The 72,089-nt window shown below is 38.5% G+C and overlaps 6 pseudogenes; 2 read left to right on the top strand and 4 right to left on the bottom strand.

Moving 5' to 3' along the window:
• Positions 1 to 7,810: 7,810 nt before the first annotated feature.
• On the bottom strand, positions 7,811 to 8,749 carry LOC133237864 (olfactory receptor 5J3-like; annotated as a pseudogene).
• A 12,552-nt stretch (positions 8,750 to 21,301) lies between these two features.
• Positions 21,302 to 22,690, bottom strand: LOC133237353 (olfactory receptor 1165-like; annotated as a pseudogene).
• Positions 22,691 to 33,709: 11,019 nt separating this feature from the next.
• Positions 33,710 to 36,878, bottom strand: LOC133237352 (olfactory receptor 5D13-like; annotated as a pseudogene).
• Positions 36,879 to 40,858: 3,980 nt separating this feature from the next.
• LOC133237863 (olfactory receptor 5D13-like) lies at positions 40,859 to 42,910 on the bottom strand (annotated as a pseudogene).
• A 15,235-nt stretch (positions 42,911 to 58,145) lies between these two features.
• Positions 58,146 to 58,923, top strand: LOC133237862 (olfactory receptor 4P4-like; annotated as a pseudogene).
• An 8,602-nt stretch (positions 58,924 to 67,525) lies between these two features.
• On the top strand, positions 67,526 to 68,467 carry LOC133237861 (olfactory receptor 4P4-like; annotated as a pseudogene).
• Positions 68,468 to 72,089: the final 3,622 nt, after the last annotated feature.

Raw genomic sequence — 72,089 nt, 5'->3', positions numbered from 1 at the left:
AACAGAGTTTATCAAAGTCAGATATTTCTTAAAATAAATTCTATGTGGGAACTTCCCTGGGGGTCCAGTGGTTAAGACTCTGCACTTCCACCACAGAGGGTGAGGGTTCCAGTTGGCGCCCTTGGTGTGGGTTAAGATCCCACATACCACATGGCAGGCCAATAAATAAATAAATAAATAGAATTAAAATCACAAAAATAAATAAATAAATTCTTGTTCTTTAGACACCTATAGGTGATAAATATTCTTCCCAAATGTACTATAATCATGTATATTACTTCTACAACTTCAGTCTTAATGCAGTTAATTTAATTGTCACAGATGTGTAAATGCAAAATGTGAGCAAACAAGAAAAGATGTGCAAGGCATGTACCAGGTTATGCATTCCAGTAATTCAGCAAGTTTTATATTTCTTCTGAGCTCTAACTTGGAATAAATACAAAACAAATGATTTTCAGTTATTTTGTTTATATCTTCATATTGTTTACTGTTATAGTATTTCCCCTTGCTGTCTACAAAGCTAGAATATCCTTCAGACAAAATTCAATTAAACTAATAATTTTCATAAAAGAGGTTTCTGTTACAATTATTAATGCTTTTCTTTAGTGTATTCTCTTCTTTATGTGATGACCTCAATATGAAAATACCAAATGTACTTCTGTGGCAGATATTGACAAGAAAAATCTCAAAAACCCTATGTAATTGCTAAAAGTATTTCAGCATGTATGTATAAGACGATGATATATTTGTGGTCATTAAGAATTTATTTCCATTCTCTTTCTCTGGTGTGTATTTGGAGGAAGTGAAGTCAATCATCGTCACCATAATCTAATTTCTTTCCAGACGTATTTTTCTCAGATGCTTCTCTTTCTCTAAGAATACCATGTTTCCCCAGGCTACACTCTGTTTAGACAGAACCCCATCTTATCTTCACAAACCTGACTGCCCATCCAGGCCATGAGGACTAGTTCTCCCTCAATCTGTAACATGGATAGAAGTATGCTACTGACAATTGAATAACATAAATTGCTTCCCCAGAGGTTTGGGCATTAATAGGCAATACCTTTTAGAATCATGAGGACATGGAGGGAGAGACTGAAGGTTGAATTTAAAAGGCAAGACTTTAGAGACAAACAATTGAGATTAAAAAATCTGTATCTAAACAAACTTCCTTGATGCCAATGATGTCCCTAAACATAATACTGTATAGGTAACTATCTATTTAAAATTTAAAAACAAAACTTAGATTTAGTAAATATTCATATAGTTTTCTATAAAATATGTCAATTCACACCTCCACTATGACTTTTCAGTGTGAATCATCTGGGTTTTCCACATCTTGTGTTGGCCGCTCAGACATGTCCGACTCTTTTCGATTCTCTGGATTGTAGCCCACCAGGATCCTCTGTGCATGGAATTCTCCAGGCAAGGATACTGGAGTGGGGTGCCATTCCCTTCTCCAGAGCATCTTCCTGACCCAGGGAATGAACCCAGGTCTGTTGCAGGCAGATTCTTTACCATCTCAGTCACCAGGGAAGCCCTTTTACATCTTAAACAGCACTATTGTTGTCTGCCTTTTCAATCCTCGTCCATTCAGTAGAATATCTGATTCCCTGATGACACAAAAAGCTGGAAATCAACTTATATGAATATCCCTTTTAACGAAATATCTCTTAAAGTCAAAATTCTGTATAGGTCAGTTAATTGGGCTTGATTGATGGGATTTGGCCTCCTGTAACCCACTGGACTGGAGATGTAATTTTTTCCATCCATTGCTATCTGTGTATGTGTATATATATATATATATATATATATATATATATATATAGAGAGAGAGAGAGAGAGAGAGAGAGAGAGAACTGCATCCCTCTGTTATACTTTTTTACATCATCCCAAATAGAAATTATTGATAGAGGCATATTGACATAGATACAGCACGTGGTAGCTGGAATGTTCAATAGTGATTATTGCATTCATAACTCTCTTTTGACCAGTGGAAAATGAGGCACATGGAGGAAGTGATTTGTTGAAGGTGACAGTTACTGCAAGTTGAGTGTTTATACAGACACAATGCTGTTGAAATTGCTTCTCCAGTTCATACCATATTTCTAGAGAGGTTTTCAAGCTAAGTTAAATTTGCTGCCTCTGAACAAAGAGCCACATACTTATCAAATCAATGAGAGCTGTTACAATTTTGATTCAACAAACTCTGCTAACTAACTTTCCACCAGTATGAGCTCATGGCTCCTATCATTCTGTATATGACCTAACTACCATCCCTGGTTATGCTTATTTGTGGGGATACCAATTGCAGAGTAGAAGGAAAGAACTGTGAGAAAAGAATTGACCTAAGTTACAATCTCATTACGCACGGTTACTGAAGGAGGCCATGCAATGGGAGTCAGAGAAGGTAAATTAAGCCTAAAATTGTTGGGATGATACCTTAATGAGAGGCTGACAAATGACTCAGAGAGGAAATAGGACTGGACAATATAAAGTATTAAACTCAAAGTTGAGGTTGAGTAGTCAGGGAGAGGGTGAACTAGCAAGAGAGAAGAAAACCTTCAGAATTGAAAATGTATGCTGTGTTATAAATTACATCAGAGTTGCATTTATTGCAGTGGAAACTATCTTTAACAGTAGTTTTTTCAGAGGAAGGGATAAGTTAGAAGGTTGGAATCAACATAAACACACACAAACAGGTATAAAGTAGATAATCAACAAGATCTTACTCTATAGTATAGGGAACTCAATACTCTGCAATAACCTATATGGGATAATAATCTGAAAAAGAATAGATACACGGATTTGTATTACAAATCACTTTTCTGTATGACTGAAACTAAGACAAAATTGTTAATCAACTCTAACCCAATATAAAATAGAAATTAAAAGTAGAATTTTGCCAATACAGATCACTGTGAAGGTAAGGTGTGAGCAATGCTGGCTTTCTGAGGGGAAGAATGGAATGGTAGCCGAAGGGGATGAGAATCAAGTGTCTTGTCCTAAATATGGAACAGGAAATGTCCTGAGTGCACGAGTTCGTCACAAAAGATAAACATTGTTTCCTTTGCAGCTAAATGTGCCATTTCAACCATGGCCCTTGGGGCAGGACCAGAGAATTACATAAGAAAAGTACTCTGGGATTTATTAGCCAAATTGCTTCTTGGCAAGGTGCAACCAGGGAATTGCATCATTAGGGTTGTTTCAGGCATTTGGACTGACTTGGGAATGGTGTGTCCAACGTAGATCACTGTGAAGTAACCTCTGCTCAGTTGGGACAATGAGTGAATGCAGGGTCCTGAAAAACCAGTCCTAAGGGCAAAGAACTTCAAACATGATATGATGATGGGATGTGTAGTGAGATCTAAAACCCTGGATGACCTGCCTCTGAAGTGGATAAAGATGGATCCTGAAGACGCCATCATGACCTGGTGCTGTGAATGATGCCATCTCTTTTCAGGGCTCGTCCCTGAGGGAGTTGTGAAGCTTTATATGATTGTGCAACCTTATGTAAAAACAGATAGCGAGTGGGAGCCTGCTGTACAGCACAGGGAGCTCAATGTGATGCCCTGCGGTGACCTAGAGGGGTGCGGTGCCAGAGCGGAGGGGCGGGGCGGGGGGATACATGCACACACATAGGTGATTTGTTTAATGCACAGCAGAACTAGCACAACATTGTAAAGCAACTGTACCCCACCTTAAAAAAAAAAATCCGGATTGAATACTCACCTCTCTCACATCTTAATCATTATGTTAAAACTAAAATAAACAGAAACAAATGCAAAAGTCCTGGTTTCCTTATCATATGTAAAGGCATTAATACAGTGTCATTAGATAAAAAGTTAAAGGAACAAACTAAAGGCTATCTTTTTTTCCTTAAACATACAGTGGGTAGATGGTAAAGAATCCATCTGCAACGAAGGAGACTAGGGTTCAGTCCCTGGTTAGAAAGATCTCCTGAAGAAGGAAATCCAGTATTTTTGCCTGGAGAATTACATGGGCAGAAGAACCTTGTGGGCTATGGGCTCAGCAAAAGTCAGACACTACTGAGTGACTAAGCACCTCAGCACATTAAATGTAAATGATGGCCAGAGAATCCAATTTTACATAACACAAATAAGCTTATTTTTTATAGGCATGACTATCTTTAATAGGTTTTTAACAAAGTACATTGAATGTGGAAGGGGTTTGGACAATAATTAAGAGGTACTGATATATAAAATATACTGAGAAAAAAAATCCATTATTTGAAGTTATAAAAGAAAATAGGTGGGTCATGGAGAAAGCAAGGGAATTTCCAAAAAAAAAATCTGCTTCTGCTTCAATGGCTGTGCTACAGTCTTTGACTGCGTGGATCACAAAAATCTGTGGAAAAATCTTAGAACTGATGGTGTTTTGCCAAAAGTTTTCACTTCCTTCTCAGGTTCAAAGGATTTGTTAACAAAGTAACCCACTTGTTGTATACAAATATATAATGCAGATATTTATTAGACAATTATTTAGCTTATTTTCAAGGTACTAACATTAATAGAGCAGAGGATACATCACCAAATTGAGTTTTGACCAACCTCCAGTCTTAAACAGTGCTGGGAAGTCCCATGTCACAGACATCTGGAGTCCCAACTGGGAAAAGGTCCCAGGCAGTGCCTCTGCTCTGCTCTGTGGGTGAGACTTCAAAGACTGTCCTGATTTCAACTTATAATCCCAGGACAGACTCAAACAGATACATTCATCAATCTGGAACCAAACTGCAAGCCTGGTTTCAATATAATACTGTTGGCTTTGCCATGGAAAACTTGGTTCGATGCACGATACTGGATGCTTGGGGCTGGTGCACTGGGACGACCCAGAGGGATGGTATGGGGAGGGAGGAGGGAGGAGGGTTCAGGATGGGGAACACATGTATACCTGTGGCAGATTCATTTTGATATTTGGCAAAAGTAATACAATATTGTAAAGTTTAAAAATAAAATAAAATTAAAAAAATAAATAAAATAAAAATAAAAATAAAAAAAAAAAGAAAACTTGGAATGTGGCGAAGCCTGGGGCTTGGTTGGCCAGGCCCCCTCCAGGGGCTTAACTATCTCAGGATTCCTCCCCCATCTTATCTATGGGGCTGCAAGTCTTGCACTCATAGCGGTCACTCCCAGTCAGGGCAGTGCCCAGGTAGGTTAGAAGCAAGGTCACAGGCCTGCTCTGCTTTGTCTCTGAAGCCTAAACAAGACTATTTACTTTCTTTAACAGATGTGATACCAGATCACTTTACCTGTCTCCTGAGAAAATTGCACGTGAGTCAAGAAGCAACAGTTAGAACCGGACATAGAACAAATGACTGGTTCAAAATTGGGAAAGGGGTATGACAAGGCTGTATATTGTCATCCTGTTTTTTTAACTTATATGCAGAATACATCATAAGAAATGCTGGGCTGGATGTATCACAAGCTGGAATCAAAATTGCCAGGAGAAATATCAACAACCTTAGATGTGCAGAGGATATCACTCTGATGGCAGAAGTGAAGAGGAACTAAAGAGCTTCTTGATGAAGGTAAAAGAGGAGAGTGAGAAAGCTGGCTTACAACTCAACATTCAAAACACTAAGATCATGGCATCTGGTCCCAACGTTTCATGGCATATTTTGTTGTTCATTCACTAAATCGTGTCTAACTCTTTGCAGCCCCGTAGACTACAGCACACCAGGCTTCCCCATCCTTCATCATCTCCCAGAGTTTTCTCAAACTCATGTCTATTGAGTCGGCAATGCCACCCAGCCATCTCATTCTCTGTTGTACCCTTTTCCTCCTGCTTTCAGTCATTTCCAAATTCAAGGTCTTTCCCAAACATTTGGCTCTTTGGATCAGGTAACCAACATATTGGAGCTTCAGCTTCAGCATCAATCTTTCCAATGAATATTCAGGGTTGATTTCTTTTAGGATTGACTGGTTTGATCTTCTTGCTGTTCAAGGAACTCTCAAGAGTCTTCTCCAGCACCACAGGTCAAAAACATTGATTCTTTGGACTCAGGCTTCTTTATGGTACAATTCTTACCTCTGTACATGACGACTGGAAAAGCCATATTTTGATGACTACTACTAAAATTCTGTTTAGAATTAAGTTCCAGTACATGTCACAGATACACAGAGAGCCAATATCAATTATTGCAAATATAATAAATTCTAAACATTACCTTGTGTTTGTTTCTTATTTTCCTGTATATCAATACTTAAGATGATAACTTTCTCTTTCATTTAAAAGATAGCAATTGGGCTTTTTTTTTTTTTTTAATATTAACTGAGGTAATGGCTCACTGGTAAGGAATAAGCCTAATAATGCAAAGGATGTGGGTTTAATCCCTCAGTCTGGAAGATTCCCTGGAGATGGAAATGGCAACCCACTCCAATATTCTTGCCTGGGAAATCCCACGGAGAGAGGAGCCTGGCAGGCAACAATAGAGTCAGACACAACTTTGTGACTAAAAACAATGACAGCAAAAGGCTAATCCTAGCAACACCTCAAGAGGTGGAGTTGTCTTTTCCAGTGACCTTTAAAGAAGACCCAGGTTCTTCATCCCCCAACTTCTAATCATGAGTTTCTGTACATCTGTGAAGAGCACTGTATCTGTTCTCTGCCATATTGGCAAGGTAGAACATCCACAGGATGATGACCAGTCTCTGAAGTGTAATAGCAATCTAGTACACATGATTCTAAGATTACTTAGTGATATTATTGGGGCAGAATTATAAGGAATAGACTATTCATGAAGTTCTGTCAATCCCTGTGATCCCTGTCTCTGTTACTCATTCAACTGAGTCTGGAGGCACGAAACAGAGACATATTTCTTTTACACTGAATACACATGTGTGCTAAGTTGCTTCAGTTGTGCCTGACTCTTAACGACCCCATGGACTAAAGCCCACCAGGCTTGACTGTCCATGGGACTCTCCAGGCAAGAATACTAGTGTGGGTTGCCATGCCCTCCTCCAGGGAATCTTCCCCATTAAGGGATCAAGCCCACATCTCATTTCCCCTGCATTGGCAGGTAGGTTCTGTACCATCTGGAAGGCACAGTAAATGTACTAGAATAAAGTGAAATAAAGGGAGGGGTTCTTGCTAGTGTATTTGGTAAATTTACAAGGACTCCTTTGCTTAATAATGCAAGGGGTCCTCATTCATTTATTCAATAAGTGTTTTTTGAATGGCATTCTGAAGCCCAGCAATATAAATATCAAAATAGATAATGGGTGAACAAGAAAGGAAAGGAACTTGCATCTATTGAGGTTTTAATTACAACACATGGTTTTATGTTTATTCTTATTTATTTATGAATTTATTTTGAATATGAAAGTATTTATTCACTGCCTCTACAATTTTACATGCTATCATGATACAGTTATAGAGTGATACAAATACATAAAAAGTGTACAAAAAAACTATTTGACTCACTAATATTTTCTTATTGCTGAGCAACTTTATTAAACATATTGTTTAAAAAATGTACTGGAATCATAGGATGGTAAGTTGAATTGACATAGGTGGAGGGATAGCTTGGTGAATGCTATCTCACAGGAGGCTTACCCAAGGAAAGAGGTATAAAAAAGACCCTGTCTCCAAAACAGCATATTGCTCCCCTTTCTTAGTCTGGAGACAAATTAAGATGACCAGTGACTACTTTCAACACTCAATTTAGGCACAAAGGTGACTAATGGGTAATATCCAGAAGACTGTAATGATGAGACTACAAGAATCTATCAGCACCTGAACTTCAGCTCTCAGAATCTTTACATATGTAGTTTTGGTTGAAAACACTGTATCACTCAGAACACAGTTTAGTACTGATTACTTTTTTAATGGCAACTTTCACATCCTTATTCCTTAAGCTATAGATCAGTGGGTTTAACATGGGGATGACAACTGTGTAGAAGGCAGAGGTTATTTTGTCTGTGTCCATGGAGTAACTTGAGCTGGGTCTGAAATGCATGAACAGGAGTGTGCCATGAAATATAGCCACAGTCGTTAAATGGAAGGCACATGTAGAGAAAGCTTTGCGTCTCCCCTCGGAGGAGTTCATCCTAAGGATGGTTGCTTTGATGTAGCTGTAGGAGAGGAGGACAGTGATAATGCTGGTCCCCACAACACAACTACTGGATATGAGCAGCATTATCTCATTGATGGATGCATCTGAGGAGGAGAGGGCTAGCAAGGCCAGGAAGTCACAGAAAAAGTGATTGATGACATTAGAACTGCAAAATGATAATCAAAATGTACAACAGGTGTGAATTGCTGAATCTACCAAACCTTCCACCCAGATAACAGATATTAGCTGGGTACAGAGTCTTCTGGACATGGAAACTGTATAAAGAAGTGGATTGCAAATGGCTACATAATGGTCATAAGCCATGACAGCCAACATGAGACTTTCCATATCTACAAAGGTCCCCCAGAAATACATCTGCATAGCACACAAGTCAAATGGAATCCTCTTATGCTTAGATAGGAACTCAGCCAGCATCTTGGGAGAGACAGCAGAGGAGTAGCAGACATCACAGGAGGAAAGATTGCTCAGGAAATGATACATGGGTGTGTGCAGTCTTGGGTCCACCTTGATCAGCAGGATCATCCCGACACTGGCAACCACAGTTACACCATAAACCAGTAGGAAGAGCACGAAGAGCCCCTGCTGCACGTGCCTTCTGTCTGAAAGTCCTAGGAATGTGAAGTTAGTAGCCACACTGCAGTTCTCAGCAGTCATCACTCAGATCTGTTGGGAAATTCCTGGTTGTGAAAGAAGAAATGGAAATGGAGGGTAAATACGTCAACTTACTATCATTATAGTTAAACCCCTGGTCCTTTTGTAGATGTAAGTAATCAAGAAAAGAGACAGACCTTCCTAGGACTGCATGAGGCCAACAGACTCAGAAATATTCTCCAATTTTGTTTAAATGAAAAAAAAATTGACAACAATACATTTGCAAAGCACTGTATAGTTTGGCAGTGCCCTTTCATCCGAACTAAATCAGACTGTTTCCAATCCAACTTGTGTAGTATTTATGACCACGTTTGTGGCTTTCCTGATGGCTGAGATGGTAAAGAATTTGCCCGCAATGCAGGATACCTGGGTTTGATCCCTGGGTCGGGAAGACACCCTGGAGAAAGGAATGGCTATCCACTCCAATATTCTGCCTGGAGAACTCCATGAACAGAGGATCCTGGTGGGCTCTACAGTCCATGGGGTCTCAGAGTCAGGCACAACTGAGTGACTAACACTTTGCTACTTCTGTCTGATACTAACAAAATGATGTGCTCTGAGTGAAGCAAGGATCTGATAATTGGGTGGTTCACATAACTTGTCTTTTGGCAGGATTGCTGGAGTTTTTGGTTTGTTTTGTTTTTCAAAGATGTAGAAATGTTGTTATACCCTGTGTTAGAGAAGAGTAGTAAGTAAGAAGCACAGGTGATGAATATATTGCTTTCTTATTCCCCCTGTGGAGAGGGCAGAACTATAGCCAGTTCTGAATATAAGAAGTCCTCAGTTCAGCTCAGTTCTGTCGCTCAGTTGTGTCTGACTCTTTTCGACCTTATGAATCGCAGCACGCCAGGCCTCCCTGTCCATCAAAAACTCCCGGAGTTCACTCAGACTCAAGTCCATCAAGCCAGTGATGCCATCCAGCCATCTCATCTTCTGGCGTCCCCTTCTCCTCTTGCCCTCAATCCCTCCCAGCATCAGAGTCTTTTCCAGTGAGTCAGCTCTTTGCATGAGGTGGCCAAAGTACTGGAGTTTCAGCTTTAGCATCATTCCTTCCAAAGAAATCCCAGGGCTGATCTCCTTCAGAATGGACTGGTTGGATCTTCTTGCAGTCCAAGGGGCTCTCAAGAGTCTTTTTCAACACCACAGTTCAAAAGCATCAATTCTTCGGCACTCAGCTTTCTTCACAGTCTAACTCTCACATCCATACATTACTACTGGAAAAACCATAGCCTTGACTAGACGGACCTTTGTTGACAAAGTAATGTCTCTGCTTTTTAATATGCTGTCTAGGTTGGTCATAACTTTCCTCCCAAGGAGTAAGCGTCTTTTAATTTCATGGCTGCAGTCACCATCTGTAGTGATTTTGGAGCCCTGAAAAATAAAGTAGGTAATTGGCTATATCAATTTACATTCCTACCCACAGTGCACAAGTTTTCCATTTTCTCTAATTCTCTCCAACAATTGTTATTTGTAGACTTTATATATATAGGAAAGGAGGAGGGGTAATTTAGGAGTATAAAGTCTACAAAATACTCTGTATAAAATAGATAAGCAACAAGGATACCGTTGTATAGCACCGTAAGTTATAGCTATTATGGTTTGTGTGCTGTGCTGTGCTCAGTCAATTCAGTCATGTCTAGCTCTCTGCAAACCCATGGACTGTAGCCCACCAGGCTCCTCTGTCCATGGGAATCAAACCCATATCTCAGACATCTCCTGCATTGCGAGCAGGTTCTTAACCCACTGAGTTTGAGTAGAGTCTAATCTAAAAAAATAATGAATCACTATGTTATGCATCTAAAATTATTATAGCACTGTAAATCAATAATACTTCAATAGGGAAGAGGAAATAGCCAAAGTCCATTAGTTGTAGTATGAGTAAACATATTATCATATCAATATATTTATTTCATGGAACATTCTTCAGCAATAAAAATGGAACTACTGTTACAATCACTTAAAAATTCCTCTTTTTTAAAATTTATTTATTTTTTTTACTTTACAGTATTGTATTGGTTTTGCCATACATTGACATGAATCCGCCATGGGTGTACATGTGTTCCCCATCCTGAACCCCCCTCCCACCTCCCTCTCCATACCATCGCTCTGGGTCCTCCCAGTGCACTAGCCCCGAGCACCCTGTATCATGCATCAAACCTGGACTGGCGATTCGTTTCACATGTGATAATTTACATGTTTCAATGCCATTCTCCCATATCATCCTGCCCTCACCCTGTCCCACAAAGTCCAAAAGACAGTTCTATACATCTGTGTATCTTTGCTGTCTCACATACAGGGTTATCATTACCATCTTTCTAAATTCCATATATATGTGCTAGTATACTGTATTGGTGTTTTTCTTTGTGGCTTACTTTACTCTGTATATTTTAAAAGAACAGTGCAGTTTAGAAATATTTATATGATAGATATCATATATATGTGTCTCTCTCTATATATTTATATAATTAGTCTTCTCAAAAGATTGTATCCCATTGCAGCTCAGTCATTGAAGAATCCACATGCACTGTGGGAAACTTGGCTTCCGTCCCTGGATTGGGAAGATCCCCTGGAGGAGGGCATGGCAACCCACTCCAGTGTTCTTGCCTGGAGATTTCCCATGGACAGAGAAGCCTGGTGGGCTGCAGTCCATGGGGTTGCAGAGTAGGACATGAATAAGCGAATAAGCACACATTTGAAGAAAAAAGTAATAACCATCAACACACTGTGTAAAGCACATTTAAGAAATTGCCTACCTCTATATCTCTCTCCTCACTCAAAATTACATTGGGTGAGAAAACATTTTGGTGTTGACTAGTTTTCTGATCGTCTCCTTCACATGATTATTTCTAAGGCTGTAGATAGGGTATTTAGCATGGGGATCACTACTGTGAAAAGCACAGTGGCTACTTTGATGAAGAGCCATGAGCTTCCGGATTTGGGTACACAGTAAAGAAGAAGGATAACCCCATGGAAAGTGGTGACGGTGGTCAGGTGGGAGGCACAGGTGGAGAAGGCTTTTCGGAGTCCACCGGCTGAAGGCATCTTAATGATTGTGACAACTACGAAAACTTAGGAGGCAACACACCTCATTGAGAGTAGAAATGATAAAACATGTCATCTGACTGAAGTAAGAGTCAGAGCAAGAGGCAGAGATGATAGCAGAATATTCACAGCCAAAGTGATGTATGACGTTAGAACTGCAGAAGGACAGCTCCAAAAGAGAACATGTGATTGTCAAGGACCACATTCCACCCCATGTGTAGGTTCCAGTGACCAGGAGGCTGCAAAGCTTAGGAGACACAGCAACTGTGCAGAACAGGGGGTTACAAACAGCCACAAACAAGTCATAGGCCATCACTGCTAGCATGAACATTTCTGTAATCACAAGTGTGCAAACAAGAAGAATTACATCATGCAACCCATGTAGGAGACAGTCTTTGTGTCCACAACCAGGATCTGTAAGAGTTTGGGTGTGGTTATAGAAGAATAACAAAAATCAAGAAAGGAGAGATAGCTAAGAAAGAAGTACACGGGGGTGTGAAGTTTGGGATTGATTCTGATGGTCATAATCATACCCAGGTTCCCCACCAGAGAGACAGTATAGACGGTGAAGAAGACCAAGAATAGAGGCACCTGGAGCTGTGGGTATTCTGAGAAGCCGGAGAGGATGAAGGTGATTCCAGCACTCTGATTTCTCTCATCCATCACTATGGTTTCTGCCAGAGAAAACCAGAGTTCACCCTAAGCAACCAGACATGACAGAAATAGAGGGTATTTTTTTCCCCCCAGCCTAGACAGGGGACTGGTCTGCAGTGATGAAGTCTGGGATTTCTCAGGAATGTGAATAAGACATGGTTGGAGCCAAATGGTATACCACGTGTCTACAGGTGTGGAACGTGCAAGTCAGCTTCTGATGGAGGGGCAAGGAAAGTTTGGACTGGGAAGAACTGAGTGTCACGGTGACTCAGAAAATGTCCTTGTTTGAAATTTTTCAACCTTCTCAGCTCTGACTCCCTTTTCTCCACATGGAGAATACCTTTCTTTAGCTTCATTTAATTGAAGTTGTTGATTGCACTTGCAAATTCTTGTTTGTTCAGACTGCTCAAGATGTCCTCTGTTTTTCTCTCACTTTTCCTTAGTGCTCTCCAATCAGAGAGAGCCTTCCTAGGTAGTGCGGTGGTAAAGAATCCTCCTGATAATTCAGGTGATGCAAGGGACAGGAGTTCAATCCCTGGGTCAGGAATATCTCCAGGGGAAATAGTTCGCAACCCACTCCAGTATCCTTGCCGGTGAAATCTGATGGATGGAGGAGCCTGTCGGGCTACAGTCCATGGAGTTGCCAGTCACACAACTGAGAGATTCAGCACCCACCTCATCAGAGAAGCCTCAGGTTTACGGTCCCTTAATGATTTCACCAACTGGCCAAACCTTGGTAAAAAGTCACATATTGTATCTCCTAGAGAATATGAATGATGTCTTGTTAACAACCTAGACTCCTTAATCAAGTCAACTTGCCTTCAAATTTAACCTCAGTCACTTATTAATATGCCTCTGACAAGTTAAGCTCTCTGAAACCTTACCTATAGAATATAATTCTATTATAAGAATTTGTTTTTACTACACAATTATGTATAAAATAAAACTTAAATTAGTGAATTATTTTCTAAAATGTTTAAGACTTTAATTTTACATGCAATAAATGTCCCCCCTCCCCCCCACCAAATTTAGTTTAGAATACTGGAGTGGGAAGCCATTCCCTTCTCCAGGGGATCTTCCCAACCCAGGGATTGGACCCAGGTCTCCCACATTACAGGCAGATTCTTTACCAGCTGAGTCACAAGGGAAGACCAGAAATACTTGAGTGGGTAGGCTATCCCTTCTCCAGCAGATCTTCCTGACCCAGAAATTGAACCGGGGTCCCATGCATTGCAGGCGGATTCTTTACCAGCTGAGCTATCAGGGAAGTCCAACTTTAATTATTTTCTAAAACATTTAAGACTTTAATTTCACATATAATAAATGGCCCCCACCAAATTTAGTTTCTTCTCTTGTATTTCTAATGCTGTTTTTCATGTTTACTTTGAATTTGAAATATATGACCTCAAAATATTCTACAATGTAGCACTGCCTATAATTTTATGAAGTACGAAATGGTGCAAATAGTGACTAGAAGTAGAAAAAATGCATAGATTAGGGAAATATTTTTCTTACTTAATTATTTTCTAATGTTTCCTTCTTAGCTGCACATTTCCATTAATGTCTCAAGCCATCAAGGCATAAGCTTTGTTTTGTCCATTTTTCTCTGTTCTTGTCTGTATCTCTATGATTTCCTTTCCATCCAAGGTTAAGGCTGTGAAAAATGCAATTAGGGCAAAATGAACATATTCTTCAAAATACACTCCCATCTTTATTGCTAGCTACCACCCATCTACTCAGCAGCTATCTTTATCTAGCCTACCTACAGCCATCCTTCAGGACAAATTTTCATTCAATCTTAGTTTAAAATAATGCTCAAATGCTTACCCATATTCAAAATCATCTCCATACAAATTACCTGCAAACTGAACATTTCTGTCTGGATTTATGTGATTGCTAAAAGAACTAAACTCTAGTTTCATCCACCTCATTCGCACTGATTCAAAGGTATTCTTTTTAATGGCTGAGTAATACTCCATTGTGTATATGTACCACAGCTTTCTTATCCATTCATCTGCTGATGGACATCTAGGTTGCTTCCATGTCCTGGCTATTATAAACAGTGCTGTGATGAACATTGGGGTACACGTGTCTCTTTCAATTCTGGTTTCCTCAGTGTGTATGCCCAGCAGTGGGATTGCTGGATCATAAGGCAGTTCTATTTCCAGTTTTTAAAGGAATAACCCTGTATGCTGCTGCTGCTGCTGCTAAGTCGCTTCAGTTGTGTCCGACTCTGTGCGACCCCATAGACGGCAGCCCACCAGGCTCCCCCGTCCCTGGGATTCTCCAGGCAAGAATACTGGAGTGGGTTGCCATTTCCTTCTCCAATGCATGAAAGTGAAAAGTGAAAGAAGTCGCTCAGTCATGTCCGACTCTTAGCAACCCCATGGACTGCAGCCTACCAGGCTCCTCCATCCATGGGATTTTCCAGGCAAGAGTACTGGAGTGGGGTGCCATTGCCTTCTCTGATAACCCTGTATATGAGACAGAAAAAGAGACACTGATGTATAGAACAGTCTTTTGGACTCTATGGGAGAGGGAAAGGGTGGGATGATATGGGAGAATGGCATTGAAACATGTATAATACCATATATGAAATGAGTCACCAGTCCAGATTCGATGCACGATACTGGATGCTTGGGGCTGGTGCACTGGGATGACCCAGAGGGATGGTATGGGGAGGGAGGAGGGAGGAGGGATCAGGATGGGGAACACATGTATACCTGTGGCGGATTCATGTTGATATATGGCAAAACCAATACAATATTGTAAAGTTTAAAAAAATAAAATAAAAGAACTAAACTACCAATGCAGCAGACATAAGAGACACGGGTTCTATCCCTGGGTTGGGAAAATTCCCTGGAGGAGTATATATATTCTTGCTTGGAGAATCCCATGGACAGCGGAGCCTGGTAGGCTATAGTCTATAGGGTTGTTTATAAACAGTCAGAAAGGACTGAAGTGACTTAACATGCACAGTATCACTGCATTATCTAGACTGCTTGATAGCTACTTCTTTCATTTTACTCACTGCAGGAATTTTTATTTCTGTGTACAAAATACAGACATTTTGGTATATAAAAGCATTATTACCTTTTAATATCAAATACCAGGCAACATATTTCAGACTTTTTACTTTAATGCATTGAAGAAGGATTTAATTCAGAACTCAAAGCATTATTACCTTTTAATATCAAATACCAGGCAACATATTTCAGACTTTTTACTTTAATGCATTGAAGGATTTAATTCAGAACTCAAATTTGCTGTACTGCTCCAACTTGCTTTCACCTGAATGATTTTAAACTCAAAAAAATTAATGCGAAGTCTGGCACATTTCTCTACAGTTTTATAGATTTCTTTTTTATATTTCCCTAATTTTTTTTTTACTATTTTAAATTGAAAACAAATACTACTACTTGAATGCCCCCTAAGGACATCATTCAGCTATATAAGTGAAGTTCAAAACTAAATGCACCCCATGAATATTAAAGATATAAGAAATAAGTTCAACATATTGTATTCTTACCCTTAAATGAATTAAATGAGTTAATTTATCCCTGGATCAGGAAGAAACCCTGGAGAAGGAAATGGCAATCCAGTATTCTTGCCTGGAGAATCCCATGGATAGAGGAACTTGGCAGGCTACCATCCATGGGGTTGTAAAAGACATATGACTTAGTAATTAACCAACAACCATCAACAACAATACCAGAAAGAGATGTTGCAAAAGAAAAAAAGATCATGACAGTTAATGCTCCTCATTACAGAAATACTGAATAAAATATTAGAAAATAAAATATCACAGTATATGATAGGAAAATAAACAATGACTCAAGGGGGGAGGGGAGGAACCAAAACAATTACCTGTATAGCAGCAAACAAGATATATAAGAAAATTCTTTCAATCTGATAAAGATTATCTACAAAATACCTCTAGCTAGCATTATGTTTAATGTAAAAACAGAAAACAGAAAAGAAATCCTATATAAAGTAAAATAACTTGATTTTCTCCTAACCCTGTGTATAAAAACAACCAAAAAAAAATAATTTCCTCAACCACTTTTATTCAACATCTTATTTTAAATTTTTGCTGAATAAGGAAAGAAAATTATAATTACTGGAAAGTAAAAAGTAAAACTATCTTTATTTGCCAGCTAGATTCTGTATATAGAAAGTTCTAAGGAATCTGCAACCAAAATATGAAAAAATAATAACAGAATGCAGTAGTGTTGCATAAATGAGTATATATAAAAATATCAATTGCATCATTGTATTCTGCTGCTGCTGCTGCTGCTAAGTCGCTTCAGTCGTGTCTGACTCTGTGCGACCCCAGAGACAGCAGCCCACCAGGCACCCCCATCCCTGGGATTCTCCAAGCAAGAACACTGGAGTGGGTTGCCATTTCCTTCTTCAATGCATATACCTGTGGCGGATTCATTTTGATATTTGGCAAAACTAATACAATTATGTAAAGTTTAAAAATAAAAAAAATTAAAAAAAAAAAAAAAAGAAAGTGAAGTTACTCAGTCGCGTCTGACTCTTAGCGACCCCATGGATGGCAGCCCTCCATGCTCCTCTGTCCATGGGATTTTCCAGGCAAGAGTACTGGAGTGGGATGCCATTGCCTTGTATTCTAATGGTGAGCAAATAGAAATGACTTTTTAAAGTATAATTTGCAAGACTTATTCATGCATGCATGTATGTGTGTGTGTTAGTCTCTCGGTCGTGTCCAACTCTTTGGGACCCCATGGGCTGTAGCCCACCAGGCTCCTCTGTCCATGGAATTCTCCAATCAAGAATACTGAAATGGGTTTCCATTTCCTTTTCCAGGGGATCTTCCCGACCCAGGGTTATTGAACGCAGGTCTCCTGCAAGCATAAGGATTATCAATAAACTGGTGGTAGCTAAGCTGTAATCCCTGAATACTGTAATTACACCAAAGGCAAGCCATTTCTAGTTTTCATGGTCAGCAGGCCATATTTTTTGCAATGATAACCTATTTCTGACATTCTACACTCTAACAAGAAAGTGAAAGTGTTAATCACTCAGTCATGCATGATTCTTTGGGACCCCATGGACTGTAGTCCTCCAGGCTCCTCTGTCCATGGAATTCTCCAGGTAAGACTGCTGGAATGGCTGACCATTCCCTTCTCCAGGAAGTCTTCCCAATCTAAGGATGAACCCAGTTCTCCTGCATTGCAGGTGGATTCTTTACCATTTGAGCCACCAGAGAAGCCCACACTCTTATCAGGAAGAGGTTAATTTCTATTCAACACATGAATACTAGAAATATTTGTCACAGCCATCTAGGAAGTATGAACTTTTCAATTAAAACTCTAGGAGACTGCCTTTGGATCTGTACATTCTTGGGGAGATGTAGGTTTAGATATATACATAGTATTACAGCCAAACTATTTTAAAATTAATCACAGTAATTTCAGTAGTTAATATGAGGATTACTTAAAGTTTCTTATAGCTAATAACAATTTTATTAAATGTGAGTTGAGAAAAGTCATCCATTCAGGATGGAATGAGTTTTGTATTTAACCAAATTATTTTTCTAGAACTGTAAATTGCAAGAACGATATTTCTTCCCTTTTGCTTTAATATGTTGATTTGTGGTTATTAATTCATGACTGTTAAACCACTTCTCAGTTTCTGGAATAAAACCCAGTGTGTTAATATTCTGTCTTGAGTATTCATTATCTAACCTCATGAGAAAGATTGATCTATAAATTTATTTCTTATAATAGCTTTGTTTGAATTGATTGTTAAAAACTCAGTGAATACAATGCATTATTAAATATCCTTTCAATCTATTCTCTAGAAAGATTTGTGCATGATTGACAATATTTCTTAAATGTTTCAAGAAATTCACCAACATAATAAACAGGGTATAGGATATCTTTGTTAGGAAGTTTTTGAAAACAAATTCCATTACTTTGGGCTTCCCCAGTGACTCAGTGGTAAAGAGTCCACCTGCAATACAGAATACACAGGAGATGGGGGTTCGATCCTGGGTCAGGGATATTTCTTGGAGAAGGGCATGGCCACCCATTCCAGTATTCTTGCCAGGAAAATCCCATGGACAGAGAAGCCTGGCAGGCTAAAGTCCATGGGGTCACAAAGAGTCACATGACCGAGCACACACAGACATTCATTACTTTAATAGATAAGACTTTACCTAGATTTTCTATTTTTATTGTATAAGATTGAATGCTATGTTTTTTTCAAGGAAGGTGTTTATTTCACTAAGATTTGTGATTTCTTAATAATGATTCTTCCCAATATATTCTTATCTGCCATGCCTGTAGAATTTTACCTATGTCCATTTTCCCCCCTAATCAGTAAAGAAAGAGATAAAGTTTGGATTATTTTTAACTCAGTATCAGATCAGATCAGATCAGATCAGTCGCTCAGCCGTGTCCGACTCTTTGTGATCCCATGAATCGCAGCACGCCAGGCCTCCCTGTCCAACACCAACTCCTGGAGTTCACTGAGACTCACGGCCATTGAGTCAGTGATGCCATCCAGCCATCTCATCCTCTGTCGTCCCCTTCTCCTCCTGCCCCCAATCCCTCCCAGCATCAGAGTCTTTTCCAATGAGTCAACTCTTCGCATGAGGTGGACAAAGTACTGGAGTTTCAGCTTTAGCATCATTCCTTCCAAAGAAATCCCAGGGCTGATTGCCTTCAGAATGGACTGGTTGGATCTCCTTGCAGTCCAAGGGACTCTCAAGAGTCTTCTCCAACACCACAGTTCAAAAGCATCAATTCTTCGGCGTTCAGCCTTCTTCACAGTCCAACTCTCACATCCATACATGACCACAGGAAAAACCATAGCCTTGACTAGACGGACCTTTGTTGGCAAAGTAATGTCTCTGCTTTTCAATATGCCATCTAGGTTGGTCATAACTTTCCTTCCAAGGAGTAAGCGTCTTTTAATTTCATGGCTGCAGTCACCATCTGCAGTGATTTTGGAGCCCAGAAAAATAAAGTCTGACACTGTTTCCACTGTTTCCCCATCTATTTCCCATGAAGTGATGGGACCGGATGCCATGATCTTCGTTTTCTGAATGTTGAGCTTTAAGCCAACTTTTTCACTCTCCACTTTCACTTTCATCAAGAGGCTTTTTGAGTTCCTCTTCACTTTCTGCCGTAAGGGTGGTGTCATCTGCATATCTGAGGTTATTGATATTTCTCCCGGCAATCTTGATTCCAGCTTGTGTTTCTTCCAGTCCAGCATTTCTCATGATGTACTCTGCATAGAAGTTAAATAAGCAGTGTGACAATATACAGCCTTGATGTACTCCTTTTCCTATTTGGAACCAGTCTGTTGTTCCATGTCCAGTTCTAACTGTTGTTTCCTGACCTGCATACAAATTTCTCAAGAGGCAGATCAGGTGGTCTGGTATTCCCATCTCTTTCAGATGTCAAACTCAAAATATAACATGCCTTTGTTATCTCTCTTTTCCCTCAGAGACTGAATCAATCATAGTAATGATAATGAGAAATAAATCAAATGGCAAAGTCACATCAATAAAAACAATGGTGGGATTTCCCTGGTGGTCCAGGGGTTAAGATTCTTTGCTTCCACTGCGGGGAGCACAGGCTTTATCCCTGGTTGGGAAACTAAGATCTCGCATGCTGTGCAGCACAGCCAAAAATAAAAATAAAAGTCAATAAATTAAAACAATGGTAAAATAAAAACCAGCTAATGTGATCTTATCATTATGAAGGAGTATAGATGAATGAAGCAGAGAGGGCATGGCTACAGTCAAACATGCTTGAACACACAGAGCTAAAGAACAGGTGACGTTAAGTTTTACAGCCCCTAAGGGTCTCAGGGTTTAAAAGAATGAAGAAAATAAACACTGAAGTCTGTGTGAAAATGAAACAGTCAAGGATAAACAGGATCCACTTACAGGGAAGAAAAGATGTCAGAAGTTGCTCTAATGGATAGTGAGATTTACTTCAAAGTTATCATAAAGAATATGTGGTAATGGCAGGTACTTCAAAGGAATATAAGAAAGACTTATTAAACCAAATGAGGTAGATTCATGATTAGGTCCAGTTATTCAAAAACATCTCTGTTAATCTATTATAATTTTTTTCATATTTCATTATTGATAAAGAGCATTTCTTCTTCTTTGGATTATGAGTGCAAACCTGAGACATAAATGAGTATGTAACTTGGGCTTTATCACTGAGTAATCATTATATCTCATTAGAAATACATTTAACTTTTTCTCAGTATTCAGTATCATCTTAAACACCTTTTATTGAACTATATTATACTTGCATTCAAAAAGTTAGTGATGCATACAGAGACTAGCTATTATTTTCAGGATCTTCGTGCTTAAAATCAGGTAATATTTTTATAATGCAAACTCAAAAGTCCTCATTTTACCTGGAGTAAAATAAAGTTCTGAGACAAGCTAAAAGTTGCATTTTATAGAATTGAATCAAAAGAGTTAGTTATGAGAACCTGAGTGCAAATTTAACCCTAACCCTAACCTTAACCCTGACACTAAACAGAGTTATCATCTGTGCTTGCAGCAGTGTTACAAATCACAACATAAACTGTAGCATGAGGAGTGAGTCTCTAACAATATATATCTTTTCATCGCTGTGACTTCCATAATGTATTATTTCTATATTAACACAGAAATAATTGTAGCTCATCCTGATCATCAAAAAAAAAGTAAAGTGCAATATACAATTTATTTGAAACATAATCATATATTTACTTAAAGGTTAACTAGCATCAGAAATATATAAGAAAATTATTAGGCATAATATGAATATAAACATATTTATTTGAGTTATACACAGCTTGACTTTAATTCAAGTGGTTTTTCAGTCCTATTGGACTTCTGAATTATATTGAGGGAGAAAGCAGTTTCATAGTTATCAAACTCCTGACTGTCTCTTTCACATCTTTATTCCTAAGGCTGTAGATAAGAGGGTTCAGCATAGGAATCATGACAGTAAAAAGCACAGTGGCTACTTTGATGAGGAGCTATGAGCTTTTGGAGTTGGGTACACAATAAAGGAACAGAACAGTCCCATGGAGAATGGTGACGGTGCTCAGGTGGGAGGCACAGGTGGAGACGGCTTTTCAGAGTCCAGCAGCTGAAGGCATCTTGATGATTGTGACAACTATGAAAACAGGAAGTGAGGATAACCAGGAGGCTACACAAATCTCATTGAGTGTAGAAATGATGAAATGCATCAGTTGACTGAAATGGGTGTCAGAACAGGAAGCAGAGATGATGGCAGAATACTCACAGCCAACGTGATGTATGACATTAGAACTGCAGAAGGACAGCTCCAAAAGAAAACATGTGATTGTCAAGGAACACATTCCACCCCACATGTAAGTCCCAGCGAACAGGAGGCTGCAGAGCTTAGGAGATATAGCAACTGTGTAGAGCAAGGGGTTACAAACAGCCGCAAACCGGTCATAGGCCATCGCTGCTAGCATAGACATCTCCGTAATCACAAATGCACAGCCAAAGAAAAACTGTGCCATGCATCCTTTGAAAGAGATAACTCTGTCTTCCACTACCAAGATACCTAGGAGTTTGGGTGTAAATACACTGGAAGAACAAATATCCAAAAAGGATAGATGGCTAAGAAAAAAGTACATGGGTGTGTGGAGTTTAAGACTTGTCCTTACGATCACTATTATGCCAAGATTCCCCACCAGAGTGACTGTGTAAATGGTCAAGAACATCAGGAAAAGGGGTTCCAGGAGGTGTGGGTATTCTGAGAAGCCCAAGAGGATGAACATGGTCACAGAGCTCTGATTTCCTTCACTCAGAACCATGGATCTTGATTTAAAAGATAGAAATAAAGAAGAATTAAAATTGAGCAACAAAACATGAGAAGGTGGAGTGAAAGAAGCTCAAGATTGCTCAACCTAAGCTAGTGAAGCAGTGTGATCAGTGTATACCCAGGAATGTTCTGAAGTGTCGGGTTGAAGTCTTTGCTTAACAACTTGAGTAAATTTGATTATGGGAAATTAGCTTTATCCTTTAGAACTTTAGTTTCTTTATCTGGAAAATAAGAAAGAATAGTATTTATCAATAGTAGTATTATATATAAATGATTCCTGAATGAGTATAATGCTTAGAGTACTAAGTATCCCCAAGATAGAATATAATTATATGAGAACACAGGCTACATAGAAGGAAATAAAAAAAGAAAAAACTAGACAAATCATTGATTGGGTTATGGCAGTCATATGATAACAGCAGAATTGGCCTGGGAAAGATTAAACATTTTTAACACATAAAGAAAAATAGAATAGTAAATTTCTCTGGGGTTAAACATATAACTGCACATGCACAACGATCCTGGGACTAATAAAAGTAGAATTAGAATTTAACCTGTATATTGCTGTTTTCAGTTCATATAGGTTTCCTCTGCCAAAAATCTTCTGGATTCCATATCCCTCCGATCAGAGTGAAAGGATGATCCTAGGTTAAATCAACCCACCAAATGCCAGATATCCTTGGTGTATTCTATGATGGATTCCTTGCTAACACTAATATGCTGCATACACATTTTGTATCAAAATTGAAATTTTGTTTAAATGTTTCCAGTCCTTTAATCAAAAGTTGATGATTCTTGCAAAATATAGTTAATAATAATAGCAAAAAATATAATCTGTTATTTTTGCAACAGCCAAGAAATTGCAATGGTGAATGGAATTGTTTCCTTAATTTCTCTTTCTATTTTCTCATTATTAGTGTATAGGAATGCAAGGGATTTCTGTGTGTTGATTTTATATCCTGCAACTTGCAGCAGTGTAATTTACAGTATGATTTCTTTTGTCATTGACCTACTGCTGATGTTTTTAAAAATAATTCACCTACATACAGAGGTGTTTGTGCATGCTAAGTAGTTTCAGTCGTGTTGGACTCTTTGTGACCCCATGGACTGTAGCCCACCAAGTTCCTCTGTCCATGGGATTCTCCAGGCAAGAATACTGGAGCAGGTTGCCATGCTCTCCTCCAGGGGATCTTCCTGACTCAGGAATTGAACCCCTGTCTCTGTATGTCTCCTGCATTGGCAGGAGGGTTCTTTACCACTAGTGCCACCTGGGAAGATCAATATAGAGGCTATACTTCTTAGAGGCTATACTTCTTAAAATCATGAAAAATTACATTAGTATATTTTCCAATGAACCTAACCCAAATTATGGCTGATACAATGTGCTTTTTAGTCTTATATATCTCTACACATATTGATATGGAAACACACTTAACATTACACTGTACAAAACACACATTATACTATACATATTTTTGCATTTAGCCAGTTAGGCTTATTATTCATGCCCTGAGTATGAGTACCATCAGCTATGGGTTGGTAGAGTAGATATTGATTCGGTGTCATGATCCTTGCTTGGACAACAAGGAGACCCAACCAGTCCATCCTAAAGGAAATCAGTCTTGAATATTCATTGGAAGGACTGATGCTGAAGCTCCAATATTTTGGCCCACTGATGCAAAGAACTGACTCATTGGAAAAGACCTTGATGCTGAGAAAGATTGAAGGCGGGAGGAGAAGGGGCTGACAGAGGATGAGATGGTTGAATGGCATCACTGACTCAATGGACATGAGTTTGAGTAAGCTCCGGAAGTTGGTGATGGACAGAGAAGTCTGGCATTCTGCAGCCCATGGGGTCACAAAGAGGCAAACATGACTGAGCGACTGAACTGACTGATTGATGATTCTACTGATCAGTTTAGTTCAGTTCAGTTGCTCAATCGTGTCCGATTCTTTGCAACCCCATGAATCGCAGCACGCCAGGCCTCCCTGTCCATCACCAACTCCCAGAGTTCACTCAAACTCATGTCCATCGAGTCGGTGATACCATCCAGCCATCTCATCCTCTGTCGTCCCCTTCTCCTCCTGCCCCCAATCCCTCCCATCATCAGAGTCTTTTCCAATGAGTCAACTCTTCGCATGAGGTGGCCAAAGTATTGGAGTTTCAGCCTCAGCATCAGTCCTTCCAATGAACACCCAGGGCTGATCTCCTTCAGAATGGACTGGTTGGATCTCCTTGCAGTCCAAGGGACTCTCAAGAGTCTTCTCCAACACCACAGTTCAAAAGCATCAATTCTTCGGCGCTCAGCTTTCTTCACAGTCCAACTCTCACATCCATACATGACCACTGGAAAAACTATAGCCTTGACTAGATGGACCTTTGTTGGCAAAGTAATGTCTCTGCTTTTCAATATGCTATCTAGGTTGGTCATAACTTTCCTTCCAGGGAGTAAGCGTCTTTTAATTTCATGGCTGCAATCACCATCTGCAGTGATTTTGGAGCCCCCCAAAATAAAGTCTGACACTGTTTCCACTGTTTCCCATAGATCCAGCTATATTTCTGTACTACAGTCACAGGGGTCATAGCACTAATATTTTTAATTCATCCATGTGATCCCTGCACCTACTCCTTTTCTTTTTTAAATTTTATTTTTTAACTTTACAATACTGTATTGGTTTTGCCATATATCAAAATGAATCCACCACAGGTATACATGTGTTCCCCATCCTGAACCCTCCTCCCTCCTCCCTCCCCATACCATCCCTCTGGGTCGTCCCAGTGCACCAGCCCCAAGCATCCAGTATCGTGTATGAAACCTGGACTGGTGACTCGTTTCATATATGATATTATACATATTTCAATGCCATTCTCCCAAATCATCCCACCCTCTCCCTCTCCCACAGAGTCCATAAGACTGTTCTATACATCAGTGTCTCTTTTGCTGTCTCGTATACAGGGTTATTGTTACCATCTTTCTAAATTCCATATATATGTGTGAGTATACTGTATTGGTGTTTTTCTTTCTGGCTTACTTCACTCTGTATAATAGGCTCCAGTTTCATACACCTCATTAGAACTGATTCAAATGTATTATTTTTAATGGCTGAGTAATACTCCATTGTGTATATGTACCACAGCTTTCTTATCCATTCATCTGCTAATGGACATCTAGGTTGTTTCCATGTCCTGGCTATTATAAACAGTGCTGCGATGAACACTGGGGTACACGTGTCTCTTTCCCTTCTGGTTTCCTCAGTGTGTATGCCCAGCAGTGGGATTGCTGGGTCATAAGGCAGTTCTATTTCCAGTTTTTTAAGGAATCTCCACACTGTTCTCCATAGTGGCTATACTAGTTTGCATTCCCACCAACAGTGTAAGAGGTTTCCCTTTTCTCCACACCCTCTCCAGCATTTATTGCTTGTAGACTTTTGGATTGCAGCCATTCTGACTGGCATGAAATGGTACCTCATAGTGGTTTTGATTGCATTTCTCTGATAATGAGTGATGTTGAGCATCTTTTCATGTGTTTGTTAGCCATCTGTATGTCTTCTTTGGAGAAATGTCTATTCAGTTCTTTGGCCCATTTTTTGATTGGGTCATTTATTTTTCTGGAATTGAACTGTAGGAGTTGCTTGTATATTTTTGAGATTAGTTGTCTGTCAGTTGCTTCATTTGCTATTATTTTCTCCCATTCTGAAGGCTGTCTTTTCACCTTGCTTAGAGTTTCCTTTGTTGTGCAGAAGCTTTTAAGTGTAATTAGGTCCCATTTGTTTATTTTTACTTTTATTTCCAATATTCTGGGAGGTGGGTCATAGAGGATCCTGCTGTGATGTATGTTGGAGAGTGTTTTGCCTATGTTCTCCTCTAGGAGTTTTATAGTTTCTGGTCTTATGTTTAGATCTTTAATCCATTTTGAGTTTATTTTTGTGTATGGTGTTAGAAAGTGCTCTAGTTTCATTCTTTTACAGGTGGTTGACCAGTTTTCCCAGCACCACTTGTTAAAGAGATTGTCTTCAATCCGTTGTATATTCTTGCCTCCTTTGTCAAAGATAAAGTGTCCATATGTGCATGGACTTATCTCTGGGCTTTCTATTTTGTTCCATTGGTCTATATTTCTTCTTTGTGCCAGTACCATACTGTCTTGAACTGTGGCTTTGTAGTAGAGCCTGAAGTCAGGTAGGTTGATTCCTCCAGTTCCATTCTTCTTTCTCAAGATAGCTTTGGCTATTCGAGGTTTTTTGTATTTCCATACAAATTGTAAAATTATTTGTTCTAGCTCTGTGAAGAATACTGTTGGTAGCTTGATGGGGATTGCATTGAACCTATAAATTGCTTTGGGTAGTATACTCATTTTCACTATATTGATTCTTCCAATCCGTGAACATGGTATATTTCCCCATCTATTAGTGTCCTCTTTGATTTCTTTCACCAGTGTTTTATAGTTTTCTATATATAGGTCTTTAGTTCAAAAGTTTTAAAGATAAGTAGCATATAAATCCATCTATAGAAACAGTAGTTCATAAATGTTACTTAATATAACCATTAGTGAACTAACCTATGTTCTCTAACATATCAATGCATTGAGCTTAGTAGTTAAAATGTTTACTTTTAGATTGAAAGTGCAACCTAAGAATTTTTGGAAGTTTGCACTGCATTTATATAAATAAACTGCCTATTCAAGAGCATTTACCAAGCAAAAATAATCTATACTAAAAGGATTTTGCAACTATTCGATCCTTTTCTCTTTTGTTTTCTTTTCTACTTAATATAAAAATCTAATGAGAACCAAATTATAAGTTATATAACTTCAAATTTGATATTTAAAACAGTATATTTTAATTATCTTAAAACATTACTGAATATGTCAGACATTACATGATGCATTCTCAAATTTTCTAAATCATTTTTGTGTTAGTAACAGATCTTTATTAAACTACATACAGACACACAGCATACTATTTTTGTTTCTGATTTTTTGTTTTTAATTTTTGCAATGCTGTGTTGGTTTCTGCCATACAACAATTCTAATCAGCCATGATTATACATGCATCCCCTCCCTTCTTAGGCTCCCTCCCCTCTCCTCATTCCATTCCTCCCGGTCATCACAGACCACCAGATTGGGCTCCCTGTACTGGTTAGGAACATTTAGTTATGACCCTTGAATGACAAACAAAAGTTAAATTCCTATTTCTATTACCATGCATAAGAGGGTCGGGAATTTTGCTGTATATTCCTAAACAATAAAAGACACATGATTTAGTGTAAAGCATTATGGTAAATGTTTAATTTTCATGGAAAGCTCTAAATAATGAAGCAGATCAGATCAGATCAGATCAGTCGCTCAGTCGTGTCTGACTCTTTGCGACCCCATGAATCGCAGCACACCAGGCCTCCCTGTCCATCACCAACTCCCAGAGTTCACTCAGACTCACGTCCATTGAGTCAGTGATGCCATGCAGGCATCTCATCCTCTGTCGTCCCCTTCTCCTCCTACCGCCAATCCCTCCCAGCATCAGAGTCTTTTCCAATGAGTCAACTCTTCGCATCAGGTGGCCAAAGTACTGGAGTTTCAGCTTTAGCATCATTCCTTCTAAAGAAATCCCAGGGCTGATCTCCTTTAGAATGGACAGGTTGGATCTCCTTGCAGTCCACGGGACTCTCAAGAGTATTCTCCAGCACCACAGTTCAAAAGCATCAATTCTTTGGCACTCAGCCTTCTTCACAGTCCAACTCTCACATCCATACATGACCACAGGAAAAACCGTAGCCTTGACTAGATGAACCTTTGTTGGCAAAGTAATGTCTCTGCTTTTGAATATGCTACCCAGGTTGGTCACAACTTTCCTTCCAAGGAGTAAGTGTCTTTTAATTTCATGGCTGCAATCACTATCTGGACTGATTTTGGAGCCCAGAAAAATAAAGTCTGACACTTTCCACTGTTTCCCCATCTATTTCCCATGAAGTGATGGGACCAGATGCCATGATCTTCGTTTTCTGAATGTTGAGCTTTAAGCCAACTTTTTCACTCTCCACTTTCACCTTCATCAAGAGGCTTTTTAGTTCCTCTTCACTTTCTGCCATAAGGGTGATGTCAACTGCATATCTGAGCTTATTGATATTTCTCCCAGCAATCTTGATTCCAGCCTGTGTTTCTTCCAGCCCAGTGTTTCTCATGATGTACTCTGCATATAAGCTAAATAAACAGGGTGACAATATACAGCCTTGACGAACTCCTTTTCCTATTTGGAACCAGTCTGTTGTTCCATGTCCAGTTCTAACTGTTGCTTCCTGACCTGCATACAGATTTCTCAAGAGGCAGGTCAGGTGGTCTGGTATTCCCATCTCTTTCAGAATTTTCCACAGTTTATTGTGATTCACACAGTCAAAGGCTTTGGCATAGTCAATAAAGCACAAATAGATGTTTTCCTGGAACTCTCTTGCTTTTTCCATGATCCAGCAGATGTTGGCAATTTGGTCTCTGGTTCCTCTGCCTTTTCTGAAACCAGCTTGAACATCTGGAAGTTCACGGTTCACATATTGCTGAAGCCTGGCTTGGAGAATTTTGAGCATTACTTTACTAGTGTGTGAGATGTGTACAATTGTGCTGTAGTTTGAGCATTCTTTGGCATTGCCTTTCTTTGGGATTGGAATGAAAACTGACTTTTTCCAGTCCTGTGGCCACTGCTGAGTTTTCCAAATTTGCTGGCATATTGAGTGCAGCACTTTCACAGCATCATCTTTCAGGATTTGGAATAGCTCATCTGGAATTCCATCACCTCCACTAGCTTTGTTCATAGTGATGCTTTCTAAGGCCCACTTGACTTCACATTCCAGGATGTCTGGCTCTAGGTAAGTGATCACACCATCGTGATTATCTGGGTCGTGAAGATCTTTTTTGTACAGTTCTTCTGTGTATTCTTGCCATCTCTTCTTAGTATCTTCTGCTTCTGTTAGGTCCATACCATTTCTGTCCTTTATCAAGCCCATCTTTGCATGAAATGTTCCTTTGGTATCTCTGATTTTCTTGAAGAGATGTCTAGTCTTTCCCATTCTGGTGTTTTCCTCTCTTTGCATTGATCACTGAAGAAGGCTTTCTTACCTCTTCTTGCTATTCTTTGGAACTCTGCATTCAGATGTTTATATCTTTCCTTTTCTCCTTTGCTTTTCACTTCTCTTTTTTTCACAGCTATTTGTAAGGCCTCCCCAGACAGCCATTTTGCTTTTTTGCATTTCTTTTCCATGGGGATGGTCTTGATCCCTGTCTCCTGTCCAATGTCACGAACCTCATTCCATAGTTCATCAGGCACTCTATCTATCAGATATAGGCCCTTAAATCTATTTCTCACTTCCACTGTATAATCATAAGGGATTTGATTTAGGTCATACTTGAATGGTCTAGTGGTTTTCCCTACTTTCTTCAATTTAAGTCTGATTTTGGCAATAAGGAGTTCATGGTCTGAGCCACAGTCAGCTCCTGGTCTTGTTTTTGCTGACTGTATAGAGCTTCTCCTTCTTTGGCTGCAAGGAATATAATCAATCTGATTTCGGTGTTGACCATCTGGTGATGTCCATGTATAGAGTCTTCTCTTGTGTTGTTGAAAGAGGGTGTTTGCTACGACCAGTGCATTTTCTTGGCAAAACTCTATTAGTCTTTGCCCTGCTTCATTCTGTATTCTAAGGCCAAATTTGCCTGTTACTTCAGGTGTTTCTTGACTTCCTACGTTTGCATTCCAGTCCCCTATAATGAAAAGGACATCTTTTTTGGGTGTTAGTTCTAAAGGGTCTTGTAGGTCTTCATAGAACCTTTCAACTTCAGCTTCTTCAGCATTACTGGTTGGGGCATAGACTTGGATTACTGTGATATTGAATGGTTTGCCTTGGAAACGAACAGAGATCATTCTGTCGTTTATGAGATTGCATCCAAGTATTGCATTTCGGACTCTTTTGTTGACCATGATGGCTACTCCATTTCTTCTGACGGATTCCTGCCCACAGTAGTAGATATAATGGTCATCTGAGTTAAATTCATCCATTCCAGTCCATTTCAGTTCGCTGATTCCTAGAATGTCGACATTCACTCTTGCCATCTCTTGTTTGACCACTTTCAATTTGCCTTGATTCATGGACCTGACATTCCAGGTTCCTATGCAATATTGCTCTTTACAGCATCAGACCTTGCTTCTATCACCAGTCACATCCACAGCTGGGTATACTTTTTGCTTTGGCTCCATCCCTTCATTCTTTCTGGAGTTATTTCTCCACTGATCTCCAGTAACATACTGAGCATCTACTGACCTGGGGAGTTTCTCTTTCAGTATCCTATCATTTTGCCTTTTCATACTGTTCATGGGGTTCTCAAGGCAAGAATACTCAAGTGGTTTTCCATTCCCTTCTTCAGTGGACCACATTCTGTCAGATCTCTCCACCATGACCCGCCCATCTTGGTTTACCCCACAGGCATGGCTTAGTTTCATTGAGTTAGACAAGGCTGTGGTACTAGTGTGATTAGATTGACTAGTTTTCTGTGAGTATGGTTTCAGTGTGTCTGTCCTCTGATGCCCTCTTGCAACACCTACCATCTTACTTGGGTTTCTCTTACCTTGGGCATGGGGTATCTCTTTATGGCTGCTCCAGCAAAGCGCAGCCAATGCTCCTTACCTTGGACGAGGGGTATCTCCTCACCACCGCTCTTCCTGACCTTCAACATGGGATAGCTCCTCTAGGCCCTCCTGCGCCCGCGCAGCCACAGCTCCTTGGACGTGGGGTTGGTCCTCCCGGCCACTGCCCCTGGCCTTGGGCGTGGGATAGCTCCTCCCACCCGCTGCCCCTGGCCTCGGGCTTAAGGGCGTTGGGTATATCCTCCCAGCTGCCGCCCCTGACCTCGGGCACGGGGTAACTCCTCTCGTCACCGCCCCTGACCTCGGACGTGGGGTAGCTCCTCTTCGCCACCACCCTTCGGGCATGGGGTCCTCCCAGCTTCTGCCCCTGACCTCGGACGTGGGGTAGCTCCTCTGGGCCACGCTTAGTGCGCCCGTCGCAGCCGCCTGTGCTTTTAAATCATGGAAGGAAATGTTAATATTTAATATGTTGAATTATAACTACAACACATGGCCTCTCCCTACTTTCTGTTTATAAACCTTAATCATGATTGAAGTGAAGTCACTCAGTCATGTCCAACTCTTTGCGACCCCATGGACTGTAGCCCACCAGGCTCGTCTATCCATAGAATTCTCCAGGCAAGGGTACTGGAGTGGGTTGCCATTTCTTCTTCCAGGGGATATTCCTGACCCAGGGATTGAACCCAGGGCTCTCGCATTGGAGTCAGACACTTTACCGTCTGAGCCACCAGGGAAGCCCATTGAGTGAAGTGAGTGAAGTTGCTCAGTCGTGTCCAACTCTTAGCCACCCGGTGGACTGTAGCCCACCAGACTCCTCCGTCCATGGGATTCTCCAGGCAAGAATACTGGAGTGGGTTGCTATTTCCTTCTCCAGAGGATCTTCCTGACCCAGAGATCGAACCCAGGTCTCCCACATTGCAGTCAGACACTTAACCATCTGAGCCACCAGGGAAGCCAGGGAAACCCGTTCAGGTCAGTTCAGTTCAGTCGCTCAGTTAGTAAGACACAAATAGGAAAGGGAAGTTCTTATATTTAATCGCAATCAGTCATTTCCTTAAAGCAATCCAATGACCCATCAATTATTAAAACCTTTGGTAAAACCAGTCATAGTCATGGATTCTCTGCTATTTGCTATAGAATTACCTGGAATTATCAAGAAAGAATATCTTTGATGAGGTAAATGTTTTAATTAATCTTTGGTGAATATTGAGCCAGGGCTTTCCAGGTGGCGCTAGTGGTAAAGAATCTGCCTGCCAATGAAGGAGACGCAAGAGACTCTGTTCAATCCTGATAGGCCTGGATTAGATTCCTGTATTGGTAAGTTCCCCTAGAGGAGGAAATGGTGACCCACTCCAGTATTCTTGCCTGGAAAATTCCATGAACAAAGGAGCGTGAGGGGTTATAGTCTATGGCATCACAATGTCAGACCTGACTGAGAAGGCATGCATCACACATGCACAAATATTGAGCCAACTTCTTCATGTCACCCTATACCCCTGACCTAAAACATAACAGCTCTACAAGAAGCAAAAATTTTCAAACCTTGCCTCTGGGTTTAGCCTTTTTTTTTTTTTTACTTTGACCCAAACATAGATGAGACCCAAACAGGGACTTGATTGCTTCCAACATAAGAATGGTCCAAGGAGGACGATTTACATACAGGTCTGTAGACTGAAGATTAGTTGGTCCATTAGCTCAGCCTTGAAGCTCAAGTGACCTGCCTCATATCAGCAGAGCTGCCTCAATAAAGTCACTATTTCAAAAATAGCTGTTGTTGCAACCTCCTGGAGTTCATAAATGTTTCTTTTTCATCAATAAATAGCTAATGCTTTACTGAAATCTGTACACTAAATCATAATCAATTTGTTGGTTATATTATACTACCATGGGAGAACTGGTTTAAAGATATTGTAACTTAAAATGAATCGAAAACTACCTAAGTAAAATTTCTAGTAAAAGAGATAGATAAATACATTTTATGTAAGAAACGCGTTGCCAGTCTAGGTTCGATGCACGATACTGGATGCTTGGGGCTAGTGCACTGGGACGACCCAGAGGGATGGTATGGGGAGGGAGGAGGGAGGAGGGTTCAGGATGGGGAACACATGTATACCTGTGGCGGATTCATTTTGATATTTGGCAAAACTAATACAATTATGTAAAGTTTAAAAATAAAATAAAATTAGAAAAAAAAAAGGAAAAAAAAATGTACAACCACAATAATGTACATGGAAAAACCTTAAGTGATAGGTATACACTGCATCTCCAACATTTGTATTATTTTCTTGCACTAGCACATAGAAAATAATTTATATCTGGTTATATTATCAATTATATTTAAACTATACCATATTATGAACTATTTAAGTTAGATATATTTCAAATTTGTTTGCCTGGGAATCTTCCAAAGCCAAAGTGTTTCTTATGGAATTAATAAAGTCTTAAGATACTTGGAGTTTTACGCTGAGCAGCTTTTAATGTATTACTTTTACATTAGGATGTAAACTTCTTTACTGTAGGCTATAACTCTTCAGATCCTTTTAAAAGTCCTGCAGTTCACATGACTTGAATTAAACTGAAATTTAACCAGGACAAATACAAGGTCAGATATTACACACACAAAAAATTACAATTCAATGTTTGTATCAAACTTTTAGTTGAAGTAGTCCTTTATTTCTATTTTTAATTTTAAAGTTACTTTAATAAAAGAGTGAACAGAAATTGGCCTGTCAATTACACAGTTAAAATAGGTTTATGATTCGATTTGCTATTGAGAAACTCTTATTCTCAAAAAATCTTTCTAGCTTTACATTTTATCACAGAACAATTTAATATTGATTAATTTCTTCACTGACTTTTTCACATCTTTGTTCCTGAGGCTGTCGATCACTGGGTTCAGCATGGGGATGACCACTGTGTAAAAGACAGAGGCCACCTTGACCATGAGCCATGAACTTCTGGAGTTAGGAACACAATAGAGGAAAAGGGTGGAGAAGGCAATGGCACCCCACTCCAGTACTCTCGCCTGGAAAATCTCATGGATGGAGGAGCCTGGTGTGCTGTAGTCCATGGGGTCACTAAGAGTTGGACACGACTGAGCGACTTCACTTTCACTTTTCACTTTCATGCACTGGAGAAGGAAATGGCAACCCACTCCAGTGTTCTTGCCTGGAGAATCCCAGGGACGGCAGAGCCTGGTGGGCTGCAGTCTATGGGGTCGCATAGAATCAGACATGATTGAAGCGACTTAGCAGCAGCAGCAACAGAGGAAAAGGATGGTCCCATGGAAGATGGTAATGGTAGTCAGGTGGGAGGCACAGGTGGAGAAGACTGTGGTGCCCCCCAGTCGAAAGCATCCTTAAGACAGTGATAAAAATGAAAACATAGGAGATGCGAATAATCATCAGGCTGCTTACTTCATTGAATGTGGCAGAGACTAAAATGGTCTCCTGGTTAATGTAGGGGTCAGAGCAGGAAACAGCAACAATGGCTGTGTGCTCACAGACAAAGTTATTTATGAATTTAGTCCCACAAAAGGATAACATTGATAAAAAAGTATGTGTATATTAAGGAACAGGCTATACTCCAAGAGTATAATGCAGACAACTGCAAGGAACAAAGCTTCTGGGACATCACAACAGCATAGAGAAGAGGGTTGCAAACGGCCACGGATTGGTCATATGTCATCACTGCCAACAGGAATGTCTCTGTCACCACAAATATGCAGACAAAGAAGAATTGTATGAGGCATCCTGTGAAGGAGATGGTTCTGTCTTCCACAACCAAGTTTTCTAGTAGCTTGGGTGTAACTAATGTTGAGTAACAGAAATCAACGAAGGAAAAGTGGCTGAGAAAGAAGTACCTGGGCATGTGGAGCCTGGAACTGGACTTCATGATCAGGATCATGCCCAGGTTTCCTAGCACAGTGACCGTGTAGATGGTCAGGAAGACCAGAAACAGAGGCAGCTGGAGCTGAGGATATTCTGAGAAGCCCAAGACAATGAAAGTGACCTCAGCACTCTGGTTTGCTTGGCTCCTGTGGACAAAATATCAGTGTTGATCTAGAAGAGTAAAAACTAAACTTTGAAATAGGCAAGAGAATAGAAAAATGTGTTGAGAAGCTCACTGGGTCTCTGTTTACAGTGTTTCTGTAAATGCTATACTTCTGCTTTATTTCAAATGCTAATGTTCACTTGTATGTCAATTATACAGCCAATAATAATTTTCATTGTGTATGATCTTCAGAAACAAAGAACTAAAACAGGTTAGTTCCTGCTTTATTTCAAATAATAAAACTCATTATTATCAGCTGCTTTCAGGAGACTTTGTCTTTGCGTGTCTCTGAGCTTTGTGAAAACACCTGATATGACAATCTAATTACATGTATTGGAGAAAAACATGTCATTAGGTTCCACAGTTTCTTACCTGCCTCACATCCTGAGCTATGAGACAATTAACTTATATGCTAATTTGTATAATGGCAACATCTCTGCAAAACAGTTAATATATTTTCTTGGTTGTTGTATTTCCTTTCAATTCCTTTCTTATTCCTAGTTATTCCAAATTCTCAACCCATTCTGGAGCTATGCTAAGACATACTAAACTTTTTCACTTATGTTGAATTAATTTTGAAAATGTTTAAATGTATTCTTCATAGCCAATTGTATTATTCAGCAGAAAACTCTTTTTTTTTTTCCATTGTAGCAGATTTTGGAGTTTGGGTGACAAAAATAACTGTGAAAGTACTGGAGAAAGCATATAGGCTTCAGAATGGATCAAATATATACTCTGCCATTTTGAACTAAGTTTTTAGTTCTTCCAAAGAAAAGTGGCTGGAAAACACCTATTTCAAATGGGACACCAGAATATTTCTTGATTATTACTGATCACAACGCATTTCCTCTATAGTAAGATAAAGAACAGTAATATAAATTTTAAATCACTAGATTGGAACTAGATACTTCAATAATGAATTTAAATGCTGTAAGACATGGTAGAACAGATATTTACCTTTTATATATTAGAATTTCATTAGAACACTTGCTTTAAGATGCATGTTTCCTTATTTTCCTCTAGGTTTTCTCACCACACTATAGCTTTCTCTGATTCCCACATGATGAACTTGTAAGAAAGATATCTTCCAAAGACCATGTCCACAACAAATCCTCTGTAACAATACTTTGTAAGGTCTCAGCACTGCAAAGATTGATTATGACTATTATTCCAGCCACATTCCTTCAATTTAAAATGCTCTGTGCAAGATTATGAGAATAATTTTCCATGATTGTTTAATATAACAGTGACTTTAAGATTCCAAATAAATGTTAATAGCAAATGTATAACATTAACATTATTCAGTATGACTTTTCCAAAAACTGCTTGGATCTATAAATTCAACCTCATTATACTTAATACATCCTTCTTAGTGAAGGTGGATTTATCAACCTCTGCTATATAGTACATGCCTATTTCTTTATAATTTAATCCCCATTGTATTCTTTCTTATGATGTTTGCTTTATTTTACCATCTACTTTTAAAGACATGACTCATTGTTTCATCCCCTCTGTATACAGACAAACTTGCATATTTATCACTCACAATTACTGTAGGTTATATCCCTATTATTTATAAATATGGTTGTTACTGTCACTTTATTTCTAGAAAATTACAGGAAAATCTTGAAGACAAGGCCCACTTTGTGGGCCTTCTCCTTTTGCCAAAAGGAGAATTCTCCATTTCCGACTTTATGTTTGATACCCAATGAGAAAACTAGGATACAAATTATTTGAAAGAAAGAATTGGAATATAACTCCATAAACCTTCTCAGCCAAAACGTGGTTCTTTGTGCACACCTTGTTCTACACATGTGTCTGTCTCCTACAGAGATTACTGGATCTTTGTATTTTCTTTTTTAAGTAAAACAAAAGAGACATGAGTCAACTCACCTAAATACAGAAGAACTTGAATGAGTCATTTAGTGAAGAACTCTTTGCTAAGATTAATGAACTCCAGCAATGCTGCTGCTTAGGACTTGATAGAAACACACCTGAAAAGGGTAGTAAAAGTGCCCAGTATTTTTCATTAATTATTTCATACTTAATGATTTTCCTACCTGTTAAGAAAACTCAGAGATACCAAAGATAAGATCAAGCCTGAAAAGTAAATCCTGGCACCAAACTGTATCACAAATATATGCCATCATGACCTTAGGGATGTGAGAACTAGAGAATATAACTGAGGTACTGCCTTGATACCTGCAATTCAACTAATTACATTTTAACTCTGAACTCTGTCCCAGGTGGTATATTGATTGTATATTATTTCCCTAAAGCCTTAGGCCATTTGTATTATCAACTTTACTCGTTTAATCTTAAAAAATAAACAACACCATTTTTAAAATTTTTGTGTGGATATAAAATACATAAATCCACAAGGGGAAATTATATAGCAATAGATTTATCTTTTATTAATCCATATTTAATTTTTAAAATTTTCTTATGAAGGTATATATATATTCTTATGTTTCTAAACATATGGCTGCTAAACTATAATTATACTGTTTATTTTGTACTTTACAATATTTGTACTATAAACTTTATTTTATATTTACACTATTGATTCTATTGATAGAAAACAGCTTCCACTGGATTTTCAAATATAGAATGTTCTCAGATGTTTATATTTATTACTGAATCTAAAATGAAATTTTGGATGATATGTTTTCTAAAAATATCTGTTTATGAACAGGATTATATTTTCACTAATTTTGGTAACTACCTATCTTGGCTTTAAGGACACAGGTTAATAATAATAATAACTTGATGCAGAAGGAGCTGAAGTGCAAGCAGTGAAAGATTTTACTTTCTTGGGCTCCAAAATCATTGCTTTATGGTGACTGCACCCATGAAATTAAAATGCACTTGCTCCGTGGGAGGAAAGTTATGACAAAACTAGGCAGCATATTCAAAACCAGAGACATCACTTTGCCAACAGAAGTCCATATAGTCAAAGCCATGGTGTTCCCAGTAGTCAGGGGGGATGTGAGAGCTGGACCATAAAGAAGACAAAGTGCCGAAGAATTGTTCTTTCAAATTGTGGTGCTGGGGAAGACTCCTGAGAGTCCTTCGGACAGCAAAATCCAACCAGTCAATCCTGAAGGAAATCAACCCTGAATATTCATTGGAAGGACTGATGCTGAAGCTGAAGGTCCACTGCTTTGGCCGCCTGACATGAAGAGCTGACTCACTGGAAAAGACCCTGATGCTGGGAATGATTGAAGGCTAGTGGAGAAGAGGGCAGCAGAGGATGAGATGGTCAGATGGCATCACCGACTCAATGGACATGAGTGTGAGCAAACTCCAGGAGACAGTGAAGGGCAGGGAAGCCTGGCGTGCTGCAGTCCATGGGGTGGCAAAGACTTGAACACGACTTAGTGACTGAACAACAATAACAACAAGCTTATTTCTCACTAGTGGAGGATTCAAAATACATTTTGACTGGGAAGCTGTGCCCTATATGGGCTCTGATTTCTCCCAACTTTACCTTACCATCATCACGGTGCTTCTGAGGTTATGATTCTCTTAATATTCATTGGAGAAAGAATAGATTCTTCTTCAAATAAATGAGGCCAGGACAATTGGGCATTCACAAGTAAAATTATGGGATTGGACACTTACCTCATATTATATACAACAGTTAACTCAGAAAGTGAACAAGGACCTGAATTTTCATAATAAACTATAAAACTCTTACGAGAAAAACACAGGCCTTACATTTCATGCCCTTGAATTTGGCAGTAGATTCTTATATAGGGAAACAAAAACATCAGCAACAAAAATAAATAAATAAATTGCTAAATTGAACTTCCTCAAAATTTAAAATATTTGTATATTAAAAACATTATCAATAAAGTGAAAAGAAAAGGTACAGAAAAGAAACAATAAAGACAAAAAGTCAAAGCAGATACAACACAAAATTTACAAATGTCCAACAAGCATGTGAAAATATTCTCAACATATTTAGTTATTAGGAAAATGCAAATCAATGTCATGATGAGATATCAATTTATATCCACTGGATTTGCTATAATAAAAGTATATAATAGCAATGATTAGCAAGGATATGAAGCAACCAGAAGAGTTATATATTATGCCTGGGAATATAAAATGCTACAGACACTGTAGAATAAGTTTGGTGGTTCCTCTCACATGGATGAACATAGAATTACTATTAGACAAAATGCTTAGCAGGGAAAAAAAATAGTCTTTCACAAAGAGGTGTTAGGCTTTTCCCCCAATTTCTGGCAGATAATATATATCTTATGTGATAGTAGAGTCTATTTAGGGAGGAGGGTCTGGGTACACCTGATATCAAGGTGGGTGCGTGCTAAGTCGCTTCAGTGGTGTTTGATTCCTTGCCAGTCTATGGACTTTAGCCCACCAGGCTTCACTGTCTATGGAATTCTCCAGGCAAGAATACTGGAATGGGTTGCCATGCCCTCCTCCAGAGGATCCTCCCAACCCAGGGACTGAACCCATGTCTCCTACGTCTCCTGCACTGGTAGCAGGTTCTTACCACTAGTGCCACCTGGGAAGCACCACAGCACATAGGATTCACTCCTTAGACTGGATGTGAGTTCACTGTGAAGTGTGTTAGTTGCTCAGTCGTGTCTGAATCTTTGTAACTCCATGGACTGAAGCCCACCAGGCTCCTCTGTCATGGGATTCTCCAGGCAAGGATACTGGAGTGGGTTGCCCTCCCTTTCTCCAGGGGATCTTCCCCACCCAGGGACAGAACCAAGGTCTCCTGCATTGCAAGCAGATTCTTTATCATCTGAGCCACCAGGGAAGTCCATGAGTTTGCTAGTTGGGCAAAATTAAATCAGGTTAACCAAGATTCTCTAATTGATATTAGCAGGGCCCCCATTCAATCCACCATTAATGTTACTTACCAATGAAGTTCTCTGTTATGTTATCATTGTACATCAATAGCTATTTTATATATAATTTGACTGACATGAAATACTGTTTTAGATTTAGCTGAAACTATTTCTGAAGTGTGCATTTCTTAATTTTATTTTTGATGATTTATGTACAAAAAACAAATAAATTTTATATTAACAAGTAGAATTTTACCAAATCTTATTCAGGATTCTGTGGGGACAGAGACATGACTTCTTTGCACTTATAATGTACCAATTCTTTCTATGTGGTGTTAAATAAATATATCCTTTAAATTTAGGCTTCCCTGGTACCTTAGATGGTAAAGAATCTGCCTGCAATGCAGGAGACATACGTTTGATTACTGGTCATGCAGATACCCTGGAGAAGAGAATGGCTACCCACTCCAATATTCTTTCCATGGACACAGGAGCCTGGCAGGCTAAAGCCCATAGAATTGTAAAGAGTCAGACATAACTGAGCAACTAAGCACAGGAATGTCTTTTAACTTTAGTGTCTTAGTGTTGAACAACTCTTAATTACTATGATTAAACTGATGTAACTCCCTCATGGTTAACTATAAACTTTCATGACAACTCAAATCCACTCTTCAATTGACTTATAACAACTTAAAGAAAAGAAAAAAAGAAGACTCACCTGAACAGCCAAATGGTAATGTGTCTTTACTCAGAAATCTTTACATGACAAACACTTTATCTAGAGACTTCAATAGTCTAGGCTTTAATTAGGTGTTATTTATTATTTTATTGCTAAGTCTCTACAGTTTACTAAAGTGGTTGAATGATGTATCAACAAGGGAATTTCGTTAAATGTGTGCACTGTTTTCCTTCCTAAAAACTGGAATTTGAAATGCTATTAAAAAATGCTACAAAACTTGGACAGTTCTCCACAGTGCTCTTGTAAATGAAAAAGCAAACGTAAGCCATTTTACATTCATTGACATAATAATTTGGTATTGACTAGCTTCCTAGCTGGAGAAGGCAATGGCAACCCACTCCAGTACTCTTGCCTGGAAAATCCCATGGATGGAGGAGCCTGGTGGACTGCAGTCCATGGGGTCGCTAAGAGTCAGACAGGACTGAGCGACTTCACTTTCACTTTTCACTTTCATGCATTGGAGAAGGAAATGGCAACCCACTCCAGTGTTCCTGCCTGGAGAATCCCAGGGACGGTGGAGCCTGGTGGGCTGCCTTCTATGGGGTTGCACAGAGTTGGACACGACTGAAGCGACTTAGCAGCAGCTTCCTAGCAGTCTCTTTCACACCTTTGTTCCTGAGGCTGTAGATCAGTGGGTTCAGCATGGGGATGACCACTATGTAAAAGACAGAGGCCACCTTGACCATGAGCCATGAACTTCTGGAGTTAGGAACACAGTGGAGGGAAAGGATGGTCCCGTGGAAGACGGTAATTGCAGTCAGGTGGGAGGCACAGGTGGAGAAGGCTTTGTGGTGCCCCCCAGTTGAAGGCATCTTCAGGACAGTGATAAAAATGAAAACATAGGAGGTGAGAATAATTATCAGGCTGCTTATTTCATTAAACATGGCAGAGACTAAAATGATCTCCTGGCTAATGTAGGGGTCAGAGCAGGAAACAGCAACAATGGCCGCGTGCTCACAAAGTTATTTATGATATTATTTCCTCTAAAGGACAATTCGGATAAAAAGTGGGTAAGAGTCAGGGAACAGACTGTACCCCAAGAGTATGATGCACCCACCAATAAGGAACAAAGCTTCTGGGACATGACAGCTGTGTAGAGAAGAGGGTTGCAAATGGCCACAAATCGGTCATATGCCATCACTGCCAACAGGAATGTCTCTGTCACCACAAATATGCAGGCAAAGAAGAATTGCATGATGCATCCTGTGAAGGAGATGGTTCTGTCTTCCACAATCAAGTTTTCTAGTACTTTGGGTGTAACTACTGTTGAGTAACAGAGATCAACAAAGGACAAATGTCTGAGGAAGTAGTACATAGGGGTGTGGAGTTTGGGATTTATCTTGATAATTAGGATCACGCCCAGGTTCCCCAGCAGAGTGATGGAGTAGATGGTTAAGAATAATAGGACAAGGGGTATCTGGAGTTCGGGATATTCTGAGAAGCCCAAGAGAATGAAAATGACTTCAGCACTCTGGTTTTCCTGGTTCCTGTGGACAAAATATAAAAGTTGATTCAGAGAAATCTGAAGCAAAATTTGAATGAAATGTAATGTTATTCACTCAGTATTGTCGGACGTTTTTGTGACTCCATGGACTGTAGCCTGCCAGGTTCCTCTGTCCATGAGATTCTCTGGGCAAGAACACTGGAAGGGTTGTCATGCCCTCCTCCAGGGGATCTTCCTGACCTAGGCATAGAATGAGAGTACTTATGGGGAAAAAGAGTGCATTGAATTATTATTATTTTTAAAATTAGCCTCTTTCCCTCCAAAATGCCTCTACTGTCTTTTTCTGACATTAAAATTCATTCTTTTCAAAGTACTTCCTAAATTCTTACCAAAACTTGAAATGGCACTCAGTATAAGGGAAGTTCATTCCACATAGAATTCTCTAAAAATTCTATATCTCATTAGGAGTTGAAATTAAACACTTTGTTATTTTCACTCAGGTTTTGTAAATTTATACTCCAAGAACACATATCACACTTCAAGATTTCCTGTACATGTATAACTACGTCATTCACATATTCCCCCACTCTTTTTCTTCGGTTATTCCTTTACATTCTTAAACATGTGATTAATTCCTGATTCCCTGAAAGTATGTTTCAATTTAACATACAAATCATAGAGCACATATTCTCTAACTGAAAACACTTTTTAAAAAAGTCAGGATTTGTTCCCTATGTCTATGGTAACAAAGTTTGAATAGCCCAGGGTTGAAAGGGAAATCTTCACCAAAGATGGATACAATTTCTGATGCACATTGGTTCCTTCTTCCCCACACTGCTTCTCCACACCTGTAGCTTTTCACTCCACCTCCTACACTCTGTACTTGTCAACAGGCTTGGGGCCAATGTTCCCAATCGCCCATGTAGCCCAGGAAGTGTCAGCCATGCTCAGCTGTGAGCACAGGTGCTGTGCATAGTATTTATCTTCTTTTCTGTGCAATTACCCTGGAATAATTTTCCCATTGCAGACCCACTATATGCTCAGTCCTGTAACAGGCATTTTAGAAACTATAAAATTATAAAATCTCAGCCTCAATTTGTTTCTTAGAGCATTATTCCAGGATATAATCCATATAAGCACAAATGACAACTTATAGTTCTTGTTTATTATTAAAATTTGTATGTATAAAGGGAATGAAAATATTGTGATCCAGAAAAAACAAAAAATTTCCTTGTGATGTAGCATGGTGAACAATAATAAATGTGGTGAAAGATAAATAATCAAAGACTTCTAGTCAACTAAACAGGTAATCTGGCAGATTTATACATGTGCTTGTTTGCCTCCTGCAAAGATTAATGGAGCATATTAGGAACATATTATATTCCTTTTAAAGTGAAATAAAAATCAACTCACCTGAGTGTAGAAGAATTTGGCTCATTTAATAAAGCTTCTTTTCTAAGTTTAATGGATTCCAGGAAAATTTTTGCTGAGAAGTCATTTTTTTAAATATAGTAATAAGCCTGAAAAATAGTTAACAGGAATCTAGAATATATTGCAATGAATATTTCAGAAAATGAATTTCTCTTATAATGTATTAAAAATATATTCAGACTTGACCAAGAGAAAAGGACACCAAAAAAGCTGAACCCTAACATCAAACTGTCACATATATATGCCACCAAAACCCTAAGGAGATTAATCTTAGAGAATATGATTTAGCTATTGCCTTGAGACCACAAATGGGGCAATTAGATGAAATAATGCCCTTGTGATACTTTGGTTGCATATGCATTTTTTCCAAAGTTTGGGGAACAATTTCATCATGCACTCTAGTCCATTGATCTTTTAAAAATGTTGAACTAGACACTATATTTTTGTCTTTAAATACTTGCAAAATGCAGAAATATACAAAAGCAAAATCAGCTATTGGGCAACAATCCAAAGAGTCTTAATTTTTGTTGAATTTCTGGTTGTCCTCCTGTATCTGTGGGCTTCCCTCATAGCTCAGTTGGTGAAGAATTCTCTTGCAATTCAGGACACCCCGGTTCAATTCCTGGTCAGGCAGATCCCCTGGAGAAGGGATAGGCTACCCACTTCAGTATTCTTGGGCTTCCCTTGTGGCTCAGCTGGTAAATAACCTGCCTGCAATGCGGAAGACCTGGGTTTGATCCCTGGGTTGGGAAGACCCCATGGAGAAGGGAAAGGTTACCTACTCCATTATTCTGGCCTGGAGAAGTCCATGGACTGTACAGGCCACTGGGGTCGCAAAGAGTCTGACACAACTGAACGACTTTCACTTTCTCTGTATCTGAGGGACATATTGATGTGTTTGGATGTAAAACTTATACAATATGAATCATATTATAGTGTTTTTTACCCTTTCTTTAACATTTTGTTGTGAGTTTCATTTTCTGTAAAAACCATTGGTTTTCTTAAGATAATACAACTTGCATTACTATTACAAATATGAGCACAATTCTTTTTTATTCTTACGTTTATTATTGAAATTGCAAAAAAGCTGGTATTCTATTTTTCAATTTGTAGTCTAGGTTTATGGGAAGTATAGTACATTTATTATTTAAGAAGCTGCCATATCTTAACGTATAAACATCTCAACTCTAGTGACTTAATTTAACAGAACAGGGAGCAGCACTTTTTTCTGGAAAAAGCTGTACAGTAAATCCTTTAGCCTTTGTGGGCCACATACTCTCAATTTCAGCTATGCACTTTTGTATCTTGCAGCATGGATTCACCCATAGGCAATACATCAGTCAATAGGCATGACTCTGTTCCAATAAATTTTATTTATAAAAGACAGTAGGACAGATTTTGTTTGCAGATGACACCTTGTCAACCTATGCAATAGAAGGCATTTCTTGATTGTTCAAAGTCTAAAATTATTTCCAGATCAGTAGGCAGATGTCCTCTGAGTGGCAATGCAGAGACTTAAGCTTGTTCTCAATTATGGCTTATGATAATGTGACTGGGTGCATGTGTGTTAAGTCACTTTAGTGGTGTCTGACTGTGAGAGGGTATGGACTGAAGCCCGCCAGGCTCCTCTGTCCATGGGATTCTCCAGGCAGAATTCTGGAGTGGGTTGCCGTGCTCTCCTCCAGGGAAACTTCCCAGCCCAGGGATCAAACCTGTCTCTCTTGGATTGACAGTTGGGTTGTTTACCACTAGTGCCACCTGGGAAGTTCAAAAATGGGATTGTTATGGTATAATTATAATGTAGTGTGAGAAATAATAATTTGCTTTAAAAAATACTACACTTTTCTGCATTGCTACTGTGCATATTTTTGTGTTTTGCTTATTTATTTTTCATTAAGCTTTTGTCAAGCATATTAAGAGTGTTCTTCACATGTTGAGATACTTGAATAATGACCAAGATATTTCCTGATCAATAAAATCACAATAGGATTTTGAACTTTGAGTCAAACTATAGTGTTAAGATAGATTGAAGGGATAAGAAAGAAAAACAAAAGACATTTTAAGCAGAGAAGACGGTCTGAACCAAGGTAGGAGTTTGAATGTTCAAGTTGTTTTCAGGTGGTGAGAGACAGAGAAGCCTGGCATACTGCAGGACACGGGGTTGCAAAGAGTCTTACGTGACTGTGAGACTGAAGAACAACAAAAAGTATGAGATATGATCAGAGGACCAGAGAATCTAAATTGTGTAAAGAATTCAATTAGGGTTAGTACCGATTGCTGAATAGAGTTGAAATAGAGTTCTATGCCCACAGGACAAGTATGTAGTAATGAAGAGATTGTGGTTGTAAAATGGGTAGTCAACAATGGGAATGAAATGGACTCAGTTTCAATATTATAATCATGGCTTTCAATGCAGTTGCATTAGTAGTTGATGTAAACAGAAAGAAGTAACTCCCATTTTCATTTTGTTTCAGAAACAAACATTATGTTCTTGACAGCATCTCATTGCAGACGAGTCAGTGATTCCCAGAAGCTAGCAATAATTACACAGGCACCTACAATGAGAAGTAGTAAACGGTGAGGTGTAATGTGGGAGCTAAAGCATCTGATAAACCAACCAAAGGCCTGAAGACATCTGGAACACAGAAGGAAAACAAAAGGAGACTCTTACCACTGTCTTCAAATATTTCAAGGCTAAAATATGAAAGAAACACTGATCTTTTTTCTGTGTCCTGAGGAGAGAAATTTAATTTTAAATGAATTAACTTAAAAGCCGCAGGAAGCTAATTTCAGACCAACAACAATAAAAGAATTTTCTTTTTTTTTTCTCCAGTGTCAATGAACAGAATAGTGTGAATGACTCAGAGTCTCTGGGTTGCCCAGTTTCACTAAAAGTATATAAGAAGGGGCTCTAGAGACACAAACTTTAATGTAAATAAAAGGAAGGGGAAGACTCTTCTGGAAGAATGTAGGCAAGATATTAAACTCCACAATGTCTCTCTACATTTCCCATATTCTGTGACTGGTCCTCACACTGGCCTAGAGCTTTCACTAAGATCACTTTTTGCTTGGTGTTCCCAAAATACTGTTTTAAAATTATCTGTATAATTCTCAAAATCCATAATTTACACATCTGTAACAGGTTGACTTAACTACTCCATCTGATAAAAAATCTATTACTATAACTAAGTAGTACATTCTTACCACCTTAACACATAAGGATTGAATTAAATACAAACTTTATTAATCTTTGTCTATAACTGAGGAGGGGCTTCCCTGGTGACTCAGATGGTTAAGAATCCTCCTGCAATGCAGAAGACCCAGATTTGATCCCTGGGTTGGGAAGATCCTCTGGAGGAGGGAATGGCAACTCACGCCAGTATTTTTGCCTGGAGAATTCCCATGGACAGAGGAGCTTGGTGGGCTCTAGTCCATGAGGTCGCAAAGAGTCAGACACAACTGAGTGACTGAGCACTGCACATAACTGAAGAGATCATTCCTATAAGTGTATGTAGGTAAAGCATGCTTAAAAAAAGTAAGAAATTCAATTCAAAATAGCCTCCTAAATTCAGTATGACATGTAAATACATAATTTTAGATAGATCCCTGGTGGCTCGGATGGTGAAGATTTGACCTGCAATGCAGGAGACCTGGCTTCTATCCCTAGATTGGGAAGATCCCCTGGAGAAGGGAATGGCTACTCACTCCAGTATTCTTGCCTGGAGAATTCCATGAATGGAGGAGCCTGGTGGGCTATAGTCCATGAGGTCATGAAGAGTCAGACACGACAGAGCAACTAACACTTGCACTTTTCCCCACATGTGTTTATGTGTAGATACCTCTGAGAATGGCAAGTGTGAAGTGCAGGCCATCACGGGCACCCTGGTGTCTAGGGTCACTCAGTGTGCACACAGGTAGTTTTATTTATCTTTCTTTGATCTGGTCTGGGGCTCCAGTCTGGCACATATTCAGAAAAGATTAAAGAATTAAAGTAAATCTGATAGTCTCAGTCCAGGATTATTTCTTATTACACAAGAGGTTATTTTTTCCCCTTAAGTTTATATACAGTTTAAATACTAGTTTGACACAATGGGAAGGAAATGTTGGTTTTATTTTCCCCAACATTCCCAGTTTGACCCTACATTATCTATTTGTGGTCTCATTCTCAGCAAAATTACATAGTAATTGGTAGAATTTTTTCATAGGATCTAAGAGTATAAAGTGCTAATCGTTCAGTCATGGTTGACTCTTTGCAACCCTGTGGACTGTAGCCCGCTAGGCTCCTCTCTGCCTGGAATTCTCTCGGCAAGAATACTGGAGTGGGTTGCCATTCCCTTCTCCAGGGTATCTTCCCGATCCAGGAATCGAATCCAGAATCTCTCACATTCTAGACTGATCCTTTACCTTCTGAGCCACAAGTAGTATAAAATCCCTCTGCAAATTAGTAGCAAAGAGTATGAATTTGTCTTTCCCTAACAAGTGATGCAATGGAACCCTACTCCAGTACTCTTGCCTGGAAAATCCCATGGCCAGAGGAGCCTGGTAGGCTGCAGTCCATGGGGTCTCTAAGAGTCGGACACGACCGAGCTACTTCACTTCCACTTTTCACTTTCATGCATTGGAGAAGGAAATGGAAGCCCACTCCAGTGTTCTTGCCTGGAGAATCCCAGGGACAGCAGAGTCTGGTGGGCTGCTGTCTATGGGGTCGCATAGAGTCAGACACGACTGAAGCGACTGAAGCGACTTAGCAGCAGCAGCAGCAGCAAGTGATACAAATAGCATATCCACTAGATGGCAGAGTGACACTGTAATTTAAAGCAAGGCACAAATAATGTGCATTGATTGACTGCTTTAGAGAAAGTAGCAGAAACTGATAGAAAGAAAGATGTTCGTGGTTTAAATATAACTTTGAAAACATTTTATTCCGTGAAGGAAAAATGTGATCTGTCATGTCGACCGACAGAGGATGCTGAGGCCACCAAGCCATGAGCACGGCTCCTGCACCCCCACCTCCCGCTCAGGCTGCTGAGCCCTGAGGAACTCTGGAACAGAGCTGCACCCTGAGGGAACACAGGATAGAAAAGAGCAGGGCACTGGCCTTAAGTAGTCAAGGTGCAGCTCAAAGGGATGATTTCAAGGAGCCCAGACTGTTCCCGCTCCCCAGGCGCAGAAAAGCCCTACATTCATTAACGTGAACATTCTGGTTTTAATTTCCGATAATCTTCGATGGTCTGACTACCTGGTTTTTGTTGCAAATGCATATACATTCTGACTCCTCCCTTCCCTTTTCAGAGCAGTTTCTCTGAACTAACTGAGACGTTGTCTTCCAGGTTTGTGTGTGCGTGGCCGCTCAGTCATGTCCGACTCTTGTGACCCGATGGACTGTAGCCCACCAGGCTCCTCTGTCCATGGGATTCTCCAGGCAAGAGTATTGGAGTGGGTAGCCAATTCCTCCTCCAGGGGATCTTCCTGACCTAGGGATTGAACCTGGGTCTCCTACATTACAGGTGAATTATTTATTATCTGAGCCACCAGGGAAGCCACTTATTTTCTAGGTTTAAGTCCATAGAATAAAAAATAATTCTGTTTTTAGGTTTTTGTTGTTGTTGTTTGTTTGTTTTTTGGTCCGTTAGTAATTTCATGTCTCTTTCAGGAATAAGGAAACCAGTGTTCAAAGATGGCAATTTACTAGATCACATTCAAGCAGCAATTCACCTTTGATTTTTATCTTTGTTTTTCCAATTTTCGTTTTTGAACTATGAGTGATACATAATCACATAGTTTAGGTAATGAAGAGTGCTAACACTTCATCTCAATTAATTTTATAAGAAGTAAATACACAAAAACATGGTTAATAATATGTGCAAATATTAGTATAAATATAAAAATCCTTAAAGAAGAAAATACTATTAATATATTACAAAAACAAGAATGCATAATGAAGTTATAATGTTATTAACATATATATATAATTCAATGACAAAGCAAAATATTAATAAGCCATAAACTATAAGAGATGAGAGGAGAAATAAAAAGACTCTAAATTCAAACTAAAAACAATATATGATATATATATATATATATGTGATTGTGTTTCTGTTATAATCCCAAATAACACAATTACATTATATCACAGAAATCTACTAATAAGGAATATAATTTTTTCCAATCTTTCTTAAGAAGTTTTAAAAATTTACTATGTCTTAGCCCATAAGTAAAAGACAACAATTTTAATAATAAAATTATCATTTATTTAGTTCAGTTCAGTCACTCAGTCGTATTCGACTCTTTGAGACCCCATGAATTGCAACATGCCAGGCCTCCCTGTCCATCACCAAGTCCCAGAGTTCACTCAAACTCATGTCCATCGAGTCGGTGATGCCATCCAGCCATCTCATCCTCTGTCATCCCCTTCTCCTCCTGCCCCCAATCCCTCTCAGCATCAGAGTCTTTTCCAATGAGTCAACTCTTCGCATGAGGTGGCCAAAGTTTTGGAGTTTCAGCTTTGCATCAGTCCTTCTGATGAACACCCAGGACTGATCTCCTTTAGAATGGACTGGTTGGATCTCCTTGCAGTCCAAGGGACTCTAAAGAGTCTTCTCCAACATCACAGTTCAAAAACATCAATTCTTCGGTGCTCAGCTTTCTTCACAGTCCAACTCTCACATCCATACATGACAACTGGAATGACTAGACGGACCTTTGTTGGCAAAGTAATGTCTCTGTTTTTCAATATGCTATCTAGGTTGGTCATAACTTTCCTTCCAAGGAGTAAGCGTCTTTTAATTTCATGGCTGCAGTCACCATCTGCAGTGATATTGGAGCCCTCAAAATTAGAGTCTGACACTGTTTCCACTGTTTTCCCATCTATTTCCCATGAAGTGATGGGGCCAGATGCCATGACCTTCGTTTTCTGAATGTTGAGCTTTAAGCCAACTTTTTCACTCTCCTCTTTCACTTTCATCAAGAGGCTTTTTAGTTCCTCTTCACTTTCTGCCAAAAGGCTGGTGTCACCTGCATATCTGAGGTTATTGATATTTCTCCTGGCAATCTTGATTCCAGCTTGTGATTCTTCCAGCCCAGCGTTTCTCATGATGTACTCTGCATAGAAGTTAAATAAGCAGGGTGACGGTATACAGCCTTGACGTACTCCTTTTTCTATTTGGAACCAGTCTGTTGTTCCATGTCCAGTTCTAACTGTTGCCTCCTCACCTGCATAGGTTTCTCAAGAGGCAGGTCAGGTAGTCTGGTATTCCCATCTCTTTCAGAATTTTCCACAGTTTATTGTGATGCACACAGTCAAAGGCTTTGGCATGGTCAATAAAGCAGAAATAGATGTTTTTCTGGAACTCTCTTGCTTTTTCCATGATCCAGCAGATGTTGGCAATTTGACCTCTGGTTCCTCTGCCTTTTCTAAAACCAGCTTGAACATCAGGAAGTTCACAGTTTACGTATTGCTGAAGCCTGGTTTGGAGAATTTTGAGCATTACTTTACTAGCATGTGAATTGAGTGCAATTGTGTGGTAGTTTGAGCATTCTCTGGCACTGCCTTTCTTTGGGATTGGAATGAAAACTGACCTTTTCCAGTCCTGTGGCCACTGCTGAGTTTTCCAAATTTGCTGGCATATTGAGTGCAGCACTTTCACAGCATCATCTTTCAGGATTTGAAACAGCTCAACTGGAATTCCATCACCTCCACTAGCTTTGTTTGTGGTGATGCTTTCTAAGGCCCACTTGACTTCACATTCCAGGATGTCTGGCTCTAGGTCAGTGATCATACCATCGTGATTATCTGGGTCGTGAAGATCTTTTTGTACAGTTCTTCTGTGTATTCTTGCCACCTCTTCTTAATATCTGCTGCTTCTGTTAGGTCCATACCATTTCTGTCCTTTATTGAGCCCATCTTTGCATGAAAATCTCCTTAAATATTATTTGGAAATATTAAAAATATATCATAAATATAAAATAAAACATGAATAGAAAAAAGAGATTAGGCCAAAAAAGAGATGGTTGGACTCAAGAAAGAGATTGTAAAAAAAAAAAAAAAAGAATTTTGTGAGAAATCAAGATTAAATTGCAATGTAGAAAAAAAGGGATAGGGGACTTCCTTGGTGGTTCAATGGTTAAGAATCCACCTTGCAACACAGGGAACACAGATTCAATCCCTTGTTGGAAACTAAGATCCCACCTGTGGAGGAGCAACTGAACACCCCCCACTGCAGTGAAGAGCCCAGGCTGTGCAATGAGATATCCCTGTGCCACAGCTGAGACCTGATACAGCCAAGGTAACTAAGTAATTAAAAAAAAAAAGATAGGAGAAACAAACATTGCATGATTTCCCTTACATGAAATAGAAGAAGATTCACAGAGGCAGAGTATATTAAAGGATATCAGTGGCAGAGGGAAAGGAGGATGAGGAGTTATTACTTAATGGGCGTGAAGTTTCTGTTTGGAGTGATGAAAATGTTTTGGAAATATATAGCAATTACACAATATTGTAAATATAAGCAATGCCACTGAGTTGTGCACTTAAAGTTGTTACAAGTGCCATTTTTTAAAAATGTGAACATTTGAGGAATATGGTCTCTGGAGCTTGAATAAAATGCTGTCAGAGAAGATAAAATATTGTCTCCAAATGTTACTGAGAAATAAGAAAAACATAAGTAACCACAAAAAGACTTGGTGTTACCTTCCTTTACAGGGATGAGGTATATAAGGGAGCTATTTGGGTAAACTGTGGACAGAAAAATCAACAGTGAAAGACATTGAGGAAGAATGGACAACAGATTGTGGTAACTTTTCAAAGTGGTTTTATTATTGGTAGACTACAGGAGATGCATGCTGAAATAGCCAGCACGCTCCACAAACTGAATTGAGGCGGCATCAATGTTTTCCTTTTACCTGCAACAAAGAAAGAGTTTCCTCCTCTTTCTTTGCCTCTTCTTTCTGAGGTGTGCATGTTATGAGCTTTCTTTCCAGGTCATCTGAGTTTTCTCACAATAGCCCCCAAGGAAAGTTGTACTTAGTTTCCATATACACACAGGGAAAATATGATTTGGTCGATATAATTATTTTTAGGTCTTTGAATAATGTTCAGAAAAGTTCAGCTTCACTTTCGTCACATTATCCCAAAGGGAATTTCCAAACTCACAGAGATACTGCAATAAATGTCTGCAAGTTAAATATCTCCCTGGTAAAGTTGCTTAGAAATCAGATAGGAACCTTATGCTGTCTTTGTTTTAATGTTCACCATAGAATATAATAAAAGTGTTATTTAAAGAGAAATAAAGAATAGTTGCCAACATAAATGATGGCACCATTATGTTCTCTTAAACATTAAAATAAAACTGGGAAAAGCCTTTTGAATTTGCTTAAGAAAAAAGCTGGACACCTTACCTTAGAGAGCAGGTAACTTTTATTTTCAGATTTCTAGAGAATTATTTGTATAATGAGACATATTACTTCATAGTCATAGAATTTACTGGTTAATTTACATGATGGTACTGTGAAATATTACATGTACCTGAGATTTAAGCCAAGTGAGTTGGACATGAATTAACTTTTCTTTTATCAATCCACAATTAATCAGATCAATATGATTTTAGAATTTATTATTTAAATATAATTTAATGATCATTTGCCCCTTGGCTAATGTTTGTTAGAAAACTTTAACCACATTTTCATACAGTCAACATTTGAAACTATTGCTCTATCTACCTGGTAACACAGAGCATCTCTTTCATGGCTACACATTTTTTGTACAACTCATGTGTGATAACTTACCCTTCCTATGTCAATTGCATAAAGTAATAAAAATGACAGTGATAAACATTTTTTCATAACTTGGGGAATGTTAAAGGGAAGCTAGTAAAGCAGAAAGTCTGTGACTTAAATTCCAGTAAAGGATACAGAAAATCTGTTAAGGAAAAACTCAAGAAGTACAAAGTATGTTAAATCACTCTGCACTTACTTTCTATTAATTGCCTGAATGTGCCATATTTGTAGCTTGAATTTCTCACTCCTGTATTTAAAAACACCACTTATTCTATTACAAGTTGGCCAAGACAGGGCTGTCTATTAAAAGAGGAGGTTAATGAAGATGATCTGGATAAATATTCAGAATAAATGAAAGAGTGGCTAATAGTGCATGGTAAGATTTAGTTCTGTACAGTTTGGAGACCACCCAGGTTGGAGACAACCAGGATTTTAGGGCAAGTGACTGAGTTTTAATATATAAGACTACTCTTAAAGGTCTAGTCTCCACAGTAAGCCAAGGGAGTGAGAAGTGGGGGAAGGTTACAGGGATGGATTTATGTGACCTTCAAATGATTTTTTCTAATAAAATACTAGGAAAAATTAGAGAGCAATTCTAAGATGATCTTTCTGAGTCTCTATCATTCTGAAGTAAATTTTATTATAAGCATTCTGTGTTTTTATGTCTCTTAAATACATGACAAAATAATTATAATGATAATGACATGTAATTAAAATGAATTTTCATTTCATTCTATCAAATATTGAAATAAAATTTATTTATTTGACAAATGCATACTGAATACTTAAAATAATCAAAGTATAGAGTGAGGATACAATGGGAAAGCCAACAGAATTAATAATTTAATTCATGATGAGACACAGTGCCATATAATTGATTAAATGAGGAATGTATTGTATAATCTAATTCATCAAATCCTTCATTTGTCATTATCCAGTCACAATCTTATTATGGGAGAACTAGATAACTAACTTACTAAATGAGAATTTCAATAAAGCCTCCTGGATGATTTTAGTCTTTTTTTCACCTAGCACAATTCTTGACACATAGTAATTGATAACTGGTTAATAACTTTTTCCACATCCAAGATCAGATCAGATCAGATCAGTCGCTCAGTTGTGTCTGACTCTTTGCGACCCCATGAGTCTCAGCACGCCAGGCCTCCCTGTGCATCATCAACTCCCGGAGTTCACTCAGACTCACGTCCATTGAGTCAGTGATGCCATTCAGCCATCTCATCCTCTGTCGTCCCCTTCTCCTCCTGCCCCCAATCCCTCCCAGCATCAGAGTCTTTTCCAATGAGTCAACTCTTCGCATGAGGTGGCCAAAGTACTGGAGTTTCAGCTTTAGCATCATTCCTTCCAAAGAAATCCCAGGGCTGATCTCCTTCAGAATGGACTGGTTGGATCTCCTTGCAGTCCAAGGGACTCTCAAGAGTCTTCTCCAAAACCACAGTTCAGAAGCATCAATTCTTCGGTGCTCAGCCTTCTTCACAGTCCAACTCTCACATCCATACATGACCACTGGAAAAACCATAGCCTTGACTAGACGAACCTTCATCCAAAAGAGATGAGTTTTCTTTTCTTTTCTTTAGAGATTAAACAAGTAAGATGGCTCAGAAAGTTTATATAATCTGTTCCAAAGTCAAACATTCACTGTTCAACATAGATTTGAATGGCATAAATTTTGTTTGGTTTTGTTTTTCATTATGTCCAGGTTAGGGAGAAAATGAGGCACTGGCCCTAACTCTCACCAAGATAAGATTGTTTTAGAGAGATAAGCTAAAGCACTTAACAGTATCTGGTAATTATTAGAAAAAAAATACGAAGCAAGGTAGATAGTTCTAAGAACCACAAGACTTAGAATATTTGAGTAACCATAGCATGGTGGGCTGCAGTTAGTGAAATCTACCTGGAAGTAGTAGATTTCACAGAGTTTAATACACTGTGATAGTACTGAGCAAAGATTGGTTTGAAACTGCTAGTCCAGGTTCACTACTTCAGGGAATCATTAGGGATTCCAGAGAAAAATACTTAAGTTTGAACTATAGATGATGGAGCCTTCTATATACCTGGATTGGATAAAGGGAATTTAAAATATCAGGCTATAAAGGATCCAAAGAAAAAGAAAGCTGGAGGAGTTGTGTTTCTTTCTGAGACTGGATCAGTTAATCTTAAAGGAAATGAGAGACAGTAACCTGGAGGGGAGTTGTAAATTTATTCTGATTTGTTTGGAAAATAAGTCATCAACATCCAGCTATTGACTCCTCAAAATTTACGTCAGAACCATGGACAAGGAGTTAGGGTCCAGCAGAGATCCTTAAACATATAGTTTAACTCCCATTGCTTATTGATGCCTAAACTGAAATACAAAAAAGGGATGTGGTATACTCGTGCCAACAAGTTAGAAAATAGTACAAGAGATGAGATGAAGGAGACAATATTTTGCTTCATTTTCCAAATAGTCCAGTATTTTAAAGAATACCTTCTGTTGATATAATTATTAATTTTTTTAAATATGAAAATGACGCTTATAGACATATGAGGCACGCTTTCTTATTTTCCATAGAAATACCTGAAAATAGGTAAAATGCTTTCAAGTTGTTCAGGAATATAGATTATGGTTTTGAGTCATGCATTAAACAGTTTTTATATTTTAAAATGCAAATTAATTTGTAGGTATTTTCACATATTCCTTCTCTTTCTAATGGCCTAGACTGAGTGCATTTTCAAGATTAAAATTTTTAAAATAATTTTCAATTTGTCTGAAATATTCAACTATTGGTAAGACAAAAGAATCTGCATTTTAAAAGCTTTTGTTTATTTTCTTGGTAATTCATAATCATTTCATTGATTTTCCACTTTTAGTCTGCAAATGCACTTACCAAAATGGCATTTACGTTGTCTTTTTCAAATATGATTTGACCTGCTATCTGATAAAGAATCTCAGAGGTAGGATTTTAGACAAATAGTAAGGGAAAAGATGCTGAGAAGATATAAGTTAATTGATCAATTCATGCAGTAAGTCAAGTATTAAATAAAGAATAATCTGTGATTGAATATATAACCTACAGTGTTTCCCACCAAATCAGAAGAATATAATTTAGGGGAGAAGTTAGAATAGAGCCCTGCATTCTTTTAAATTATTGGGAATTATTTTAAAAGCCTAAAATGTAATTGTTAGTTGAATGAGGTTGTTTATTTGACCACTACAAATATCCTCTCTTCACTATTCAGTTGTTACATACTTAAATGTCATTTTGTGGCCACTGATGTTGATTCTCATACACTAGATAGATTTGCAGTTTTTCTCTTCCAAACCCTACTTTATGTACACAGATTTGAATGGCAATTTCACTGAAAATGAAAAATAAGGAGAGGAGCATTACAGATTTGAAAATAAATTGTGAATATATTGGTTCTGAAGTTTGGAGTAAATGAAATAAAATATTTTAAATACTAAGGCCTTGTGTTTTATATAGTTGAAGTAGAGAATTTTGGTGTGATTTAGTGGAATGATTAATTCTCAGTAGTTCTTCCTAGTCTATGCTTCTTGAACTTCTGCCAGGAGAAAGGTATTGGTTTGTTCAAAGGCATAATAGTTATGAGCATATTATTAGAGCTGGTTTTACATTACTTTACAGCAGTGACTAGAAGGAGGAGGAGGTAAAAATAACAAGAATGGAAGAGAGAAAAGCCAGCCTGAGATACTAAGACATGTGATATAGGAACAGAAAGAAGCAAACGTTTTCAGGATGACTGATTATTAGGAAGAGTTGAACAGCTTGAGTACATCTCTTAGAAAGAATCCAATTTATGCAAGTGAGTAAGACACTGTATGAGACTAAAATTCAAGTGAAACCTACTATTAACCTCAAATGCCTTACTGAACGTAAAAAACAAATATTTTTATAGTTTGCGGTGATACCTTTTGAAAAAATAGAGGTAATTATACTTTGCTTGTTATCCTTTTGTTTGACTATAAAATATAATATTCTATCTGCAAATTAAGCACATTTGTAAATTAATAATATTTGTAAATTAGGTACAACAGATATATAGCTGATTTGGGCCATGTATATAGTACTTTGGCCACCTCATGCGAAGAGTTGACTCATTGGAAAAGACTCTGATGCTGGGAGGGATTGGGGGCAGGAGGAGAAGGGGAGGACAGAGGATGAGATGGCTGGATGGCATCACTGACTCGATGGACATGAGTCTGAGTGAACTCCGGGAGTTGGTGATGGACAGGGAGGCCTGGCGTGCTGTGGTTCATGGGGTCGCAAAGAGTCAGACACGACTGAGCGACTGAACTGAACTGAACTGATATACCTCATGATTCCAAATTGGTTGATTTTTTCTATTTATCACATTTCCACCTAGGATAGATGGAAGGAAATTTCTCACATACAACATTATCCACATATAAGTGCTTTTTTATTTTCTCTCAAGGTTTCATTTCTGTGTCTATTTTCTCAATAACAAATAGTGAGAATAGGAAAGGGATGACTGATTTTTTTCTACAGTACCATTTCTTGAATTCAACCAGGGCATATTATCCAGTTATGTTTGATAATACATGCTAATAGAATGGTTGCATAAATATGCTGCATTCTACAGGGTTAGTTTTTAAATCAGGTGTCAAAGTTGTTTATCAGGAATTAATATTTTCCAGAGAGGGACAAAAAGAATGCAAGGAAAGCCTTTCAAAATAAAAATCAAATCTTTTTCTTCAAGTTTTGAATGCTTTCCATTTTAAAATGCCCATGACAAGGAATAATATACATCATTGTATTTACATATTTGTAAAGATTGATAACTATTTAATTTCAAGTGGCTACAAACTGCTCTGAGTCATGGAAAATAGGAATAACACCACAGAATTTATTCTCTTAGGACTTTCTCAGAAAAAGGAAATTGAAATTCTCTGGTTTTTACTATTCTTACTTTGTTACGTTGCAATTCTGATCGGAAACCTACTTGTCATGATTTCTATCGCCTCCAGTCAATTTGTGAAGCAGCCCATGTATTTCTTTCTGAGTCACCTCTCCCTCGCAGACCTTTGTTACACCTCCACTGTGACCCCCAGGTTGATCGCTGACTTGCTGGCAGCAAAGAAGATCATTTCCTACCATGGCTGCATGACATAGCTCTTCACCATGCACTTCTTTGGGGGGATTGAGGTCTTCATCCTCACAGGGATGGCCTATGACCGCTATGTGGCCATCTGCAAACCTCTGCTCTACACTCTGATCATGACCAGACAGAATTGCGTTGCCATGATCGCTGCTTGCTGCGCTGGGGGTTTCCTGCGTTCCTTCGGTCAGTTTCTCCTGGCCGTCTTTTTACCCTACTGTGGCCCATGTGTATCCTTTGCTGAAACTGGCCTGCACTGACACCACCAGAATTGGTCTCCCTGTCATTGCCAACTCGGGCCTGGTGACTTCTGTGGTCTTGTTGGTCTCCTAGCTGTGATCTTGTCCACTGTCAGGTCCTACTCTGTAGAGAATCGCTGCAAAGCTCTCTCCACCTGCAGTTCCCACAACACTGTGGTGGTCCTCTTTTTTGCTCCTTTATTCTTCATTTACATTCGACCAGCAACTACTTTACCAGAAGACAAAGTGTTTGCTCTTTTTTATACTATCATTGCTCCCATGCTCAATCCTCTAATCTACACACTGAGAAACTTGGAGATGAAGAATGACATAATGAAATTCTGGTGCCATATCACAGTAAGAAAGGAAATGAACTAAAATATACCTCTGATTTTCACTGCTGAACTTGGATGAATATATGGATTTTCTACAATGAAGACTTTAAAATGTATAACACTTGCCTTATATGCTTTTTTGTTTCATTTTGTTTTAGCAATATATAGATTTAAGTACGAGCAGAAGCTTACAACTCCCTGGATTTGTCCAGACTCTGCTGTGCTCTTTTCTAGTTTTCTTGTTTTCTTATTTATATCTCCTCTTCCCCTCTGATCTTTTGGCTGTGTAATCAATTTAGATATTTAGCAGTAGACTATCAAAGGCATCATGTAATACAAATCAACACTGAGAACCTATACAGCCCATTCTTATATGTGACTTTAGTCAATAAAGCCAATCCCAGGTAGCAATGATTTAGAAGATAATTCCAACATTTTACTTGCATCATTTAAAGAATATTCTAAAAGACCAAATTTTGGACCTGCAACTATATTTCTTAAAAATATAGCTTTCTACTCTGATAATTTTGTAGCCAAAGGTGATCTGGAGCTTCTCATATGTCCAACACCAGTACTCTTACCTAAGTCCCACATCAATCTCTTTTCTTTTGTTCAAAGGAACTGTCTCTCTCAACTCTGTCCGTGTAAACATGAACTGCAACTCTGGCTAATTCTAGCACCTGATAGTGTATATTTGTTACGGGCATGTGTTCTGGACCCAGAATTGCTTACTAACTATGAGGACTGGGACATATGCTCAACAAACCATCCATCAAGTGATAATAATAGCCCAGCACACAGTCTAGTGAGGATATGTGCAGGACTGAAACACTGCTTGGTCACACAGTAAGTGCTCAACACGTATGAGCTATTTTATTGCCCAGTCTCCTGTTATGCATCAGAAATGTAACCCTTCTGATAATAACTTTCCTTTGCAACAGTGAGGGTGTGAGAATGGGGCTCATATTAATGTCATGCTCCTATTACTAGGCTTCCCTGGTGGCTCAGACAGTAAAGAATCCACCTGCAATGTGGTGGATCTGGGTTCAATCCCTGGGTGGGAAGATCTCTTGGAGGAGCTCATGACAATCTGTTATAGTATTCTTGCCTGGAGAATCCCCATGGAAAGAGGTACCTGGCAGGCTACAGTCCAGGGGGTCACAAAGAGTAGGACATGACTGAGTGACTAAGCACAGCACAGTGTGCAATGGGCACCTATTACTGGTGAAATTAATCTTTTCTTAGAGTGGGCAAGTGGAGAATATCACTCAAAGTCAATGATCACATCTTTGGCACTGTTCAAGTTAATAGCAGTTTTTCCAGTAGGAATTTAAAGTCATCCTGGAGCACCTTTGCCCAATGTCGGAAATGACTAGGAGCAAGATCAGGCCACTAGATAACTGATTAGGAATGGGTAGAATCTCAAAACTCTCAAAAAAATCTCAAAGCTTCGTGGATATGATGTACTTGCATGAGAATTTATTTTCAAGTTGTAGAGAGAGCCAGGTTAGATAAAAATGAGTTGTCAATGTTGAGGATTCTTAAGATGGGTTCATAATATAAAAAAGAAAAATAGCATAGTCCTATGACTCAGTTGAAAATGCCCAACAAATAAACCTAAAAATATTATGTGCTAGAAATTCTTATAGAAAGATCCTAACATATTTGCTTGTTGTTGTTTTAAACCTACTTCTTGACAGCTCTCTGAAAACTCCTGGATAGGGCATGCACAGTATACATGTCAGAGAACATAACAGAGCAGGAAAGTGAAAGATCACTTTCTGGTGTGAAATAAGCAGGGTCTTTAATAAGACCAGCCAACCCTCAAAGTTTCCCTCTGCATCAGAAGCCCTATCCTCCAACCAACCAGACTTGTATTATTGACAAATAAAACTTCAAAAATTAACACAAATGTTTCTGTTTTACTCTTATTCTTGGAACAAAAGTTGTGAATGTGGATTATTAAAATACTTGGAGTCTGCAGCAACATGGATGGACCAATAAATTATCTTACTAAGTAAAGTAAGTCAGACAGAGAAAAACAAACATATATAATCACTAATATGTGGTTTATAAAAAAAATTATCTTACTAAGTAAAGTAAGTCAGACAGAGAAAAACAAACATATATAGTCACTAATATGTGGTTTGTAAAAAAAATTACACAGATGGACTTATTTACAAAACAGAAAAAGACTCACAGACACAGAAAACAAACTTATGGTTACCAAAAGAAAAAGGGGGAGGAGAGGGATAAATTGGGAGTTTGGGATTAACAGATACAGACTACCAAATATAAAATAGATAAACAACAATGATCTATTGTATAGCACAGGAAACTATACTCAATATCTTATAATAACCTATAATGAAAAGTAATCTGAGATGGAAAATATACATACATATGAACACACAAATATATGAACTGAATCACATGACTATATACCCAAAACCAATACAACATTGTAAATAAACTATAGTTTGATAAGATAAGCAAGCAAACACTTCATTGTTAATATTAATCATTAACTAGGGAATTATGATTAACTCCTTCACTTTTGCACTGTGATCTCCTCCCTTCTCAGCTTCTCAAGAGCATCAGCCATATTTCTCTCTTCAGTTGAGTCATTAATAGCACATATAATATCAAGAAAGAGCAGTGAGATTCTCTGTAATTTAGTGAGTGACCTTACTAGTTCTTGCATTCAGGTTATTACCTATCTTTCATTATTTTTGGCTAAGACATTTTACAACTCTAAATAGGGAAGTTGACTCACACAAAATAATATCAATGTCAACAATGTCTGGCCATAGAAATTCAAATTGTGTCAGGTGAAATGCAAGTAATGATAGCCCTTTGGATACTTGACTAGTTTTGCATCAACTTATAAATTCATTTTAGCACCCCTTACTGACGAAAAATATGTGGTAAACTGTTGCCTGAACTGATGGTAACATCTTACTGGTTTCTACATTAAATATTAATAATAAATTCAATAGAATCTTTGACATGTGTCCATTCATCATTTGCATAAAAATTCAATAATATTCTCTTTTAAAATGTATCCTTTTACAAATGGTAAACTTTAAAGAACTATAGAAATAGATCCATTCACAGATACCCACTGACTGTTTTAAAAAATTCAATGGTACATGAAAAGATCTTAGAAGCTTTTAGACAAACAATAAAGATTAAGTAAATTTTTAAAAATAAGAATTCAATCATGATTTCAACTTTTCAACAAATATAAATACTACATTTGCAGGTAAAAAATGGATGAGAAAATACAATTGTCTTATGGAATTGCATAAAGTAAAATTCAAGAGGCAACTAAGGAATAAATGTCTGTATAACGTAAGAATGTCCAAGATTTACACTTGACTAAAATGTCTATAGATTAAAATTTGTATAGATTAAAAAGAAATGACCCACAACTTCCTATTCATTTATTTAAAATATACTATTTGTAATTATACATTTGCTTATTTTCTTGTTTATTTCATTGTCTATCTCTTTCCTTAGTCTCCAGCCTCACTGAGGACAAAGGCTGTTTTGTTCACCACTAAATACATTCTCTAGGGCTTCCCTGGTGGTTCTACGGTAAAGAACCCACTTGCCAATGCAGGAGATGTGAGTTTGATCCGTGTCAAGAAGTTCCCCTGGAGAAGGAAACATATTGCAGAAACCCACTCCAATATTCTTGCTGGAAAATTCCATGGACAGAGGAGCCTGGCAGGCTACATTCTGTGGGTTTACAAAGGAGTGGGGCATATCTTAGCGACTAAACAACAACAAATGCATTCTCCATAGTAAGTTTTGTCCAAGTCAGACCTTTTAGAATTAGGACATAGTAAATATTTTTATATGAATAAAGGAGTAAAACATAGGAGTCTTTTCCAGGCATCAGCCAGAAATTATAATGCCCTAACAAGCTTATTTTTTTCCTCCCCAGGAAGAATTGCCTTAAATCCTGGGTCTACTCGCTGAACTTTTAATTCTAGCTGTAGGGCTCTCGGTATTTCCCATGGCAGCTCACTTCAGTCTCCCTCAGCTAACTGATTCTGCCCCGTCCTGACAAATGAGCATTATATACTCCATGTCCATAGTCATCATATACTCCATTTCCTCATAGTCTCCATGTCCCATGTCTGATCTCAGTGCTTTGGATGTTGATGCAATAGGGAAATGTAATTAAGAACTTTGGCATATTTATTTATTAGGTAGAAACTGAGAAATTGAAGCTATGATTTACATCTTTGGCAAAGTATACTGATGGGAAATTTCTATATTTTTAGAGATATTGAGACCTTTTCTATATTACACATTTTGTCATAATTCTCCTTAAATGCCAATTTAACATCAAGCAGAATATTCAAAAGCAGAGACATTACTTTGCCAACAAAGGTCCGTCTAGTCAAGGCTATGGTTTTTCCTGTGGTCATGTATGGATGTGAGAGTTGGACTGTGAAGAAGGCTGAGCACCGAAGAATTGATGCTTTTGAACTGTGGTGTTGGAGAAGACTCTTGAAGAGTCCCTTGGACTGCAAGGAGATCCAACCAGTCCATTCTGAAGGAGATCAGCCCTGGGATTTCTTTGGAAGGAATGATGTTAAAGCTGAAACTCCAGTACTTTGGCCACCTCATGCGAAGAGTTGACTCATTGGAAAAGACTCTGATGCTGGGAGGGATTGGGGGCAGGAGGAGAAGGGGACGACAGAGGATGAGATGGCTGGATGGCATCACTGACTCGATGGACGTGAGTCTGAGTGAACTCCGGGAGTTGGTGATGGACAGGGAAGCCTGGCATGCTGCGATTCATGGGGTCGCAGAGTCAGACACTACGGAGCGACTGAACTGAACTGATACGTATATATGTATATATGTCACTTTTCTATAGAGACAAAGGCAAAATATCAGAGAGACACATATTTATTTTTTAGAAGTGGAAAAACTGCATGTTAAAAAAAGCCTCAAAATTAGTTCAATTTACCAAACATATCTGTAGCAGTGGAACTCACAAGTTCTCTTGTAAGATTTTATGCAATTAGATATGGATTACTGCATGGAAATTCCAGTTTTTTAAATTCTGACTTTATCTTAGGTATGAAGCTTCATCTTATAAGAAATCTGTCTGATGAGTTAAGCAGCTGGTAAGTTAAATCCAGTTTGTAATTATAATAGTGATTTTCCTTAAAATGAATATTTGAATCATTCTGATTGTATTTATGATCTAAGCCTTCTAACTAACCTTTGAAAAATTCCAGAAACTTTAAAATGCTATTTTTACTATTTGGGAAAACCTGGCTTCAACTATCATGACTTGTGATTTGTACATGAGCTCTTAAAATTATCAGTGCCATGTCTCTCAGCAGCTCTCAAAATATTGCTAGATTTATTTGTCTTTTCATATTTCAAAAATTTAATCATATTATTAGCTCTTTGGATTCCATTATGGAAAAAAGTTTAATATGAAGAAGAATGCACTGGCCCAGCAGATAAGTGGACAGTATTGCAGTGAAGGAACTGAAGATATATTTAAAAAAATTAAAATCAAAACACCAGTATGCTTCTAAGATTATGCAGAAGCAAAAATATATGATGAAATTTTCAAAGAAGCTATTTGAATGGATAGTATTTAAGTGGTAGGTTTCTTTTTCCTTAGTTGAGATGAAGAAAAATTATCAAAGGGGAACATAAATATCTGTCTAATTCAGATCAGTTCAGTTCAGTTCAGTTCATTTCAGTCGCTCAGTCCAGTTTAGTCGCTCAGTCGTGTCCGACTCTAGGACGCCATGAATCGTAGCACCTGTCCATCAATAAGGTTAATTAATTCAAAAGAAAGAAAACAAAAGTGTTAACTGGCTGAAATAAGCAGTACATTTATCTTCAGAAATGTGGAAAGTCAGCTCAACCCAGACCAAAGAGAACGATTTGGCTTAATGACAGGATGTTTCCCCACAGTGAGCAACCCCAGCCTTCAGGTAAGAAAGAGCAGATTGTTTATGGCAGGGAAACTCTGCTATGTCTTATCCATATTTATCCCATGTTACAATATTACATATTTTAAGTAAGCAATTCAAAATAAAAAGTAAGAATAATACAGTGTACCCATTGATAGGACAAATATAATGTCAATGACAATGAATATTTACTAAATGTTTTATCTTAATATATACCAGTTTCTGTCTTAAGCTGTTATATAAGTGAACTCATCATATCTTCACAGCAGATCCCAGAGTTAATTACAGTATTATGCATTTTATAGATGAAGAAGCTGAGGTTATATATTTTACCTGTGATTATGCTCCAAGTGAATTTTGGAGCCAGTATCTCATTCTATGTAGGTCCAGAACTCGTAACCTTAATTACTAGACTCTACTACCACTCAAATAGTGTGAGGACCTCCTAAATTTATAACACTATGGGGGTTCCAAGAGGAAGGAGGGGAAACTAACATGTTTTTGAGCATCAAGTTCTGTATATGTAAGCTTATTTACATTCCACAGTAATCCTGTAAATTAGGCACTGCATGCTTATTTTAAGGAAGAAGGAAAAAGTATTTAAGGAGGTGAAGACTCTTGCATTTGAGTATCAGAGCTGTGTCTGAACACAACTCTTATCTCTGAAGTTTCTGATATTAATATTAATAATATTTCCTATCTTGTTCAGGGAAGGATAGTACAAGGTACAGCTCCTGAGGTGGTGTACTCACATTTTCTCTGGGGCCTTGATCTTATAGTTAGTAATCGTGTGTGTGTTATTTGCTCAGTTGTATCTGACTCTTTGTGACCCCGTGGACTATAGCCTACCAGGCTCCTCTGTCCATGGAATTCACCAGGCAAAAATATTTATTGAAGTGTGTAGCCATTCCCTTCTCCAGGAGATCTTCCCAACCCAGGGACTGAACCCTGGTCTCCTTCATGGCAAGCAGATTTTTACCATCAAAGCTACCACGGAAGCCTTTAGTAATTGTTGAGGATGGCCAATAACTATTAAATATATAGTGCTTTCCAGATATTGCTTTAAGAAATTTCATATTTAGAAACTAATTATTCAAAAAATCAGCATATAAAGAGATATTATCTTTACCTTGATTTTACAGAGAAGTAAACTGAGGCATACGAATTGTAATGAAATTGCCACTGTACTTGTTACTTTTTATAGTTTCAATGTATCAAGCAGAGAAGGGAAGGCGGGAGAGAGGTAAACAGATGTCTTCCCCAAATTAATGGAGAATCAGAAGTCACACATTATTGGAATCTGGGGAGATCTTCAGAGATTATCTAATCACTTTTATTTTATGAATGGGAGCCTGGGATCCTAGGGAATGAGCAATTAAGCAACAAAGTGGGAGGAAAAAACCAGCTATTTTGCCTACTTACATAGTGTATTTACCAGATGATTACATGAATACAGGTATAACTGCTTCTATTTTAGAGAACCAAAGAGATTCCTCTATATAGTCAGGCAGATTGTGTGGGTGAATTCTCTAAGAAATTAAGGGAAGAAGTGCTACATCTTGTTTATTGTATTGTGTTTGGGGGAACTATTTTGGAATTAGAGGAGCCCATTTCTCAGTATATTATTTCCAAACTAGGCAACTATAATTACAGTCTGATAAGATGTAACTCAAATAACTTCTGAATGTTAATTTATTTTGAAAGAGGAAATAATCTTGCAAGAGAAATGTAGACAAATAGGAAAAGCAGAGTTGTAAATATATTAACCTAGAGATGCTACAAATAAAGTTTAAGAAATATGAAAGTTTCATGGAGTATTTCACATGAAGGAATTATTTCCTCTTAAAAGTCAAAAGGGCTTCCCCAGTGGCTCAGAGGTTAAAGCATCTGCCTGCAATGCTGAAGACCTGGGTTTGATCCCTGAGTCAGGAAGATCCCCTGGAGAAGGAAATGGCAACCCACTCCAGTATTCTTGCCTGGAGAATCCCATGGACGGAGGAGCCTGGTGAGCTACAGTCCACGGGGTCACCAAGAGTCAGACACAACTGAGCAACTTAACTAACTTAAAAGTCAAAAAGGATTATGAGTCCACTCATAAAAATGATTTGTTCTTCAGTTTTATCATGAATTACCTGACTAAAGGATGATTATTTATTGTATTATTCCTTCAAAATTATAGCACATTGTTCACTATCCAGATTTTTATTTAATTGATATTTATTTAACATTGACTCTGTGCCAGCACTGCAAAACCCACCCACACACCCTACATCAATTTTGTAATTTGATTAGAAACCCCTTAATCAAGCAAATTCTATAGTTACCTCTATTTTACATCCTAAATTGGCACATTATATGTCACCCTACTTAACACTATTAAGATTATCTCTCTTTTTTAAAAATTCTTGACAAATATAATTCCTTGCTTCCTCACAAAATAATTTAAATTATATAAAAACTGGAACTTTGTCTAATTTATCACTGTATTCTTAGCTCTTAGAAGAATATTAGTACTAGATGTTCAAAAGACTCATATTAAATGAAAATGATTTCAGTGGGTCTCAAAATAACTTGTCTTTAAAAGGCATTGGTGCCATTTTAAGTAGATATTAGGTTTCCATTTTCTCATCAATGATTCATTTCATTGGTTTTGTCATTTCAGATAACTTTCTTGAACATCAGATCATGGAAGATAGAAATAATGTTACTGAATTTATCTTCTTAGAACTTTCTATGGACAAGAAAGTCCAGATCCTCTGCTGTTTATTTTTCTTATTCTGTTACCTGGCTATTTGGTTGGGGAATTTGATCATTGTGATTTCTATTACATGCAGTCAGCTGATCACCCAGCCCATGTACTTCTTCCTTAACTGCCTTGCACTCTCAGACCTCTTCTACACCTCCACTGTGACACCCAAACTCATGACTGACTTACTGATGGAGAAAAAGGCCATTTCCTATAAAAACTGCATGACACAGCTTTTCACCACCCACTTCTTTGGGGGGGGATTGAGGTCTTCATCCTCACAGGGATGGCCTGTGACTGCTATGTGGCCGTCAGCAAACCTCTCCACGACGCCATCACCATGAACAGGCAAAAACGTCACTCAATTCTCATAGCATCGTGTGCAGGGGGACTTCTTCATTCTCTTGGTCTCTTTCTTCTTGAAATTGTTTTACCTTTCTGTGGCCCCAGTGAAATAGATCACTATTTCCGTGATGCATATCTTTTGTTGAAACTAGCCTGCACTGATACTCACAAAATTGGCTTTTTTGTCATTGCCAATTCTGGCTTGATGGGACTGGTGCTCTTTGTGGTTTTGATGGCCTCCTACACTTTGATTCTGTATAATGTGTGCACATATTCTGCAGAAAGCCACCATAAAGCACTTTCCACCTGTAGTTCCCACATCACAGTCCGTGATCCTCTTTTTCACACCTGTCATCTTTGTTTACATTAGACCTGCCACAACATTACCAGAAGATAAAGTGTTTACGCTCTTCTACACAATTATTGTCCCCATGCTCAACCCGCTTATCTACACACGTAGAAACATGGAGATGAAAAATTCCATAAGAAGAGTTTGGTGCAATAAAAGGTTCTGGGAAGGGAGATTAATGATCTGAAGGTCATTTGTCTCTGACACCAGTGACTGTCTTATCACTCCCTCTGTTGCTGATTCTCTCCTGCTAATGGGAAAATCAGTCAGAATGTGTAAAAGCCAAGCCTCCAACAACAGCTTGCCTTCAGTGGTTCCTTCTTTATTTTCCTCTCAATGTGTTTTCCTTGATTTCACTTTTCACTAATAATCCCCTTTGTTTAAAAAAAAAAAAAGAAAAGAAAACTTTTTACAGAGTAAAAACACACTGAAAAATCTGGAGGGAGAGTGATCCTGCCTGTATTGAAGGCTAAACCTGGGGAAACTTCGCTCTCAAAATACTTGGCCTCAAGGTATAAAAGGTAATAATATGTTAAAAGGTAAAAGACAGTTGAAGAATCCACCTGCTAATGCAGGAGACACAGGTTCAATCCTTGGGCCAGGAAGATCCTCTGGAGAAGGAAATGGCTACCCACTCCAGTGTTTTTGCCTGGGAAATCCCATGGAGAGAGGAATCTGGTGGGCTACAGCCCATGGGGATGCAAAACAGCTGGACATGATTCAGCGACTAAACAAAAACAAAAAGGCAGTTATAGGAAAATAAGAACAATCACATACTGCAAACTCCTTTCAGAACTATATACCTAGCCTCGTATCCTACAACTCTAGATTTCTTTTAATCAAGTACCCAGAGATCTTTTTGTGTGTATTTGTGAACTGTGATTATTTTACTTAAGTGAAAAGAATATATAGATCTAAATACAACATAGTGTAAAGTCCAGCCTTATAGTCTACATGGCAAGTCTTACAGTCTGAAAAGCAAGTCACTGTGTGATCTGTTTGTGAAGTAACATTGTAAGTATTGGGGAAAATATATGTGTTTATATATATATATATATATATATATATATATATATATATATACACACACACACACACAAACTCTTGCTATTTTAACTGGGTTTGACATTAAGTATACATGATCAAGGAATAAATAAACTACAACTGACTTTGCTACAAAAAAGAAGAAAATATAAATCCTTTAGTTCCTCAAAATAGATGATTTATTTCAAAGTAAAAGACTTTCACTTACTATCTAAATCCAAGTGTAGAATAAGCCTAAAATAATATTTGACAAAATATAGATCAGACTCAGTGATGGGAATATATATATATATTCTGCTGCTGTGCTTAAGTGTTTCTGACTCTGTGGCCACATGGACTGCAGCCCACCAGGCTTCTCTGTCCATGGGGATTCTCCAGGCACAAATATCAGAGTGGGTTGCCATGTTCTCCTCCAGGGGATCTTCCCAAGCCAGGGACTGAACCCAGGTCTCCCATACTGCAGGCAGACTCTTTACCAACTGGGCCATCAGGGAAGCCCAAGTATACTGGAGTGGGTAGCCTATCTCTTCTCCAGGGGATTTTCCTGACCCAGGAATCAACCAGGGGTCTCCTGCATTGCAGGTGGATTCTTTACCAGTTGAGCTACCAGGGAAGTCTAATGTGTATACATCCATACCTATAGGATTTTCATGATTTTCTAGTGCAAAGTATACATTTTGTTTGAAATACATTTTTAAGATTGCTGCATTTTCTTATGAAAATGTGCATAGTTTTGGATATAAAATGTAACTATTAATAGTATAGATTTGTATTCTATATAATGAGTTAAACTATATTTAATACTATAGATTTATTTTAGGTAATAGGATATTTTCTAATGTTTCTCTCTCAAATAATGTAATACTTTTTAGAATTAATAGGACAGATTATGAATTTTAAAGAATCATATTATTAATATGTCATAAAAATGTTGTTAACTGTTCTCCATACAAAGATAGGCCATATTAATATTTGGCTATATTATGTGTGTGTCTCCTTCAGAATTTTCCACAGTTTATTGTGATCCACACAGTCAAAGGCTATGGCATAGTCAATAAAGCAGAAATAGATGTTTTTCTGGAACTCTTGCTTTTTCGATGATCCAGCAGATGTTGGCAATTTGATCTCTGGTTCCTCTGCCTTTTCTAAAACCAGCTTGAACATCTGGAAGTTCATGGTGCACGTATTGCTGAAGCCTGGCTTGGAGAATTTTGAGCATTACTTTACTAGCAACAAAGATCTGTCTAGTCAAAGCTATTGTTTTTCCAGCAGTCATGTATGGATGTGAGAGTTGGACTCTAAAGAAAGCTGAGGGCCAAAGAATTGATGCTTTTGAACTGTGGTGTTGGAGAAGACTCTTGAGAGTCCCTTGGACTGCAAGGAGATCCAACCAATCCATCCTAAAGGAGATCAGTCCTGGGTGTTCATTGGAAGGACTGATGTTGAAGCTAAAACTCCAACACTTTGGCCACCTGATGAGAAGAGCTGACGCATTTGAAAAGACCCTGATGCTTGGAAAGGTTGAGGGGAGGAGGAGAAGGGGACAACAGAGGATGAGATGGCTGGATGGCATCACTGACTCAATGGACATGGGTTTGGGTGGACTCCGGGAGTTGGTGATGGACAGGGAGGCCTGGTGTGCTGCAGTACATGGGGTCTCAGAGAGTCAGACACGACTGAGGGACTGAACTGAACTGAATATGTATGTGTCTTATTTTTGTACTTGCAAGATACTTTGCAAGTATTTTGCATATTTGGCTTAATATTTAAATGTCAAAAAAGAATGGTGTTTCAGAATTGTAAATAATAATCTTAAGGAGGCAAAAGTTATCAAAGTAACTGAATGAATATGTAGTAAATAATGTAAATTAACCAAATCTTACTTATTTTCCCAATTGAATTATCTCCTCACGTGGATCAGTTGTTTGGAGTTACATTTTCATAAAGATCATCCATTCATCTTCCCAGATAGTTGCGAATATCTGGTAATAACTGATATTTTTCAATATCCCCATCTCTGTGTTTGCTTATAGTGTTTAATAGCCTTCCATAGAGACCTCAGCTCTGCCTTCATGTGTAAATTAAGCATAAACCATAATCCATGACCTTCAGCCACGAACTACAGAGTTTAATACCAGATATTTTGGGTGAGGAATTTTTAAAAAAGATGCTTACAATATATGCCATTCTTATCTCTCTTGTTAATAAATACAAGTACTAGGAAATAAAGAGGCCAGAATATATTGCTTCATTTCACAGAGACATCATTCATACAAATCTCTCTCTCTCGGAATGAGGCTTAAAATAAGACATTATTCTGCCTGCCTCATTCAGTCTGGATTCATGAGCAGTTCAGGTTGTGGGGTGGTGGTTGCTTTTCGCTAGTAAATCACACTGTATGAGAAAACTCATATACTGATTTTAATTCCTATTACGTGGGGATTTCTTACGTTATGTCGGTTCAGTTCAGTTCAGTCGCTCAGTCGTGTCCGACTCTTCATGACCCCATGAAGACCCCATGAATCGCAGCACGCCAGGCCTCCCTCTCCATCACCAACTCCTGGACTTCACTCAGACTCACGTCCATCGAGTCAGTGATGTCATCCAGCCATTTCATCCTCTGTCGTCCCCTTCTCCTCTTGCCCCCAATCCCTCCCAGCATCAGAGTCTTTTCCAAAGAGTCAACTCTTTGCATGAGGTGGCCAAAGTACTGGAGTTTCAGCTTTAGCATCATTCCTTCCAAAGAAATCCCAGGGCTGATCTCC

Source organism: Bos javanicus, chromosome 24 (genome assembly GCF_032452875.1).
Source record: "Bos javanicus breed banteng chromosome 24, ARS-OSU_banteng_1.0, whole genome shotgun sequence".
In the NCBI taxonomy this organism is placed as follows: domain Eukaryota; kingdom Metazoa; phylum Chordata; class Mammalia; order Artiodactyla; family Bovidae; genus Bos; species Bos javanicus.
Note: the sequence above shows the minus strand (reverse complement) of the source record. Positions and strands in the feature narration are given on the sequence as shown.